The sequence below is a fragment of the Helianthus annuus genome, chromosome 9, assembly GCF_002127325.2.
Source record: "Helianthus annuus cultivar XRQ/B chromosome 9, HanXRQr2.0-SUNRISE, whole genome shotgun sequence".
Lineage (NCBI taxonomy): Eukaryota > Viridiplantae > Streptophyta > Magnoliopsida > Asterales > Asteraceae > Helianthus > Helianthus annuus.
This window is the reverse complement of record NC_035441.2, coordinates 29,021,472-29,093,560: the sequence shown is the minus strand read 5'-3', so window position 1 is coordinate 29,093,560 and position 72,089 is coordinate 29,021,472. Positions and strand designations below refer to the sequence as shown.

Below are 72,089 nucleotides of genomic sequence, written 5' to 3'. Positions count from 1 at the left end.
AGACTTGTGAGATTCGTCCATCATTAGGGTGCGGAGATCGTCTTGTTTCGGGATCCACAAACGATCCTTGAAATAAAGCAAACCATCGCCTTTTGCTTCGAGTTTAAGCTCAAGCTGATGTGGTAATTCCATACCCATCAAATTCTGTGAAACACAAAATTGCTGAACTTGAAGAACACGAGATTGAAGATCTGATAGAGTTTGAACGAAATGAAGCTTGACTCGCTCTTTTCGACTAAGCGCATCAGCCACGACATTCGCCTTACCAGGATGGTAGCGAATTTCGCAATCGTAGTCGTTCAAGAGTTCCACCCAACATCGTTGCCTCATGTTCAGCTCTTTCTGATTAAGAATATACTGGAGGCTTTTGTGGTCTGTGAAAACCACACACTTCGTGCCATAAAGATAATGTCTCCAGATTTTAAGCGCAAAAACCACAGCTCCTAACTCGAGATCATGAGTTGTATAGTTCTTCTCGTGGATTTTCAACTGTCTAGATGCATAAGCAATAACTTTACCTCGTTGCATGAGGACGCAACCAAGGCCTAAGTTGGATGCATCGCAATAGACAACGAAATCATCGTTTCCCTCGGGCAGAGATAGAACAGGAGCATTACATAACTTCTGCTTCAGCGTTTGGAACGCTTCTTCTTGCTTGGGTCCCCACTCAAAAGGCTTATTCTTCTGAGTCAAAGTAGTGAGTGGAACCGCAATCTTCGAGAAATTGGAAATGAATCGACGATAATATCCAGCAAGACCAAGAAAAGATCGAATCTCCGTAGGTGTCACACCCCGACCACGTTAAAACAACAAACCGTGGCGGAAACGTCGGGGAGTGTTGCAACAGAATTATTGTTTCACAACCATGGTAACCAAATGTTATGTTTTATTGAATTATTTCGTAATGTACATTGTCTTTAAACCAACACAAACAAGCTACACATCGTCTATTATTGTTTTTAAATCACTAAGGCCTCGTCCAGGTCCTATGTGACACAAACTTCCTAGCAAGCAACATCAAGCAATATCACCTGAAACATATGTAAAAAAAGTAAAGTCAGCAAAGAAATTGCTGAGCGAGTACATAGGTTTTGTGGGAGCATCGGGTTCATGGCTTGTTTATATGTTGCAATACCTCGTTAGACTACAAGAGTCAAAATACAAACCTCGTTTTGAAAAGTGTATTGCAACATAGTTTAACCAACTCAAATCAAGATGGTTATAATTTATAAAATCTCGTAGCCATGACTCCTAACCCAAAAACATTTGTTTTAGTAAAATAATTTGGAAACATCTCGTAAAAGCTCGTTTAATAAAACTCGTATGGTTTATATCGTTTTGAAAACCTCAATGTGTGATATCGTTTCAAATCGTTTTCCCAAGTGAACAAAATAATGACACGCAATGTAATATGATAGAATCACTTATATATAAGAAGTACCAGCGGCGTATCTACCATGATTCTATCATACTACACCCGTTCCATTATTTCATCACTACCCAAAACCAATCGTTTAATTCGTTTATTCGTTTATCTCGTTTCAAATCGTGTATCTCGTTTCAAATCGTGTATATCGTTTCAAATCGTTATCTCGTTTCAAATCGTGTATCTCGTTTCAAATCGTTTAACTCGTCCCAAAATCGTATTCGTTTTAATAGTGAAAAAGATACTTTTGGTCGTCTCGTTAACAACATTCAAACCTTTGTGACTCGTTTAACTCGTTCCTCGTTTCGCATTAACAAACCACCAAAGGGTAAGTTAACAATCATCAGGTTCGGTCGTTACCTACATAACCCCCCACACATAACCATGGGTGTCGTCTGATAACGGGATTTGTCAGATCCTATGGTACCATAACCTAATACTGGTCGGCTTGATCAGAGCTAATGAATGTCATTTGTTATGTAATAACAACCAACAAGTCTTGTTCACCTTATTGAAATCGTTATTAGTTTTGTATAAACCATCTTAATCGTTTTTGAAATCATCGTTTAAACCTTGAAAATCGTTTTGCACATATGTTTCACCCCAAAACAATTGAAAACAATAAAATAGGGGAACTATGTACTCACTTGAGATTGTAGGGTATCCTTGATTTTGTGAACTATCGATGCACGGGCAATCAAGGAATCAAGTGGTACCTAGTATCGGATTGCTAGATAAATAAAATCGACACCTAAATCGGGAGATAGGATGGAATGAGGTTCTATAAATCAAATGAGTAATTAAACTCATATGGTATGATTTAATAGTCCCAACATTCTGATTGGAAAGCCTACCTAAGTGCTTTTGACCCGTTCCGACACATTATGGTAACATAAGCCACTATAATGCGTCGTTAGCGTAAAACTATGTTCGGACGGTAATCTATGTGCTATGCCAAGTCTTACATGCCCAATTATCCCTAAACATGTTACTAAATCAGATTACAAGTCAAAAATATGTTCACATAGTCAAATTACGGATTTTAGCTTCAAAAGGGCATTTTGGTCATTTCCTATGGGCATACAAGCTAACTAGCAAATGACTAACCGATCCTACGTGATCATAAGGTATAACCTCAGTGGTTATTCCCTATGCAATTATGATCACTAACTAAGCTTGGCCGGATCCAAAGATCGACCAAACGGGTTGGGTTCGGAAGTATAAGCGGTTGTTTAGACCGCTTATCTTACGACCCTAAACAAGCACAAACTAATAGTGTCGAGTTAGACATGTCAAAACATGTCTAACCTACTGATTTGGTATCAAAACAAAGTGTTTTGATACCCTAAAGTAGTTCCGTTGCAAAATGCGTGCTAAAACGCATTTTGACCGAAACTTTGACTCGACACTACAACTAGATAACGTGGTAATCAGCGGTTATAATCACGAAGGATTATAACTATCGTGATTACAATCACGTGTCAAAGTTCAATTGAACTTTGACTTGACCAATCGATGGTCAAAACCGAAAGTCAAACTGTTGGTCAAACTGTTTGACTTTCTGCTTAAACATAAAGAACAAGCATGAAAGAAGACTCACAAAGGGTCCTTGCTATCTTTTCTACAAGAATAATCAGATTAGAAAGCTCCAAACACTTGGGAGAGCTCTCAATTCAGATTGTAGAAGAGAAGAGAAGGAAATGAGCAATGGATGAATGAAATTGTTGGGCTATTTATACTTGTAGCAAGATCATAGGATCATTACACATGTATTGTGTAGCCTCCAAGCAATAATCTCATCCATACACTTGTTTGATGCAGGTGCAAAGCCTTGGAGAGGTGGTAACTTGGTTACCACACAAAGAAATTGCAAGATTGGCCCCTGAATTTGCAAACAGATGCTGAAAATGAACTTTCTGCCCAGATGAGGCACTCGCGTAGCGCGACGGCATAGGCCTTAGGGCTCGCGCTACGCTACGGTGTGCCTGATACAGCAAAGTTTCACAAAATGGCAGAAATGGTCCCTGCACGCGTTTAAAGCCTTTTTCGATGCGTTTAAACCCCGTTAACCTCATTTCAAGGCTCTAAAATGAACTTAAAGCATAGGAGACTCAAAACATGCTCAAAAATATCTCGGATGTCGGTTCGTTTGGTCGTACGATCGCGTTGTTCGGTTAATTACGACGGAAGTCGTAACGAACGCAAAATCGATCCAAATTAAGCGACGGATGGAATTTTTGCATGGCGATCACTAAAATAAAAATATTTTAGTGTGTACAAAAATTTTGGATGTCCAGAAGTGTCCAGAACGTAAGATATGCGCGAACATGCAAACTTACGCCGTTTTTGACACTTTTAGTCCCTGTAAGATCATATAAGCATGTTTTCGCACACCGAACCTATCAAAGCTTATTTCTAAGCCAAGTTTAGGTTATATATGGTATGTTTAACTTATGATCAAGTTACGGACTGTTCGACACCATACGAATCGGTATAGATTCGCAGTTTGACGCAAATAGTCCCTCCGATTGAATAAACTTGTTTTCGACATACCAAACCATCCAAAACTTATTTCTAAGTTATGTAAAGGTTATTTAAGGTATGTTAAGCCTATTTCACTATTCCGGAGTGTTTGTCGCATTAAACTGACTGCGTTTACACACCAGTTTGCGTATAACTTTCCAGAAAGCGATTTAGAGCTTGAAATCGAACGAGAATTGATATGTGCAAACGATACACATATTTAAACAATTTCCAAGTATGAAATACAATATTTCATTGTTTTGGTATTTGTTCGATGGTCTTGGAGGCACAGATGTCACAGTCTCCCCTACTTCAGGAAATTTCGTCCCGAAATTTAATCAGAGGAAACTTGTGAGAACTCGAAACATGAAGTCGGAAAGATAAGACAATACTGGTTGGGTTCTGAACTTCTAGTAACTTTAATAACATTATGCTTGCAGTGTAAGAGGGACACTTATATACAAGTATATGAAGTGTCATTGGTGCGTCCACCGTACCTCCATTACATCGTTCACATTCCGTCATTGTTGCCACTATCAGTTCTTACACATGATAAATCTTACTGTGGTTTCTGTGCACTGAATTTCATAATTATGTACGCGTCCATAATTACTTAGTTCTTTGCATAGTCCACACAGTGTATTTGATAATGTGTAGGGAAGAACCAAATGAATGAACCTGTGATGAGCGTGACTAGACCATCATTGAGTCCTGTAGATCAATAAATGATCTTTTAAAACAGACTACCTAGAAGTCTTTCCAGCTATATCACATTTCATTCCTGACCAGATGTTGAATCAATCTTTAACTAGACCACTCAAGGGGTCTTTTTCGAAAAATGAAATGGCACTTATATAATCCAAGGGTCTTAACTACCACGTAGAAGCCCATTTAGGATTTAAGGTAGTACCTTTGAATATCCTACTATGAATCCCTCATATGAAGATATGGGAGATTCTATGAGGATTTCGAAAACAAATCGGATCGCACAAAACACAAAGGAGAACACATAAGCACATAATCACAAAATCGCATAATTGATTAATTCGACCTTTAATTTGTTATCTTTGGACCAGGGTATTTAAAGTACGCCAGGAATCCAATTCCGTGGGTTTCATTTGGCACTTTAAATATTTCCAAGAGTCTAACTATGAAGATAGGAAGATCTTTAATAGGAATTCGGTTCTTGATGGTAAGCTTATCAAGCTTACGATAATAGATACACATACAAAAAGATCCATCTTTCATTTTCACAAAGAGGGCAGGAGCTCCCCAAGGTGAAAAAGCTCGGACAGATGAATCCTTTTCTCAAATAACAATGGGTTTTTAAAAGAAATGAGCTTTTAAGGTTCTAGGGAAGATCACAAGTGATCATGGGATTGACAGAACCACACGAGCAGTTTGTCTTTGTGTTGACATTACAAGGTTGCTTTAAACATTCATGCAATTGCAATAGTTTAAAATAAAACCACAATTTTATTTATATAACAACCGCATTGTCTGTTTAAATGTTTAAAAGATAACAACCAGAAGGAATACAAAATACTAATTGTTTAAAGCTGCATCATCGATCGCCTCGTTGATGTTAAACACTCGTCCACGAGCGGGATTTACATTCACGTTCGCGTTCGGATTTGGATTAACATTTGCATTCGCATTTACCAATCTCGGGCAATTGTTGCGAAAATGATCCATTTCTCCGCAATTGAAACACGAACCAGATGGGAATCTTGCAGCATTCCCTTGAGCTTGTGCTGGGACCTGGGCAGCTTGATTTTGACCAAAACGACAAATGTTGGCCAAATGCCCAAATCTACCACACGTAGCACATTGTTTACAGGCCTGTTGGGCAACATGGTGACCATTACATCGAGTGCAGTGAGGTGCGGTACCAGCATATGCTTTCTTTGCAGGAGGTTGAGTCGGTGGGTTCTGAGGGTTTTGAGCAGTTTGATTGGTGACAGCAAAGTTTTGGGAAGCCTTGCGCTTCTTTGACTTCTTTGATGCCTCATCCTGCTTCTCACCCTTACCCTTTTCAGAATCGGTTGACTTCTTTTTATCACCCTTGCGGGTGAGTTTACCCTTCCTGACTTGAGATTCAGTCAGGGTAGCAGACAACTCGATTGCTTGACGAATGGTATTGGATTAATGCCAGTCAGGATGTCCTGAATGGAGTCGGGTAAACCATCGATATACCTCTCAATTGCCTTATCCAACGGGGTAACCATCGTGGGACACAACAAACTAAGCTCCTCAAATCGATCCGTATAAGCACGGTGTTCTCCCCCGACTTGTTTCAAATCGTCAAATTCTCGTTCCAACACTCGAATCTCGTGTCGGGGACAGAACTCTCTCATCATGAGAGCTCGAAGCTCATCCCAAGTCTGTGCTAGTGCCACTTCGGCACCCCTATCACGCATCACTCCGTTCCACCATGTAAGAGCTCGTTTCTCAAATACGCTTGAAGCAAACTCAACTTTGCGCGCATTCGGACACTGCACATGTCTGAATGTGCTCTCGATACTCTCAAACCATTGCAGGAGTGCGGTTGCTCCTTGTGACCCAGAAAACTTAAGCGGCTTCGCAGAATTGAAATTCTTGAAATTACACGGTGCATTGTTGTTATTATTATTGTTATTGTATAGCTCGTGGATTTGGGTCACAATGCCTGGAAGCACAGCAGCCATTTGTTGAGAGACAAGGGCTGCGAGTTCCTTAGCAGTATAAGTTCGAGCATCGGTTTGAGTATTGCGTCGTGGAGGCATTGTCTAAAAAAAGGAAACATGGGAAACGCGTGAGGTTGACAATTGGAGGAACAAAAGAGGTATTGAAAATATCGACACCACACAAGGAAGGCGATCATTTGTTCGTTACCTTGAACAAACAAACGACACGCAGTGACAAATCAAAGTAAATAGGTCATAATAATGTATCCCCGAAGACATGCTCGCCTATAAGTGAACACTCACCCCAAGAGTTCCCAGGTAAGAGTGACTGGTCCGATAATGCGGATTTGTACGAACACTCAAGCCTTAGACAGAAAACTCAGGGTACAGGCATTCACTCTTCCAGTTTGCACGTGTTCACATTATTTAAACCCAAACTTTGATGAGATTTTGAAAACTCGAAAGGCACAAAGCCAAAGATGAATCAGACTGGGAGGGTTCAAAACCTTATAATAGAAGGTTCAAAACTTAGTAATCAATCATCTAAGGATAGATGATTAATTTTCGAAGCGGATTCGTTATTGTGTTCTCGTTGTGGTTATCACCTAAGGATAGGTGACGGTATTGTTTTAAAATTTCTAAACACAAGTAAACTTGTGTTGGGGTCCTAAAGTTATAGTCTAGGTCAAAGCAATGCTAATAACCTAATTCCCTATAACCATTGGCTCTGATACCAACTCTTCTGTCACACCCCGACCACGTTAAAACAACAAACCGTGGCGGAAACGTCGGGGAGTGTTGCAACAGAATTATTGTTTCACAACCATGGTAACCAAATGTTATGTTTTATTGAATTATTTCGTAATGTACATTGTCTTTAAACCAACACAAACAAGCTACACATCGTCTATTATTGTTTTTAAATCACTAAGGCCTCGTCCAGGTCCTATGTGACACAAACTTCCTAGCAAGCAACATCAAGCAATATCACCTGAAACATATGTAAAAAAAGTAAAGTCAGCAAAGAAATTGCTGAGCGAGTACATAGGTTTTGTGGGAGCATCGGGTTCATGGCTTGTTTATATGTTGCAATACCTCGTTAGACTACAAGAGTCAAAATACAAACCTCGTTTTGAAAAGTGTATTGCAACATAGTTTAACCAACTCAAATCAAGATGGTTATAATTTATAAAATCTCGTAGCCATGACTCCTAACCCAAAAACATTTGTTTTAGTAAAATAATTTGGAAACATCTCGTAAAAGCTCGTTTAATAAAACTCGTATGGTTTATATCGTTTTGAAAACCTCGATGTGTGATATCGTTTCAAATCGTTTTCCCAAGTGAACTAAATAATGACACGCAATGTAATATGATAGAATCACTTATATATAAGAAGTACCAGCGGCGTATCTACCATGATTCTATCATACTACACCCGTTCCATTATTTCATCACTACCCAAAACCAATCGTTTAATTCGTTTATTCGTTTATCTCGTTTCAAATCGTGTATCTCGTTTCAAATCGTGTATCTCGTTTCAAATCGTTATCTCGTTTCAAATCGTGTATCTCGTTTCAAATCGTTTAACTCGTCCCAAAATCGTATTCGTTTTAATAGTGAAAAAGATACTTTTGGTCGTCTCGTTAACAACATTCAAACCTTTGTGACTCGTTTAACTCGTTCCTCGTTTCGCATTAACAAACCACCAAAGGGTAAGTTAACAATCATCAGGTTCGGTCGTTACCTACATAACCCCCCACACATAACCATGGGTGTCGTCTGATAACGGGATTTGTCAGATCCTATGGTACCATAACCTAATACTGGTCGGCTTGATCAGAGCTAATGAATGTCATTTGTTATGTAATAACAACCAACAAGTCTTGTTCACCTTATTGAAATCGTTATTAGTTTTGTATAAACCATCTTAATCGTTTTTGAAATCATCGTTTAAACCTTGAAAATCGTTTTGCACATATGTTTCACCCCAAAACAATTGAAAACAATAAAATAGGGGAACTATGTACTCACTTGAGATTGTAGGGTATCCTTGATTTTGTGAACTATCGATGCACGGGCAATCAAGGAATCAAGTGGTACCTAGTATCGGATTGCTAGATAAATAAAATCGACACCTAAATCGGGAGATAGGATGGAATGAGGTTCTATAAATCAAATGAGTAATTAAACTCATATGGTATGATTTAATAGTCCCAACATTCTGATTGGAAAGCCTACCTAAGTGCTTTTGACCCGTTCCGACACATTATGGTAACATAAGCCACTATAATGCGTCGTTAGCGTAAAACTATGTTCGGACGGTAATCTATGTGCTATGCCAAGTCTTAGATGCCCAATTATCCCTAAACATGTTACTAAATCAGATTACAAGTCAAAAATATGTTCACATAGTCAAATTACGGATTTTAGCTTCAAAAGGGCATTTTGGTCATTTCCTATGGGCATACAAGCTAACTAGCAAATGACTAACCGATCCTACGTGATCATAAGGTATAACCTCAGTGGTTATTCCCTATGCAATTATGATCACTAACTAAGCTTGGTCGGATCCAAAGATCGACCAAACGGGTCGGGTTCGGAAGTATAAGCGGTTGTTTAGACCGCTTATCTTACGACCCTAAACAAGCACAAACTAATAGTGTCGAGTTAGACATGTCAAAACATGTCTAACCTACTGATTTGGTATCAAAACAAAGTGTTTTGATACCCTAAAGTAGTTCCGTTGCAAAATGCGTGCTAAAACGCATTTTGACCAAAACTTTGACTCGACACTACAACTAGATAACGTGGTAATCAGCGGTTATAATCACGAAGGATTATAACTATCGTGATTACAATCACGTGTCAAAGTTCAATTGAACTTTGACTTGACCAATCGATGGTCAAAACCGAAAGTCAAACTGTTGGTCAAACTGTTTGACTTTCTGCTTAAACATAAAGAACAAGCATGAAAGAAGACTCACAAAGGGTCCTTGCTATCTTTTCTACAAGAATAATCAGATTAGAAAGCTCCAAACACTTGGGAGAGCTCTCAATTCAGATTGTAGAAGAGAAGAGAAGGAAATGAGCAATGGATGAATGAAATTGTTGGGCTATTTATACTTGTAGCAAGATCATAGGATCATTACACATGTATTGTGTAGCCTCCAAGCAATAATCTCATCCATACACTTGTTTGATGCAGGTGCAAAGCCTTGGAGAGGTGGTAACTTGGTTACCACACAAAGAAATTGCAAGATTGGCCCCTGAATTTGCAAACAGATGCTGAAAATGAACTTTCTGCCCAGATGAGGCACTCGCGTAGCGCGACGGCATAGGCCTTAGGGCTCGCGCTACGCTACGGTGTGCCTGATACAGCAAAGTTTCACAAAATGGCAGAAATGGTCCCTGCACGCGTTTAAAGCCTTTTTCGATGCGTTTAAACCCCGTTAACCTCATTTCAAGGCTCTAAAATGAAGTTAAAGCATAGGAGACTCAAAACATGCTCAAAAATATCTCGGATGTCGGTTCGTTTGGTCGTACGATCGCGTTGTTCGGTTAATTACGACGGAAGTCGTAACGAACGCAAAATCGATCCAAATTAAGCGACGGATGGAATTTTTGCATGGCGATCACTAAAATAAAAATATTTTAGTGTGTACAAAAATTTTGGATGTCCAGAAGTGTCCAGAACGTAAGATATGCGCGAACATGCAAACTTACGCCGTTTTTGACACTTTTAGTCCCTGTAAGATCATATAAGCATGTTTTCGCACACCGAACCTATCAAAGCTTATTTCTAAGCCATGTTTAGGTTATATATGGTATGTTTAACTTATGATCAAGTTCCGGACTGTTCGACACCATACGAATCGGTATAGATTCGCAGTTTGACGCAAATAGTCCCTGCGATTGAATAAACTTGTTTTCGGCATACCAAACCATCCAAAACTTATTTCTAAGTTATGTAAAGGTTATTTAAGGTATGTTAAGCCTATTTCACTATTCCGGAGTGTTTGTCGCATTAAACTGACTGCGTTTACACACTAGTTTGCGTATAACTTTCCAGAAAGCGATTTAGAGCTTGAAATCGAACGAGAATTGATATGTGCAAACGATACACATATTTAAACAATTTCCAAGTATGAAATACAATATTTCATTGTTTTGGTATTTGTTCGATGGTCTTGGAGGCACAGATGTCACAGTAGGTGTCGTTGGCGTACTCCAATCCTTAATAGCAACAATCTTGGATGGATCCACATGAATACCCTGCTCGTTGACTATATGACCCAAAAACTGAACTTCTTTAAGCCAGAATTCACACTTTGAGAATTTAGCGAAAAGTTGTTCCTTCTTAAGGAGTTCAACGTTAAGCGAAGGTGTTGCTCGTGATCGGCTCGAGTCTTCGAATAGATGAGAATATCGTCGATGAACACAATAATGAACTTGTCTAAATAAGGTTTACAGACCCTATTCATTAAGTCCATAAAGATAGCTGGAGCATTTGTCAAACCAAAAGGCATGACTGTGAACTCGTAATGCCCATATCTTGTGCGGAAAGCAGTTTTGGGAATGTCTTCTTCGAGAACACGAAGTTGATGATACCCAGAACGCAGATCGATCTTAGAAAAACATGAAGCACCTTGCAGCTGGTCAAAGAGATTGTCAATTCGAGGTAGGGGATATCGATTCTTGATGGTAAGCTTGTTAAGCTCACGATAATCGATACACATTCGAAAAGATCCATCTATACGGCGATCCATAAAACTGTCTGGTCCGCTATATGGCGATCCATGGAATGATGACCCATCTGAGATTTCAATGGGATGATTTGGCGTTCCTGATGCAGGTTCCACGGGGTCGGTATCCTCGTCCATGTCGTTTTCCCCTGAAAAGTGGTCTCCTGGTCCAAGTGGGTTAAAACCCACGGGTTCTGGTAGAAGGTTAGCCGGGTTAAATCGGCTTTGGAAAACGGGTGTTGGGTCGCCAAAAGAGTGATGAGAGTTGGATCTCTGTAAAGGTATGAAAGCTGGCGGCTGGTTGTTGGGCTCGTTTTCTGAGTGGGGCCCAAAAGAGTGTTGGTACGAAGGAGAGGAGCTAAGGGATACAGATCGCCTTCCGGGTTCAATATAGAGTCTCCATGGCTCTTGCGGGCTTGTGCTCATAGTGATGGATGGAGTACGTCGATGCGACGGCCCGGCCTCGTGATCATGACCTGACACGGGTCCTTTGCCTCTACCGCGAAGGAATCTGGGTGGCATGACGACCTGCATACAATAATTAGACAACAACAACAACATATTAATAGACTCAAAAATAAAACAATTCAGAGTTTGTCCTATGTTCAATGTCTAGACTTGGAACTCGAAGAATGTGCAATTTGTGCACTGAGATTAAACACAAAAGGCTAGTGTTTAATTCACTCAGTGTTGGCTCTGATACCAACCTGTCACACCCCTAATTTCCACGTGTCACCGGTGGGCCCGGTGGGGGAGTATCGTGACGTAGTTGATATCATCATTTGTCAAACAACACAAATTATAATGCACAGCGGAAGCAAATGAAAATAGATTTATTTCAACCATTAAGTGTAATATCAAGTATCACATTCAGTCGAAATAGATCCACAGGCGGATCGAAAATAAAAGAAAGAAATTGTTCAACAGATATATGCATCCCAAAAGCTTGCGAGACTCTACAATGCTAAGGAGAAACTAGCCTATTTCGTATAGCACCTGCACTTAATCTTTTTGGGGAAAATACGTCAGTTTGCACTGGTAAATACAATTTAACTGACTCATTTTGAAAACATTTGAAAAATTTGGTTTTAAATGCACAAGGCACAAAACATTTTATAACATGGGAATAATTAATCAGAGTTAAACTTGTAAAAGATTTACATGTTTGTTAACCGTTCAGTCGCCCGAGTCGTATCGGGTTTAAGGTTAAATGACACACCACTTAGTATAAGTCCGCGGCGGGAAGCCAACGTTTATACCTTAATAATGGACATAATACCGGGTGTACGCCTACGCCCGGGTGTCAAGGTCGTGGCCAAAAATGATGCCAAGGATATCCGGGACATGGTCATTAAGCTTCCAAAGGCATAATATCGGGTTTAACGGGTCACATTGATAATGGACATAATATCAGGTTTAACGGGTCACATTGATAATACCCAACTACTAATGAGATGGGGTCAATTGCCCGACCAAGCGGTAATTTATACACCGTACCCCCAAGCCCGTATAAGGGAAAATAAGTTAAAAGTATTTACCTGAGCAAGTATAACCACAAATTCAAAAATTCACGTGTCTTTTACTGGGCTCCTATTCTGGAATGAAGGTTATAATAACCTATTAGAATCCTAACGGGTCTTTAATATAGCCTAGGCCTAAACCGGTTAGTTTCAAAGAGTAAATATGGTTTAATCGCGAGGAATGCGAAAACCGGGAAGGAATGTGATTCAGACCCTACAATCTTTGGATACTTTTATAATATGGGTAAACTAAACACATTCTGAATTTAGAGACTAAGATGATACAGTTTGACCCGTTTCGGCTAATATGTCTGATCTAGTCACATAAGCCGATCCGAACGCGAAAGTGCGTAACGAGTAACCATATAAGTCATATTCAAGTTTCCTGAGATTATATGCACCAAATATAATGTAATATCAGTAAGGTATGTCCAATTATGCCCCAAATGATTTTAAACGCCAATTACGCCTCATAAGGGCATTTTGGTAATTTTACATAGGCTAAAAGGGTAAAAACGGAAAATCTGAGTTTCCAATTTTTGTCTACTGTTATAATATATATTTTTATTAAATATATCAGTAGGTATTAGACCTTTTATATATAAACTGGTTTCGACATATACTATGTCGTAAAAATGCCTAAAAAGGGGATTTGGAGCCATTTCCGGGTTTTAAAAGAAAAGCTGATATTTTTATATTTCCAGAAGGCTCAAAATATTATATTTAACATAATAAATCAGTAGAAAAAGGTTTGGGGTCAAAAGGTTATGTAAAACTCATTTTATGACCAAAAAGGGGTAAAACCGGCATAAGCCGAATTAAGCTTAGAACCTCTAGTTATGCTCACTCTAAAAATAAATAAAAATCTTTAAAATTCCCAAAGTATTATTATATAACAGTGGGTATAAAGTTTTGATATAAAATTCGGTTTTAGATAGGCAATGCGTTAATTACGCTAATTATTCATTAAGAAAGCTTCTAATTACGCTAATGAGCATAACTCTTAATCTAGACATCAAACTGATATCAAATTTTGGGGACAAGTTTATATTTCAGTAACTAAGGTGTCTACCCTTTTATATTTTCAAAAATTATAATTTTTGGACATTCGGGCATAATGGTCAACATATGGGCATTTAACGGAAACATGCATATGAACAAGATATCTGATGAACCACATTGTATAATCACAGGAGGATATACTAACATGTTAATAGGTCCAAAAGAAGCTCTAAGGCAGTTTTAATCTTGACTAAAACGGGTCAGAACTGAAAGTCAAAGCGAAAGTCAAACTATGCGACTTTCGGTTCCGAACCGAGTCTAAACAGAAAATTGTCGAGTTGAACATGTTGGAACATGTTCTTATACTTATTACCAAGTTATATTAATGTTTAAACAGGTTACATACAACCTACATTGCTAATTATGTGTTAATTTGAAATTAAGCATTCTGTTGACTTTTTATAATTAGCTTTGACTCGACAATTGACATGCTTAGAGTGGGAATCTGGAAACACCCTCTTAAGGGTTTGTTACCCACTTAATTACCTTCCTAAAGGTATCCTTAATTCGTGATTTGACAAACCACATTATGCTTAATCACGAAGTCAAACCTTAATTACGACGGTTTGACTTTTACTTAATTAGCTAAGCTAGAAAGAATTAAAGGAGGTTAAGGACACTTACAAGAGTCCTAAGAAGGATTAGAGAGCCTAAGAAAATGAGTTGGTGACCAGAGGAGTTCCAGAGAGCTTTTAGCCAAAGTTCCAAATGAGCAAGTTCATATGGTCACACTTCAAGCTCTTTATATAGTGAACTAGATGCTCCAAGATCTTGACAAGCAAGTCTAGGGTAGTTACAAGATCACCCCAGATGTCCCTAAGGGTCTAAATACTGCCTAGGAAGCCCATAGAATCGAAAATTTACGTTTTAAGTCGGTTAAACGGGCTGGACAGGCAGCTGTCCATTTTCTGCTGCCAGCGACGGTCTTACGGACCGTAAGCTTGAGGCCTTACGGTCCGTAAGGACCTCTTGCGGACCGTATGCAACCGGGGTTACGGTCCGTAACCGACCTTACTGAAACATGGTTCAGGTGCCCTCCTTACGGACCGTAAGCCTAAGGCTTTGTGGTCCGTAACCGATCCTTGCGGGACATTCTCATGCACCCTGCCTACGAACCGTAAGCCAGGGGCCTTGCGGTCCATAAGCGATGGCCAGAAGACAAAAGTTTGCAAACTTTTAAGTCTTGACCATGCAACCACAAACCCGAAACATGCTGTCTCTTTTCAGATGTGGGGCCTTCAAGACCAGCCATTGCATGCCTTACTTCTTCTTACATGTTCCCCATTCATATCAACTCATTAAGGGACTTGTAATTTGACGGAGATTCAAAGAAATGAGTCTTGGACTTTCATAGGAGTTGGCCAAGCTTATAACAATTCTTATTCATAAGAATTTTATTTAAGTTAGGAGTAGTAACAACCTATACTTCCATAGTCCTTAATAAAGATGAAACTTTAATTATTCGAGAGCAACCGGTTATCATATGAGATGATCATCAATTGATTTAAGGATCTCGGGATTTATAAAAATTTCGGATCGCTCAGAGGTGATTTAATAACGTGTCGCCCTTGGGTCGTTCAGAGGTATTTTAAATAACATGACGCCCCATTTTTATTAGAAATCCTACCACATATCTCTTTATTTAACTCCGGTTTCTCTGACACGTCTGTCACAGATGACACGTGTCTTTATTCAATTGGACAGGAATTTTCGAGGTGTTACATCCTCACCCCCTTAAAAGAAATCTCGACCTCGAGATTTACTGAAACAATTGAGGGTATTTCTCCTTCATCGTGGATTCTAACTCCCACGTATAATCAGGACCTCTGCGGCCCTCCCATCTGACCTTGACAATGGGTACATGCTTCCTTCGAAGCTTCTTTACCTGTCGGTCCTCAATCGACACAGGCTTTTCTATGAACTTTAAGCTTTCATCTATATGCACATCTGTATGCGGTATGACTAGCGATCCATCAGCTAGACATTTCTTCAGATTGCAGATGTGGAACACATTGTGAATACCACTAAGTTCAACTTATAAGCCACTGATCCTACACATTCGATGATCTCGAATGGTCCAATGTATCTTGGGCTTAACTTACCTTTCTTGCCAAATCTCATTACCCCTTTCCAAGGTGATACCTTGAGCAAAACTTTTTCGCCAACCTCGAACTTGAGGGACTTTCGCTTACCATCAGCATAGCTCCTTTGCCTATCACGGGCAGCTTTTAGGTGCTCAGTAATTTGGGTAACTTTGTCAGTCGTCTCAAGTACTAATTCGGGTCCTGATACTTGAACGTCTCCTACCTTTGCCAAATAAATGGGCGTTCTGCACTTCCTACCATATGGTGCCTCAAAAGGCGCAGCCTTAGTGCTGGTGTGGTAGCTATTATTGTACGAGAACTCGATCAGAGGCAGGTGTCTATCCCAACTTCCTCCTAGGTCAATCACGCATGCACGAAGCATGTCCTCCAGGGTTTGAATAGTACGCTCACTTTGCCCATCCGTCTGAGGATGATAAGCTGTACTAAAATTCAGCTGCGTACCCAGAGACCTTTGGAAACTTTTCCAGAAATGAGATGTATATCTAGTATCCCTATCAGAGATGATGGATACTGGTACGCCATGCAGGGATACTATCTTATCCACGTACAGTTGGGCTAGCATGTCAGAATTGAAAGTTTCTCTAATGGGTAGGAAATGTGCTGACTTAGTCAGTCGATCAACTATCACCCAAATAGTGTCATTTCCCTTCGGCGTCTTAGGCAACTTGGTAATGAAATCCATTGTTACCATTTCCCATTTCCAGGTGGGAATCTCAGGCTGTTGTTGTAAACCTGACGGTTTCTGATGCTCAGCTTTAACTTGAGCGCACGTCAGACATTTAGCTACATGGGTGGCTATAGACTTTTTCAAGCCTATCCACCAGTAATTTGCCTTTACATCCTGCTACATCTTGTCCGCTCCAGGATGGACGGAGTATTTGGAACTGTGGGCTTCCTTAAGGATGACGTCACGAAGACCTCCATAAACAGGAACCCATATTCTTCCATTCAATCTCAGGATTCCGTCTTTGCCATAGGATAACTGTTCTTCAGTCACTCCTAGCTTCTCATTAGAGTAGTTAGCTTCTAGCACTGCTTCCTTCTGTGCAGCTAACAACCTTTCATTTAGATTGTTCCTCACCTCAATGCTTTTGGCATTGATTCTGATTGGCTTTATCCTTTCCTTCCTGCTCAGGGCATCTGCGACTACATTGGCCTTCCTGGATGGTATCTTATTTCACAATCATAGTCATTTAAAGTTTCCATCCAACGTCGCTGCCTCATGTTCAATTCTTTCTGGTTGAACAGGTGCTGAAGGCTTTTGTGATCAGAATAGATCACACATTTAGTGCCATACAAGTAGTGCCTCCACAACTTTAGTGCAAATACAACGGCACCCAATTCCAAATCATGAGTGGTGTAATTCTTCTCGTGCACTTTCAATTGTCGTGAAGCGTAGGCAATGACTTTGCCTTTCTGCATTAACACACAACCCATCCCGGTGTGTGATGCATCACAATATACTACAAATTCATCAATTCCATCAGGTAACGTCAGCACGGGAGCATTACTCAATTTTTGCTTCAACGTATCGAATGACTCTTGCTGCTTAGGTCCCCAATTGAACTTGCTATTCTTGCGAGTCAGCAAAGTTAGGGGTGCTGCAATTCTTGAGAAATTTTCGATGAATCTCCTGTAGTATCCAGCTAAACCTAGGAAACTGCGGATTTCCGTAGGCGTCTTTGGCTCCTGCCAATTCATGACAACTTCAACTTTAGCGGGATCCACTTGAATACCACACTCACTGACCACATGTCCAAGAAATTGGACTTCTCTCAACCAAAACTCACATTTGGAAAACTTTGCATATAGCTTTTCTTGATGAAGCAGCTTTAGAATACAACGAAGGTGCTTCTCGTGATCAGCTTGATTCTTGGAATAAATGAGAATGTCATCAATGAAGACGATGACGAATTTGTCTAAATAAGGCTTGCAAACGCGATTCATGAGATCCATGAATGCGGCAGGTGCGTTTGTGAGCCCAAAAGGCATCACTAGGAACTCGTAGTGACCATAACGAGTCCTAAACGCAGTCTTGTGTACATCTTCATCCTTAACTTCAACTGATGATATCCCGACCTCAGATCTATCTTGGAGAAGTAGCTTGCCCATTGAAGTTGATCGAATAGATCGTCGATCCTGGGTAGAGGATACCTATTCTTAATGGTAACCTTGTTGAGCTCTCGGTAATCGATACATAGACGCATCGAACCATCTTTCTTCTTGACGAATAAAATTGCTCCCCAAGGAGACGAGCTAGGTCTAATGAAACCCTTGGCTACTAAATCATCTAGCTGCGTTCTCAATTCCTTCATCTCCGTTGGCGCTAGCCTATAAGGCGCTCTAGCAATAGGTGCAGCTCCGGGAACGATATCTATTTTGAATTCCACTTGCCTATCTGGTGGCAAACCAGGCAGTTCTTCTGGAAAGACTTCAGGGTATTCGGATATAACGGGGATATCTTCAATCTTGGGCTTTTGCTCATCAATGGTTACTTGTGCCATATAGATGACACAACCATTCTTCAAGCATTGGGATGCCTTGAGCATAGACATCTGCTTAGGCAATCCATGACGCGTATCTCCTTGAATGGTGAGAGATTCACCAGATGGAGTCTTGATTTTTACTTGCCTTCTATTGCATACAATCTGGGCTTGGTTATGCGATAACCAGTCCATACCTAATACTACATCAAAACCGGCTAACTTGAAGGGTAGCAGGGATAGAGGAAAAGAGTGGTTCCTAATGGATATAGCACATCCATCTAACACAGTCGAGACTGTTTCTAAGGTACCATCTGCTAATTCTACCTCATACTTTGCACTTAGGGCTTTAACAGGCAATCCTAACAACTAACAGAATTTACTATCCACAAAAGACTTATCTGCCCCAGAATCAAATAATACTCTTGCGAAAACGTCATTAATGAGGAACGTACCAGTTATGACGTTATCGTTCTGAATGGCCTCTTGAACATTCATTTGGAAGACCCTGGCATTGGTCTTCTTTCCTTCTTCAGCCTTCTTGGCATTCTTCGGGCAGTTGGTCTTGATGTGCCCTTTCTCGTTGCAACAGAAGCAAGTTGCATCCTTTAACCTCTTGCATTCAAGAGTCCGGTGTTCAGAACACTTACATATCCCACACATCTTAGACTGGGATTTCGGTTCAAACCTGCACTTTCCAAAATGGTGCCTTCTACAGATCTTGCACTTGGGCCTATCGCCCGACTGGTGCTCACTTCTTCTGGTTTCAAACCCTTTCTTACCATCACGGTTTCCCCTATGCTTCTTGCTCGATCTACGTGAATTATCATCTTCACGTTTTCTTGTCAGACTCCACATTTCTTAATGCTCCCTGTCTCGCTGCATCCTGAGTGAGAGACAGAGATAAGTCGGTGACAGATCGAAATGTAACAGGTCGCGAGGCTTTCACACTGGCCTTGATCTCTGGGGCCAAACCCCCAATAAAACGCGCGATCCTTTTAGGTTCAGGGGTTACCAGATAAGGAACCAATCTGGATAGGGTGTTGAAACTGGTGAGGTACGCCTGGCAATCAAGGTTCTTCATATCCAAGGATAGGAATTCGGACTCTATACGCTCAACCTCATGCTGAGGGCAGTAGTTTTCCTTGATAAGAGCAACAAACTGCTCCCAAGACATGCTATATAAGGTAGCCTTCCCAGAAGCCTCGATCAATGCTCCCCACCAGGCTAGAGCCTCACCTTTGAAAGACTGGGATGCAAACTTAACAATATCCCTCTCAGCACATCCACTGATGTCTACCACTGTCTCAATTTCATCAAGCCATGTCATACAATCAGCTGCCCCTTTCTCCCCTGTAAACTCTCGAGGTTTACATGATACAAAATACTTATACGTGCAACCTTTAGCACGCGGGGCTTCATCAACCACAAGCTTCTTGGGGTGAACACTGTTTTCATTTGAGGAATGACGATCCTCATCTTTCTTAGGTTTCGGAGGAGTAGGTGGCGGCTTGTTGCGAATCTCAGAATGATTCTTTGGTTTCACATGTGGTGTAGACAGAGTTCTACTGCGGGTTTCACTGTACTCACTGTACTGTCGCGCTAAGGCTTTCTCAACCGCTTCATTCACAATTGGTTTTAACTCGACACTAGTCACTAGGAACTTTGCATCATCACGGTTCTCAACCGGATGGCTATTGGCTTCCTCTGATCTGGTCATGTAGCTTCAACGCTACATATAATTAATAGACAAGGTTTTCACTTAAAGGCTCTTTATAGTATTTTATGTTTTATTAACCAAGGTTTTAAATTGCCATTTTAGGTTAATTTATTAAAACATTAGGATGTTGTTATTATCATATAATACTCTTATTATTAGCACATAAGGCCTAGTCACAAAGACAATTAAGATATTTAATAACCAAGATTTTACAGTATCTAGGTGTTTTAGGTCGAATCATAGTTCTCTACCATTAATTAAGAGGGAGTCATAAGCTACCACTGTCCTTAGTCACGGAGGACATTTAATTATTGCCCACAGGCACTTCACTTTCAAAGAAGTGGTTAAATAACTTAAGGGAATTTTAAAATTAACCCAAATATATATGGCCTGTGTGACTTTACTGATTCACAGTTTGCCAAGAGCATTAACATACTAGATGTTAATAATTGGAATCTATTATGTAGGTTATACCATCTTGGCCAGGTTTGAAATAACACAAGGGCTAGGTTTTACCTCTAAGATTCTTTAATAATTAACGCAGAATAGTCCTAAATTGAGATGTTAATTATGGATCTTAACCTAATTATGGAACTACCATCTTGGCCTTGTTTTATAAAGCTAGGTCTTGGTTCACTTTAGATTTTACCAATTAATTATAATGGCAGATCCTTTAAATATTTCATTTATTTTCATAATTTATGTATGCAGTAAAATGAAAACTTAATTAAAACATCTCACAAATTGTTTTAAACCAGTACAATAATTGCCCAAACGGGACTTCTACAAAATAAATGAAAATGCCCACGCAGGGGCAGGAAACAAGAACAAACCCACGCAGGGGTTAAGTAACCAAACTTGCTCACGCAGGAGCAGAATACAAACCACAAGCTCACGCAGGAGCTGAATACTGAAATAACAAGTCCACACAGGGACTGAATTACAACACAAATAAAATAATCAGGGTTTTTAATGACCCCTCCTCTTCGACTTCCCCTTAAGCAAGTCCGACAGCCCTTTGAAGAAACCTTGCCGCTCTCTGCGGTCTTCACGAACCTCTTGTTCAACTTGGTTCAGCCTCTCAAGAACTTCCTGCTGAATCTGCGGCTGTGGCGGCTGATACACCGGTGGAGGAGGTGGCTGATGCTGGTACCCATAAGTCGGGTAACCAGTAGTCCATGGCCCTCCGTATGGTCCTTCAGGGTGAAGGGCATTGTAATCCCGAGCTACCTGATACGGATCTACCTCCACATAGCTGTAGTTGTAGTTGTAGTGGGTGTGCGCCGGCTGCTCGAATGGGTTGTATGCCGCTGACCCAGCATACGCAGGAATCGGGTTATCGAAACCCAAAGGTGGTACCACAGGTACTGAGTTGACATCTGGTATAGGGCTTGTTGGACCACCCACCCATATGTGGGTCCTCTTCTTCCTGAAGTGGCGGGTAATGACTGCCACTTGATGGCTGTGGAGTACTAATTCGAACTCCACCTCGCACGGACATCCGTGCGTTCGACCTTCTTCGCCTTGGTGGCTCCGGAGGCGGCTGCTGTTCCACTGGCTGAGGAGGCAGTGGCGTGACTGCCACAAATTGTTGACCAACTGAAGGATCCTGATGCTTCTGATGATGCGAGTGTTCAGACGGGGTGAAGTACCAATCATATTGGTTGAACTTCTCCATAAAACTGTCCGGTCCGCTATATGGCGATCCATGGAATGATGACCCATCTGAGATTTCAATGGGATGATTTGGCGTTCCTGATGCAGGTTCCACGGGGTCGGTATCCTCGTCCATGTCGTTTTCCCCTAAAAAGTGGTCTCCTGGTCCAAGTGGGTTAAAACCCACGGGTTCTGGTAGAAGGTTAGCCGGGTTAAATCGGCTTTGGAAAACGGGTGTTGGGTCGCCAAAAGAGTGATGAGAGTTGGATCTCTGTAAAGGTATGAAAGCTGGCGGCTGGTTGTTGGGCTCGTTTTCTGAATGGGGCCCAAAAGAGTGTTGGTACGAAGGAGAGGAGCTAAGGGATACAGATCGCCTTCCGGGTTCAATATAGAGTCTCCATGGCTCTTGCGGGCTTGTGCTCATAGTGATGGATGGAGTACGTCGATGCGACGGCCCGGCCTCGTGATCATGACCTGACACGGGTCCTTTGCCTCTACCGCGAAGGAATCTGGGTGGCATGACGACCTGCATACAATAATTAGACAACAACAACATAATAATAATAGACTCAAAAATAAAACAATTCAGAGTTTGTCCTATGTTCAATGTCTAGACTTGGAACTCGAAGAATGTGCATTTTGTGCACTGAGATTAAACACAAAAGGCTAGTGTTTAATTCACTCAGTGTTGGCTCTGATACCAACCTGTCACACCCCTAATTTCCACGTGTCACCGGTGGGCCCGGTGGGGGAGTATCGTGACGTAGTTGATATCATCATTTGTCAAACAACACAAATTATAATGCACAGCGGAAGCAAATGAAAATAGATTTATTTCAACCATTAAGTGTAATATCAAGTATCACATTCAGTCGAAATAGATCCACAGGCGGATCGAAAATAAAAGAAAGAAATTGTTCAACAGATATATGCATCCCAAAAGCTTGCGAGACTCTACAATGCTAAGGAGAAACTAGCCTATTTCGTATAGCACCTGCACTTAATCTTTTTGGGGAAAATACGTCAGTTTGCACTGGTAAATACAATTTAACTGACTCATTTTGAAAACATTTGAAAATTTTGGTTTTAAATGCACAAGGCACAAAACATTTTATAACATGGGAATAATTAATCAGAGTTAAACTTGTAAAAGATTTACATGTTTGTTAACCGTTTAGTCGCCCGAGTCGTATCGGGTTTAAGGTTAAATGACACACCACTTAGTATAAGTCCGGGGCGGGAAGCCAACGTTTATACCTTAATAATGGACATAATACCGGGTGTACGCCTACGCCCGGGTGTCAAGGTCGTGGCCAAAAATGATGCCAAGGATATCCGGTACATGGTCATTAAGCTCCCAAAGGCATAAAACAAACAACACCAAGTTTTTAAACAGGTCACATTGATAATACCCAACTACTAATGAGATGGGGTCAATTGCCCGACCAAGCGGTAATTTATATACCGTACCCCCAAGCCCGTATAAGGGAAAATAAGTTAAAAGTATTTACCTGAGCAAGTATAACCACAAATTCAAAAATGCACGTGTCTTTTACTGGGTTCCTACTCTGGAACGAAGGTTATAATAACCTATTAGAATCCTAACGGGTCTTTAATATAGCCTAGGCCTAGACTAGTTAGTTTCAAAGAGTAAATATTGTTTAATCGCGAGGAATGCGAAAACCGGGAAGGAATGTGATTCAGACCCTACACGCTTTGGATACTTGTATAATATGGGTAAACTAAACACATTCTGAATTTAGATACTAAGATGATACAGTTTGACCCGTTTCGGCTAATATGTGTGATCTAGTCACATAAGCCGATCCGAACGCGAAAGTGCGTAACGAGTAACCATATAAGTCATATTCAAGTTTCCTGAGATTATATGCACCAAATATATTGTAATATCAGTAAGGTATGTCCAATTATGCCCCAAATGATTTTAAACGCCAATTACGCCTCATAAGGGCATTTTGGTAATTTTACATAGGCTAAAAGGGTAAAAACGGAAAATCTGAGTTTCCAATTTTTGTCTACTGTTATAATATATATTTTTATTAAATATATCAGTAGGTATTAGACCTTTTATATATAAACTAGTTTCAACATATACTATGTCGTAAAAATGCCTAAAAAGGCGATTTGGAGCCATTTCCGGGTTTTAAAAGAAAAGCTGATATTTTTATATTTCCAAAAGGCTCAAAATATTATATTTAACATAACAAATCAGTAGAAAAAGGTTTGGGGTCAAAAGGTTATGTAAAACTCATTTTATGACCAAAAAGGGGTAAAACCGGCATAAGTCGAATTAAGCTTAGAACCTCTAGTTATGCTCACTCTAAAAATAAATAAAAATCTTTAAAATTCCCAAAATATTATTATATAACAGTGGGTATAAAGTTTTGATATAATATTCGGCTTTAGATAGGCTATGCGTTAATTACGCTAATTATTCATTAAGAAAGCTTCTAATTACACTAATGAGCATAACTCTTAATCTAGACCTCAAACTGATATCAAATTTTGGGAACAAGTTTATATTTCAGTAACTAAGGTGTCTACCCTTTTATATTTTAAAAAATTATAATTTTTGGACATTCGGGCATAATGGTCAACATATGGGCATTTAACGGAAACATGCATACGAACAAGATATCTAATGAACCACATTGTATAATCACGGGAGGATATACTAACATGTTAATAGGTCCAAAAGAAGCTCTAAGGCAGTTTTAATCTTGACTAAAACGGGTCAGAACTGAAAGTCAAAGTGAAAGTCAAACTATGCGACTTTCGGTTCCGAACCGGGTCTAAACAGAAAATTGTCGAGTTGAACATGTTGGAACATGTTCTTATACTTATTACCAAGTTATATTAATGTTTAAACAGGTTACATACAACCTACATTGCTAATTATGTGTTAATTTGAAATTAAGCATTCTGTTGACTTTTTATAATTAGCTTTGACTCGACAATTGACATGCTTAGAGTGGGAATCTGGAAACACCCTCTTATGGGTTTGTTACCCACTTAATTACCTTCCTAAAGGTATCCTTAATTCATGATTTGACAAAGCACATTATGCTTAATCACGAAGTCAAACCTTAATTACGACGGTTTGACTTTTACTTAATTAGCTAAGCTAGAAATGATTAAAGGAGGTTAAGGACACTTACAAGAGTCCTAAGAAGGATTAGAGAGCCTAAGAAAATGAGTTGGTGACCAGAGGAGTTCCAGAGAGCTTTTAGCCAAAGTTCCAAATGAGCAAGTTCATATGGTCACACTTCAAGGTCTTTATATAGTGAACTAGATGCTCCAAGATCTTGACAAGCAAGTCTAGGGTAGTTACAAGATCACCCCAGATGTCCCTAAGGGTCTAAATACTGCCTAGGAAGCCCATAGAATCGAAAATTTACGTTTTAAGTCGGTTAAACGGGCTGGACAGGCAGCTGTCCATTTTCTGCTGCCAGCGACGGTCTTACGGACCGTAAGCTTGAGGCCTTACGGTCCGTAAGGACCTCTTGCGGACCGTATGCAACCGGGGTTACGGTCCGTAACCAACCTTACTGAAACATGGTTCAGGTGCCCTCCGTACGGACCGTAAGCCTAAGGCTTTGCGGTCCGTAACCGATCCTTGCCGGACATTCTCATGCACCCTGCCTACGGACCGTAAGCCAGGGGCCTTGCGGTCCGTAAGCGATGGCCAGAAGACAAAAGTTTGCAAACTTTTAAGTCTTGACCATTCAACCACAAACCCGAAACATACTGTCTCTTTTTAGATGTGGAGCCTTCAAGACCAGCCATTGCATGCCTTACTTCTTCTTACCTGTTCCCCATTCATATCAACTCATTAAGGGACTTTTAATTTGACGGAGATTCAAAGAAATGAGTCTTGGACTTTCATAGGAGTTGGCCAAGCTTATAACAATTCTTATTCATAAGAATTTTATTTAAATTAGGAGTAGTAACAACCTATACTTCCATAGTCCTTAATAAAGTTGAAACTTTAATTATTCGAGAGCAACCGGTTATCATATGAGATGATCATCAATTGATTTAAGGATCTCAGGATTTATAAAAATTTCGGATCGCTTAGAGGTGATTTAATAACGTGTCGCCATTGGGTCGTTCAGAGGTATTTTAAATAACATGACGCCCCATTTTTATTAGAAATCCTACCACATATCTCTTTATTTAACTCCGGTTTCTCTGACACGTCTGTCACAGATGACACGTGTCTTTATTCAATTGTACAGGAATTTTCGAGGTGTTACACTTTCTTTTTCACGAAGAGGACAGGAGCTCCCCAAGGTGAATAACTCGGACGGATGAATCCTTTATCAGATAACTCTTGAAGCTGTTTCGATAACTCTTGCATCTCTGATGGTGCAAGACGATAAGGTGCTTTCGCAATCGGTTTAGCATTAGGTACAAGGTCGATATGAAACTCAACTTGACGAACTGGAGGCAAACCAGGCAGTTCATCAGGAAACACCTCTGGATAGTCTCGAACAACTGGAATATCCTGAATACTCTTACTCTTGCTTTTCTCCTCAGTGACATGTGCTAGAAAAGCAACATATCCCTTTCTCAAATATCTTTGGGCCTTTGTACATGACATAAGCTTCAATCCACCTGAAGGTTTCTCACCATGAACCTCCAAAACATCGCCAGACGGAAGAGGAATACGAACAATCTTATCAAAACAAACCACCTCCGCATGGTGTTTGGTTAACCAATCCATTCCAACGATAATGTCGAAGCTTCCAAGTTGCATTGGCGTGAGGTCAATTGGAAAAAGATGGTTATCAAGGTTCAACTGACAATCACGAATAACAGAATCGAGAACAAGAGGTTTACTAGTAGCAACTTCGACAGACAAGGGTTTCCTCAATTTAGTTCTAGGTATCTCAAGCAAAGGTTCAAAAGATAACGAAACAAAACTTCGATCGGCACCAGAATCAAAAAGAATAGATGCGGGTTGATTATTAACAAGAAACGTACCATTGACAACCTCGTTGTCAGCCCTTGCTTCGTTTGCATTCAAATTGTAAGCTCGCCCTCGAGCAGGATTCACATTGGTGTTGACGTTCGCATTCGGGTTCGCATTAGAATTTGCCAGCCTCAGACAGTTGTTGCGGAAGTGGCTAAACTCTCCACAATTAACATGAACCAGGTGGGAATCTAGCAGCGTTCCCTTGTGCTGGAGCTTGAACCTGGGCAACCTGATTTTGTCCTGAACGACAAACATTAGCTAAATGCCCAAGTCCACCACAAGTCGTGCATTGCTTACAAGCTTGTTGTGCAACATGATGACCGTTGCAGCGAGCACAATGAGGTGCGGTACCGGCATACGCCTTTTTCGCAGGAGGTTGAGCCGGTGCGTTTTGTTCAGCCTGTGTCGTAACAGCAAAGTTTTGTGCACCCTTTCGCTTCCTTGATTTCTTCGACGACTCACCTTCTTTACCTTTACCCTTCTTCTTCTCTTTCGCAGAATCAGATGATTTCTTCTTGTCACCCTTGCGGGTGAGTTTACCCTTTCTGACTTGGGATTCAGTCAGGGTAGCAGATAACTCGATCGCTTGACGAAGGGTAGTGGGTTTAACAGCGGTCACAATAACTAGCATAGAATCGGGTAGACCATCGATATATCTTTCGATTGCTTTGTCAGGTGGGGTAACCATGGTGGGACACAATAGACTGAGTTCCTCAAAGCGATCCGTGTACGCACGGTGCTCAGCCCCATCTTGTTTTAAATCGTCAAACTCTCGCTCCAAAGGTCGAATCTCGTGACGGGGACAGAACTCTCTCATCATGAGAGCCCGAAGCTCATCCCATGTTTGTGCCAACGCCACTTCGGCACCCCTATCGCGCATAATACCATTCCACCAGGTAAGCGCTCGCTTCTCAAACACGCTTGAAGCAAATTCAACCTTTCGTTCATTCGGACACTGCACATGCCTGAATGTGTTCTCAATACTCTCGAACCACTGTAGGAGCGCAGTTGCTCCTTGCGACCCAGAAAACTTTAGAGGTTTAGCAGAATTGAAGTTCTTGAAATTACACTGCGCATTGTTGTGGTTATTATTGTTATTGTTGTATATCTCATGAACTTGAGTTACAACACCGGGAAGCACAGCAGCCACTTGCTTAGAGACTAGGGCTGCTATTTCGTCAATGGTGAAAGACTGTGCTTCACGTCGTGGAGGCATTGTCTAACAAGGAAATATGGGAAACGAGTAAGGTTGATAATTAGGAAAAGAAAAAGATGTATCGACAAAGCACAAGGAGGGCGATCATTTGTTCGTTACCTCGAACAAACAAATGACACGCAGTGACTAATCAAACTAAATGAATCAAAATAATGCATCGCAAAGACATGCTCGCCTATAAGTGAACACTCACCCCAAGAGTTCCCAGGTAAGAGTGACTGGTTCGATTATGTGGATTTGTACGAACACTCTAGCCTTAGACAGAAAACTCAGGGTACAGGCATTCACTCTTCCAGTTTGCACGTGTTCACATTATTTTAACCCAAACTTTGACGAGATTTTGAAAATTCAAAAGGCACTAAGCCAAATATGAATCAAACTGGAAGGGTTCAAAACCTAGTAATCAATCATCCTAGAACGGATGATTAATTTTCGAAGCAGATTCGGATTTGTGTTCTCGTTGTGGTTATCACCTAAGGATAGGTGACGGTTTTGTTTTAAAATCTAAACACAAGTAAACTTGTGTTAGGGTCCTAAAGTTATAGTCTAGGTCAATGCATTACTAATAACCTAATTCCCTATAACCATTGGCTCTGATACCAACTTTCTTCTGTCACACCCCGACCACGTAGGACAACAAACCGTGGCGGAAACATTGGGGAGTGTTGTAACAGAAGCAATCGTTTCACAACCATGGATTCATAAGAGTTTCGTTTTATTGATAAAATTAAACATTTCATTGTCTTAACACATAGAACAAACAAGTTTTATATCGTCTATCATAGTTATTATGTCACTAAGGCCTCGTCCAGATCCTAAGTGACGCATGCATCCTAGTAATCAATCAAGCACCAATACCTGAAACGTATGTAAAAACTTAGTCAGTAATGAAATGCTGGCGAGTACATAGGTTTTATAAGAGTATTGGAATCATGGCTCGTTTATATGATGCAATACTTTACAAGAGTCGAAATACAAACCTCGTTTTGAAAAGTGTATTGCAACATAGTTAACCAACTCAAATCAAGTTGATTACAGTTTATAAAATCTCGTAGCCATAATTCTTAACCCAAAAACATTTTGTTTTAGAAAAACATCTTGTAAAACATCTAGTAAAAACTCGTAAATAAAACATCATTGTGTGACATCGTTTTAAATATCGTTGACCCAAGTGAACTAAATAACGCCACGGTATGTAATATGATGAAAACACTTATATATAAGAAGTACCAGCGGCGTATCTACCATGTTTTCACCACCTGACCCCCGTCTCGTTATCTAAACACTTAACCCAAAAACCAATCGTTTATCGAAATCGTTTAACATCGTTTCCAAATCGTTTACTTGTTTCCAAATCGTTTACTCGTTTCCAAATCGTATTCGTTTTAATAGTGAACTACTTTTGGTCGTCTCGTTAACAAAATTCAAACCTTTGTGACTCGTCTAACTCGTTTCTCGTTTCATATTAACAAACCACCAAAGGGTAAGTTAACAATTCATCAGATTCAGTCGTTACCCACAACCCCCACACATAACCATGGGTGCAGTGCAATAACGGGATTTGTCAGATCCTATGGTACCATAACCTAATACTGGTTGGCTTGATCGGAGCTAATGGATGTTATTCGTTATGTAATTACAACCAACAAGTCATGTACACCATATCGAAACCGTTATTAGTTTTGTATAAACCACCTTAATCGTTTTTGAAATCATCGTTTAAACCTTGAAATTCGTTTTGTACATATGAATCACCCCAAAACAATTGAAAACAATAAAAGAGGGGACTATGTACTCACATGTAGTGCAAAGTATCCTTGATCAAATAGAACTTCAACAAACTTGAGCAAACCAGAGAAATCAAGTAGCTCCTAATAATCGAACCACTAGTCAAACAACAGACGCCTAAATCGGAAAATCGGACAGAATGAGGTCTTGTAAACCAAATGAGTATTGGAACTCATGTGATATGGTTTAACAAAGCCTACATTCTAAATCGGAACCTAACCTAAGTGCTTTCGACCCATCGCGACCCATTAAGGTAGCTTACGCTACTTTAACGCGTCGTGCACGCAACAGTGCGTTCGAGACGTCTAACTAGTCCTATGACAAGTATTATATGCCCATACATGTTTAATTATGTTACATAATAGTTACGTGTCAAAAATTTAAGTTACATATGCTTAATTACCAATTATGTATAAAAAGGGTATTTTGGTAATTTACCAAGGGCACATAACTACTTATCATGCGACTAATCAAACCTAAGTGACCATAAGGTATAACCCCCGGAAGGTTATTCCCTACGCTACTATGGTCACAATACGTGTTTGGTCGAATCCTAATGATCGACCAAACGGGTCGTGTTCGAAAGTCTAAGCGGGTGTTCAGTCCGCTTGACTTACGACTCTACATAAGCACGAAACTAATAAGTGACGAGCTAAACATGTCGAAACATGTTTAGTTAATTTAGAAAACAGGTTTGGTATCAAAACAAACAGTTTTGATACCTAAAAGTAACTTGGTTACAAAATACGCGAGAAAACGCATTCTGGCCGAAGCTACGACTCGTCACTGAGCCTAGATAACGTGGTAATCAGTAGGTATAGTCACTAGGGACTATAACCATCGTGATTACGCTCACGTTATGAAGTTCAAACGAACTTCGCATTGACCATAAACTGGTCAAAGCAGAAAGTCAAACACTGTTTGACTTTAACGCTAAAACGAACGATAAACGCGAAAGAATACTTACAGAAGGTCCCCGCAAGGTTTGATTCCAAGTAATCTCAGGTAGGAAGTGCACAAACACAACCACTTAGAGAAAAACTCAGATCAAATGTGGGAATGAATGAAGTGAGGGTTGGGTATTTATAGGAAATCCACAACCGTTAGGATCGTTTCTTGGAAACCGAGCTTTGATCCTAGCCTTACACCTCGTACCCACTGATTTAAATACCATGGGAGCCTTCAAACGAGCCCATAGATTGCCCAAAACCATGTGCAAAACAATGGGGAACAGCTGGGTTTTTAAAAATAAAGTTTGCTGATCTGGGGAGGCTTTACGGACCGTATGAGGTCCCTTACAGTCCGTAAGGACCTCTGGTGCTGGCAACAATTTTCAGCAATTGGCAGAACAGGCCCCTGTAGCCCCAAATTTGATTTTTAAGCATTTATGGCACGTCTGAACCCCGTTAACCCCATTTTAAGGCTCTAAAATGACGTTAAAGTATAGGGAACTTAAAATGTGCTAAAAAATATCACGGATGTCGGCTCGTTTGGTCGTACGATTGCGTTGTTCGGTTAATTACGACGGGAGTCGTAACGAACGCAAAAACGATCCAAATTGCGCGACGAATGGATTTTTATTATTCCAAACATTAAAACATAATATTTTAATGCTTACATAAATTTTTGGATGTCCGGATATATTCAGAACGTAAGATATGCGCGAAAATGCAAACTTGTGCACTTTTTGACGCTTTTAGTCCCTATTGATCAATAGAGTTTATTTTAGCATACCAAACCCCTCAAAGCCTATTTCTAAGCTATGTAAAGGTTATTTAGGGTATGTTTAACTTATGATCAAGTTCCGGAGTGTTCGTTACTATACAAATCGGTATAGTTTCGCAATTTGACACAAATAGTCCCTGCTATCGAACAAGGTTGATTTCAACACACCAAACCATCCAGAACTTATTTCTAGGTTATGTGGAGGTTATTTAAGGTATGTTAAGTCTATTTCACTATTCCGGAGTGTTTGTTGCATTAAACTGGTTATATTTACGCATTAGAGCGTATAACCTTCCAGAAAGCGATTTAGAGCTTGAAATTGGAATTGAATCGAATTGCAAAAAAATTACCAAAAACAAATACACACATAATACATCAAAACACATATAATAACACCAAAGCACATTGTTTTATTAATAATCAACATTGTTTTACATCGAACAGAGATTACAGAGCACAGTTGTCACATAAATCAATGTTGGGATGCCTAAATCTATGTTGAAATGTCTAAATCTATGTTGGAATGTCTAATACTATGGTGGAATGTCTAAATCTATCTGGTTCTTGACTCTTGAGACCCATGAAACTTGATTCTTGGTTAAACGAGAGACTGGAGTCTTGTCACAGGCGGAATATATTAATTTTGGTGTTTATGATGTAATTTAGATATTCTCTTACCAAATAATACGCAACGCTTAATCTAACTTGCAAAACGTATCACAGACGGAAACGTGGAAAGGATTGGATTGGCCAAGTGCAATCTGATAGGATGACCACCCGATCGGATGAACACTCGATCGGATGACCATCCGATCGGGTGACCACCCGATCGGACGCCCACCTGATCGAGCCACCATCCAATCCATGCTGCACCGCCTCAACTCTCCTCCACACTATAATTAGGCATGTCACGTCACTTCATTCCCTGATGTGATAGCCCTATTCGATCAGACGCACATACACTACATTTCTCCATTTTCTTAGCGATTTCGGTACGTTTTAGGCTAGATCCTTGTACTTTCTTGATCTATACTTCATTCTCTACGTGATTCACCTTTGAAATCATACTTTTCACCTTGAAATCTCTCAGATCTGAGTTCTTGAGGGTGATGTCATCATGGTGGTTTGTACAAACTGCTATATGACGTCATTTCTAGCAAGATCTAGCTTGAATCTAAGGAATTTCATACGTTTTCATACTAAATCTAAGTTAAATTTAGACTTGTTCATACAAAACTTAAGTTTCTTCCTCTTTCTTTCAATCTTTTGCGTTAAATGGTGAGATCCGGTTCTGAACGAACTATATAATTGATTATTAGTCAAGAGTCGGCCTGAAACTAGATTTTTACCGGAGAAGGATGGCCGGAATATGGATTTTGACATAAATGTTATCGCGAGCAGTTAACTGATCGGACTGTGGTGGTTCCCACCCGATCAGAACAGATGTGTGCCGATGGGTTTACCATTGTCTCAATACGTACCATGACTTCATCATTAAACTTAGAGGTTTTTACAATATGGTTAACGGAACCAGGGTCGCCCGATAGAGTGGCAATCCGATCGGACAGCCGTCCGATCGGACAACCACCCGACCAGGTGACACTTGTCTCGCAGCCTTGAAACCTTGAAACAATCCAGCACTTAGAAACTTTTTCAGAAAACTTGAAACTTGAGTCTTGGGACCCTCAATTAAATGGCAACCCAATCGGAAAGCCATCCGATCGAGCAGCCACCCGATCAGAGGAACCAAGGCACTTAATACTTGGATCGAGTGGCAACCCGATCAGATAGCCGTTCGATCGGGCAGACATCCTATCCCCCTCACCTTGTGGATTTTAAACCAATTGGCAACCCGAGTGGATGGCCATCCGATCGGGCAGCCATCCGTTCCTCATACACATGTCACCCGATCGACTAGCAATCCGATCGGATAGCCACCCGATCGGACAGCCACCCGATCCAGTGACTGTTTCCGACACTTTACGCAATCTCGTTTTTCTGCCCGACTCTTACCTTTTGTAATCTAATCGGGCTAATTTTAAAAGAGCTCCCTTTGATCCAATAACAGTCTATATTGTTAAGCAATCACTGTGACTATACTCGATCCCTTTTAATTTTAAACTTTTGGGATGTAACATGTATTCTATAAGCTACAATACTTGAGACTTTGCAAACTAAACTCTATCCTACGTGTATGTGAAAACTTGTGCATTCTAGTATTCTATTTTGTGCTATGTGACGTTTAGTCCACGGTGTGTAGTTCCGCCTTAACAATAGTAGCGCCATAGGGGGTGCACCTCTCCCATTATTCTCAGGGGGGTATTGTAAGGAGGATTCTAGTTTACCTTGAGTCTTCGATAAACACTAAAGCATCGGGATACTTGGGCTATCACTGCGTGGACTGAGACACTAGCACGACTAAAACTATCTTTATTGCTTACACTGTGGATATGAGTTGTTTTAATCTATTATTCTATTATCAAACTTGTATACTTTCCAATACTTTTGTGTTTATATTTTAATAAATGTTGCAGGCTGATAGGTTGCTCTGGAACACTTGGGAATCAAGCTAGGAGATGCCTAGAAACGTCGCCTAGTTAATTTAGACAATTGAACAAAATAAACAATGTTTTTTTATGTTTGATACTTGTTAATTGTGGTTGATGGTTGATTTAGACAATTACTATGATATCTATTTAATGTCCATCGAAAAATCTGTTGTGATTGAATGCTTAGTGCTCACACCCCGATGTTTCCGCCATCGGTTTGGGTGTGACAGATTGGTATCAGAGCCATAACTATAGGGAATTAGGATAAGTAGGAATACTTGCCCTAGTCTATAGTTCTAGGAAATCTCGAGTATTATTTGTTGTTTAAGACTTATGCATTCTAATGTATCTGCTTCCTAGCAGCATATATTCTTGGTAAACTTACATGCCTTTCCTAAGGCTAACATAATACATACTTTATACTTGGAAAACACTGTGTTATTCGGTGTTTGTATTTTGCACTAGATTTACCCTCAAGACAGGAGTGACATCCGAACCTTAATGTTGAATCTCCATATTATTCTAGTAGATCTTGTCTGCGGATAAGTACCAACGCTATTTAGGGTACGATGTTATCAGGTTAGAGGTGAAACTCAGACCTTGATAACTAGTCCCACTCTTTGATGATTTTTTGTCTCGCCAAAGTCTGGTGACTTCCGATCAATTAGGAATGTGGAATGACTAAAAGGGCGAATAACATCGACGACGTATTGGTCTAAGTAAGTCAAGACACGTTACCTCAATTCGGAGGGGGTCGGATCACTTTGATTTGTCGTCGTTCCTCTACCCGGAACAATCCTATGTTCTATAAGCCCATCTTTTATACTACCTCGATTTTATGTATGTGGTTTTAAACTCGATTCTTCGATCATTTTGGTCTACTTTTACACGAATCGCACGTATATCCGTTTCACACCCCAAAAACATCACAGCGGAGTATAAAACGTAGTGGTGACGGAAGCAGGTGCCCAATTCTATCTTGGTGTTTGATGCATTTTAGTATTGGACATTATTACTTAATTAAAAGGTTGATTTTAAACTTATCGTCCCAAACCACAACATAACCATGACCAAATAAAGTAGTCTTTTGATCCTCATGGATCTTATTACATTTAGTCCCAGAAAGTTTAAAAGTCAGTCCAACATTTTAAGTGACAAAACATGCATCGACAAACACAAAATACGCCATAATTCCCGAAGCCGAGCTCAAGTACCTGTAAAACACGTTAAAATCAAGTGTCAACACAAAGGAAGGTGAGTTTACCTAGTTGTTTACTAACAGATTTTATTTCAAGGAAAACTTTCTAATTAGGTATTTATTTAAAAACAATTCAGGAAATTTTTAGAAAGTCCATTTAATAAAATCCATGGGCATCCATTGGTTCATTACTCCGACAATTGTAGTACTGCCTAGGTTTTAGGTTTTGTATATTAAATTCTAGTGTCAACTTTCAGAATCGTATGTTAGCTAGACGATATGAACAATATATTAACCATGAAGGGATAATCAATGCTAGACGATAAACAGAATCTTAATTCGTCGTTTAACATTGACTCGGGGCGACCGGCCACGACGGGGTTGTCAACCCGATAGATCTACCAACAATTCCTCGCATACCATATTTAACTTAACTGATTAAACAACATCATGGGCGCAGGGTTCTTTCTCGAAGAACAATATGATGTCTGCCTCACGTACAATATATATATCCTACTAATATGACAATTTAATATATTACGACTTACGAATTCCCCTGGCACTCAACTATTGAGATTCAGTCCGGAATTCATTCCCATTTGGTACGGTTTAATTTTTCTTAAGAAATACTGCACTTACCATATTCATTCTTCAAAATCGTTTTACTCCGTAACGTGTGACTTATCAAATTCATATACTTTCGGCTAAACTATATATTTTATATTTAAAGGTATGTTTTATGTCGAAAACATTATTAAATGCTTTTAACGACGTGTTCCACCCCCAAAATATATACAAAACAGTAAAAAGAGGGGTTTAGTGACACCCACGTTTTGGTGCATATTTTAATACCGCAATCCCAGAGATTGATTATATATGTCCTAATATGGGAACAATTCTAAATCAATATATATTTAATAACAACATTCCTAAGTTTCTCAGTTTCTTAGAATTATCACATAATCTCGAAAAGTTATCATTTTTTATTATGTTGGCACGTTAATATATATATGAGCCCATATATATATATATATATATATATATATATATATATATATATATATATATATATATATATATATATATATGTATATATATGTATGTATATATATATATATATGATTTTGCGATTTGAACGATTTTATTGGTGACCAATATTGTGTAAATCCGTTAACACTCCCGTTTATACGCAATATGTTTATGATTTGCGTGTCGTAATATATATACACAAATGTTCACATAATATAACACCGAAACACACGAAATCTTGTTAACTCATCCATTTTATCATTTTTATAGCAAATATATATTAGACTTATCGTCCCAAACCACAACATAACCATGACCAAATAAAGTAGTCTTTTGATCCTCACGGATCTTATTAGATTTAGTCCCAGAAAGTTTAAAAGTCAGACCAACATTTTAAGTGACAAAACATGCATCGACAAACACAAGATACTCCATAATTCCCGAAGCCAAGCTCAAGTACCTGTAGAACACGTTAAAATCAAGTGTCAACACAAAGTAAGGTGAGTTCACTTAGTTGTTTACTAAAAGATTTTATTTCAAGGAAAACTTTCTAATTAGGTGTTTATTTAAAAACAATTCAGGAAATTTTTAGAAAGTCCATTTAATAAAATCCATGGGCATCCATCGGTTCTTTACTCCGACAATTGCAGTACTGCCCAGGTTTTGTATATTAAATTCTAGTGTCAACTTTGAGACTTGTATGTTAGCTAGACGATACAAACTATATATTAACCATGCAGGGATAAGCTAGACGATACAAACTATATATTAACCATGCAGGAATAATCAATGCTAGACAATAAACAGAATCTTAATTCGTCGTTTAACATTGACTCGGGGCGACCGGTCACGATGGGGTTGTCAACCCGATAGATCTACCAACAATTCCTCGCGTACCATACTTAACTAATTAAACGACATCATGGGCGCATGGTTCTTTCTCAAAGAACAATATGATGTATGATGCCTCACGTACAATATATATATATATATATATATATATATATATATATATATATATCCTACTAATATGACAATTTAATATACTACGACTTACGAATTGCCCTGGCACTAAACTATTGAGATTCAGTCTAGAATTCATTCCCATTTCGTACAGTCTCATTTCTCTTAAGAAATAATGCACTTACCATATTCATTCTTCAAAATCGTTTTACCCGGAAACGTGTGACTTATCAAATTCATATACTTTCAGCTAAAATATATATTTTATATTAAAAGGTATGTTTTATTTCGAAAACATTATTAAACCCTTTTAACGACGTGTTCCACCCCCAAAATATATATAAAACAGTAAAAAGAGGGGTTTAGTGACACCCAACTTTGGGTGCATATTTTAATACCGCAATCCCAGAGATTGATTATATATGTCCTAATATGGGAACAATTCTAAATCAATATACATTTAATCACAAAATTCCTAAGTTTCTCGGTTTCTTAGAATTATCACATAACTTTGAAATTTTCTCGAAAAGTTGTCATTTTTTATTATGTTGGCACGTTAATATATATATATGAGTCCACATATATATATATATATATATATATATATATATATATATATATATATATACTAGCCATTTACCCGCGCGATGTAGCGGGAATAGTGATTTACATAGGTCTTATATTATTATGGTCTATGCTATACTTATTTGGTGGATTATTTGTATGTGTAAGCAGATTCATACCATGGGTCATGTTAGTTTATTTTAAGTTAATTTACGACTAAGGGTACCCGCGCGATGCAGCGGCGATAAAAATTTACAACATGGTACTTATTTTTATTACTTTGTCAATCGTTTCGTGATATATCATATAGTACGTCTATTAGTTTATTTACCCGTAACATCAGTATGATCCACCTATCTCATGAGTGTTACGTATCTCAGTCAAATAATAACGGAAACACAAAGTCAACTTATGAAAACCTTAAGAGAAGAAAGGTTATTAGTCTATACACTCGTATGAGAGTAAAATATGGATGCATGTGAGATGAAAGAAAGAATTAGATGAAAGAAAGAATTAAAAGGTAAAAATATATGTTCATGTATGCTTCAAAAAGATTAAACCGACAAAAAGCAGGTTAGCAATAAAAAAATAATCTTTTTTCGGTGTTCAGAAATAGAATCTTTCTTCATCATGATCATCATCAAACAACTATTAATTATAATAATAATAATAATAATAATAAATAAATAAATAAATAATAACAAACAAATAATCCTATAAAATAAAAAATAAAAAAAATATCATCCACTCAGAAAATTTAAAACTTTCTTGCCAAACAAAACAGGAATTTAATCAGAATAAATCACAACTTAAAAAAAAAAAAGAAAAAAACTTTTACCACAAGAAGAAGCAGCAGAGCCTTTGGAGGCAGAGAAATTGAACGGACTAACACGATCTTCAGCCTCAACTTCATCTTTAAATCCTCGAAAATCAGCTTCAAACTCATCTTTAAGATCAAAGATCTCAGATAACGGTACCAAGAGGTTAGCTCCAGTCGATGTCGATCTGGTGTCGGATAGAAAACATTTTAACCATCAAAACTTACTAAAGGATAGGGCTACCAGAATTTGGTCGAAACTCTAAACCCTAGGTTGGGTCACCAGAATCTGTTGATGCTAATCATTACCACCACAAACCGCAGACCACCACCATATCTATCGTTGCTAACCCCCACCAATTAAAACAGCAGCTTGCATCATCTTCAACTCCTGTAACAAAACAAATGGTACGGATTTCATATTTATAGATGCAAACAATAATTACATCAACGAAATCGGTTCATATCAAAAGTTTGAAACCTAGATCTACAATATAAAATTCCAATGAATTTGGACAAAATCTAGAAAAGCACTTACTCCGTGAAGTTCAAAACCTAGACTTGAGTTTGATTTTGAGAGGACTGTATGATTTCCATGAGAAATTGGTTTCTGAAGGTAGATGTGGTATACAGTTATGGAATTAGGTTTTTGTGATGGGAAGAGGCGATTAAGAAAACCTAAAAAGTGATGAGGTATATCACGTGTTTAAAGGAAACCAATTCAGATATAAGGAAAGCATAACCCTTGATTTCTCGTACGCTCTCTCTCCCTCCTTTCTGCAAATGAAAAATGAAAAAGAAGGCAGGCGTGTTTGAATGAAAAATTTGGCCGCTCAAGTTTGAATTAAAAGTTTGAATGCACAAGTCTGGCCGCCAAAAATTTTGTTGCTTTATCAGAACCGGACAAGATATTTGATCCACCCCAACGTGATTTTAATTGGTAAAAAATAGAAATATTACTTGCCAAGAAGTGTGTATACCTTGGAAAACTCCTCATCTGGAACCTGTAACGTCTTATATATCCATACTTCAACTTCAACTAATGTCTCACCCTCCCAAATTACCATGATGAATGGTTCCTCAAACAATTGATTCCATCAACCCCTTCGATTACACATAACAAACAAAGCATTAGGATATAGAAAATAGATATTCAATATTTACTTCAAATATCAAGTTTAGACAATAGTTAGAAGTGTTCATGAATCGCTAAACCTATAAACCCACCACACTAAAACAAGTTGACCAGTTTAAAAGTTATTTGGATTGCTTACCAGTTTGTTTTGGTGATTTTTACCGTCCGGCAAGCTGTTTAGAACTTGAAAAAATGGCATATAAAGCAAACAGTATGACATTACTTTATATCCATTAACCATTAACGTCATTTTAAAATTTCCAATACAAAATTTCAGTTTAAAAAAACAGTTTAAACATAGTAACCAAACTATCAAATGTAACTCCACAATTGTTCAATTTCTTACTCATTTCTTCATTTGGTAGTCAATAATGAATCAGAAAAACAAAAAAAAAACAAAAAAAAAACTTAGATCTAAACAAGATCAACAAGTTTGGATTAAAAATTAGAACCCAACTGTTGTTAATCTAACTTCTGCTCACTAATAACACACTTAGATCTAAACAAACATCACAAAAAATCAAGTTCTGAATTAAAAGGGGTATTAATGAAAAGCTGATAGAACACATGCCATCAACAAATCATCACCATCTTTACCCTGTTTTGACAAATCAAACTCAGAGTAGCTATCTGCTAGTGTACTTTGCAACCTAAACAAAAAAATTCAAAATCTAATTTCAAACCAACCAACGAACCAACTTAGTCAAAATAAACAACACAGAACCACTATAACTTAAAGTTTAAAGCAAACATGAAAATTGGATTCGTAACCTTAAGTAGAACCCTGGAGTCAAAATATCGCCAGATCTGGTTGCTCATGCCAAAATATCCAACACAGAACCACTATAACTTAAAGTAGAACCCTGGAGTCAAAATATCGCCAGATCTGGTTGCTCATGCCAGCGTCGACCTCAACAAGAATCCATCAGCGTTGAGAAGCACCACGCCTGCGATCTTTCCGCACAAAATCTAGACCAGATCTACCTGAAGAATGGAACCGAATATCAATTCGCTGCATTTAAGAGACTTGAACTTAATACAAAAATTTACCTTTAAAACAGTTCTTAAAACAGTTCTGGTGATTGGACTTAGTGTAGCCGGCAATATGATTGATGGGGAAAACCCTAGGTATTGCTTCACCACCTTCAACCTCAGTCCATCGGATTCGTTGATCTGGTGTCATTGAGAAAGCCAGATCTTGCATCGCCAAGAGAAACCCTAGATCTCCTTTTGAATCGCCTGGAGATAAAGCAGCTCGATGGGGCGGATAAAATGCTATGAGAATGAGAAACCCTAATTGTCTACCCCGTGTGTTTTTTGAGAGAAGGTCATAATTGGTATGGTAAATTATATTGTGCTTTAGAATGTTGTACAACATGCTTTAGAGGTGTTTAAACAAAATTTCAATGACCTTAAGAAGTCCTTTGGATGTGTATATTATATATAGTATATATATATATATATTTATGATTTTGCGACTTGAACGATTTTATTGGTGACCAATATTGTGTAAATCCGTTAACACTCCCGTTTATACGCAATATGTTTATGATTTGCGTCTCGTAATATATATACACAAATGTTCACATAATTTAACACCGAAACACACGAAATCTTGTTAACTCATCCATTTTATCATTTTTATAGCAAATATACATTAAACTTATTGTCCCAAACGACAACATAACCATGACTAAATAAAGTACTCTTTTGATCCTCACGGATCTTATTACATTTAGTCCCAGAAAGTTTAAAAGTCAGTTCAACATTTTAAGTGACAAAACATGCATCGACAAACACAAGATACGCCATAATTCCCGAAGCCGAGCTCAAGTACCTGTAGAACACGTTCAAATCAAGTGTCAACACAAAGGAAGGTGAGTTCACTTAGTTGTTTACTAATAGATTTTATTTCAAGGAAAACTTTCTAATTAGGTGTTTATTTAAAAACAATTCAGGAAATTTTTAGAAAGTCCATTTAATAAAATCCATGGGCATCCATCCGTTCATTACTCCGACAATTGCAGTACTGCCCAGGTTTTGTATATTAAATTCTAGTGTCAACTTTCAGAATCGTATGTTAGCTAGATGATACGAACAATATTAACCATGCAGGGATAATCAATGCTAAACAATAAACATAATCTTAATTCTTCGTTTAACATTGACTCGGGGCGACCGGTCACGACGAGGTTATCAACCCGATAGATCTACCAACAATTCCTCGCGTACCATACTTAACTGATTAAACGACATCATGGGCGCATGGTTCTTTCTCGAAGAACAATATGATGTCTGCCTCACGTACAATATATATATCTTACTAATATGACAATTTAATATACTACGACTTGCGAATTCCCCTGGCACTCAACTATTGAGATTCAGTCCGGAATTCATTCCCATTTCGTACAGTCTCATTTCTCTTAAGAAATACTGCACTTACCATGTCACACCCCCAAAACCACCATGCGGAGTGCCACCGCTTGGAGGCGTGACATGACCAGGATCGAGCCACCACTCATATTGAACAACGTAATAAGTAAATGAAATCAACCACAATACAATTGGTGACCAAAGCTAGTTAACTAAGTTCAAATTAAACACCGGAAGCATTAAAAGTAAAAACGCAAAATATAAGTCCATAGTTCATAAGTTTTAAGTCCAAAGCGTAAGTTTAATAAGTTCATAGGGATTTAAATATTAAACACGGAACATAACAGTTTGTATCCCACAACGACTCCTCCCTCGTGCAAGCTCCAAGCATTTAGCGACCTGTAAGGCATGTAACAACGAGTCAACAACAAAGTTGAGTGAGTTCACATTTGGTTGTTTAGTTTTAAGTTGTTTCTGAAAACGTTGTTTGTCTTTCGTTGGCGTAATGGCCATGGGGGTTACCCCGTAGTTGAAAGTGAAATTAACCAGTTCATTCTTTATTACCCAAATCATATCCATGATCAGTGGAGGCTTCCCCATGTGAACCACTAGACTTTACCATATCGACTGCTAACGCAAATAAGTTGTGCCCTACGTCAATGTCTATCATCACTGACGGTTTGGCATAGTCCATTAGTGCACGCCCATCCGACTGGCACGGTGTGAGGTTTGTTAAACCTAATAGCGCTATTAACTAATGACCTGCTCGCCATTGGCCTCGGCGATTAAGTCGATATAAAAATGAGGGACTTATGATAGAGTTTTGTCTAGTAGGTTTTAAGGTTGTTGTCCTACCCAAGGAGGACGAACGTACGTAGTTCTACCCAAGGAGAATACGCAGGATTAATATTGTAGGATCATTCTCGGCCCTGTTTGAGTCGTTCAGAGAAGTTCGTATCCGAATTAAGAAGCGGAAACTAATAATCCGGTGCTATTCAAGCTGTATTCACTTTAAACTTGTTGTTTTATTGATATCGAACACGATTACACGGTTTGACAGCACTTCGGCAGAGTACCGGAACAATTACACCTTCAACTATGTGTTTCTCCAACGTTCTGAATCGCTCAAGCAACCACCTATATATAGTAGTTCATGGTTCGCTTATATGGACCACCATATAAGCGATCCTAACCTATGTACATATAAGCGATCCAAACAAGACTAAATGAGCGAACCCGACATTGCCTAATAAGCGATCCTAACCTAAAATATGACACATGAGCAAACCTAGGCTATGTATACATAAGCGAACCTATACAAATCACTGTTTCTAGGTTTCCGTGCCATATCCGATCGCTTTATCTCGAAGACTCGATGTAAGACGTAGTTGACAGACGTAGGTGCACTAACAGACTCCCCCTCGGATGTTAACGGAGTCTTCATAGAGTCTTCGCACAAGTCAATCTACAGTCTTCATCAGTCAACAATCTGCCTCTGAAATATATGTCGTTCCAAGAATCCTCGTTCTCTACCTTCATCATCAACAAACTCTTCTCTCTTGAATGTTAACACGGTGTCTTCAGACTCCCCCTCTCACACAGCTGGGATCGTAGTCTGGAATTCAAACTTTCACTGGTTTTAAGATCGTTAACAGGCTCCCATCAGGTTCCATATCGATACCTGGCTCCATTCTCTCTCAGGACCAATATTTGGCTCAAGTCCTGCATAATCTCTACCGAACCATAAGTTTCTACAAAGATTAAAACTTTTCGACAATTTAGAAACTATATTGAACGAAAACAGTAATGATTTTGCATTCAAGAAATGATTACTGGTTCTTATCAAAACAACTTTATCATCTACACACAAACACTCCCCAAACCAGTTCTTCAAGTTTAGCACTTTGAATTTTGAAAATCAGCATATCAACACCAGTTGTCGAAAATCTTTTTGATTTTTCAAAATTTATGCTAAAACACACCAAAAAATCTTTTTAGATTTTGAAATAAAGAAACTTGAAATGCAATAACAGAAAATATTTACAGACAATATTTTTGTGAGCTCGTGCAAGAGGATCATATCAGTTTTGAAACACATCACAAGCACCGTTAAGCTTCTAATCGTTTTAAGTTCTAAATGATTCACGTATATTGACGATATAGTTGTCCTCTTAAATTTTCATATAATTTTCAATCTATTCAGGATACTATTTAAGTGTTTTATGAACTTAGTTCAATTCATGTGTCACACCTCTTGAATATACTTCCGTATCCAGAATCTCAATATTCAGTCTTACAGGTATGAATACTACAACGATATCTGTACATAAATTAGGGGTTAAATGCAAAAACTGAGGGATCTCAGGTCAGAACTTCCGTTCAGCAGAGAGATATCAGCTTCGACTTAGCAGTGTGTCCCCTTTAGAGGATCTTTTCAGCTACAACAGATGATTATCAATTTTATTGTATAATCAACTGAGGGCTTTATGTTATATTTCAAGCATTTTGGAGAAAGTATTAGCCAGGGACTAGGTCAGAACTACCGTTCAGCAGAAGTCCCGGAATAATACCCCACACATCATAGAGTATTAACACCTATTATATCAGAATACGAGATCTTTCAGACGAGATTTCAGGGGTTACCTATATATCCAAGTAGTGTTCCCCACGAATTTCCCAAGTTTTAAATTTTAGGTTTATATCCCGAATAAATCTACTAAATATATGAAAACCTATCGTCACATCATCAGTGAGACCGTTTATCACATTTAACATTACATTTCTTTAGCGGGCTGTGAAAGTTCACTGATGTACTATCATTTCCTCTTTTATGCAACAAAAACTCAATTTTCTGTTTTATCATGTTTTTAGATTTTTTTTTTTAAATTTTTTGATGTTTTTGGATTTTCTAAAAATTCTTACTCCCCCTAAAATTCAAATACATCTAAAGAAAATGGAAAACAAACTGTACAGAGCATGACAACTGATATCAAAATACTTCAATTCTCCATCCGTTTGGCTTAAACAATTAGAACTCCCCCTCACAATAAACTATTTTCCCATAATGATTTCAAAACACTTAAGTTTGTTTTAATCAGAATGGTTTTTCCTGAAAATAAGTTTAGTTGCTTTTACCTTTTCTAAAAATGGGGTAAAATCATCACATTGTTTACCAATTCCATGAATGATAGTTAACTCAAGTTCAATTTAATGACCTTGGTTTAACCACTTGTAAGATCTAGCAATTTAACTCTTCAAACCTGTTTTTCAACCAATTACCATCTGTTGGTTGAATTTTCAAGGTGCCGATTCCTACTCCTCGCTTACAAACCTGGGAGTTCCGGCAAATCCTGCAACTTCTCAAACACAGATTTAGAAAGATGCCGATTCATGATCCACGATACCATCTTGGGATCTCCGGCAAGTCAGGTGTCTTATTCAATGAAAAATATGTCCACCCAAGCCTGGCCAGCCTTGGGTAAAACCTTCTCTTGTTCATCTTTGCTTTCAACGGACTTGTGAACTCCTCTTTTGGCCGCATAAAACGCTTTAACATCTTTGGCTTTACCATTAACCATTTTGCCAAAAATGTTTTTCACATTTCCGTTGAAAGTCTTTTCAACATCAAATTTCTTCTTATCAGAATAAAATTGATTTGAAATTTCAACTTTTCCGATTTTGGATTTGTAATTTTGAGCATTCAGTGGCGGAAAATTCACATCGTCCACTATCGGAACTTTCTTATCAACTTTTTCTCAACACATGGCTCCTCTGATTTTATGGAATCAAATTCATCACCAAAACTATTACCTGAACCTTTCACCACCCATTTTTGATTTGGCATATTATCTTTCCTTTTTGAAGCACTCTTTGAACATTCTCCTTTCTCTAAAGTTGAATTTTCAAAGCCAGTGAACTTCCGGGTTGACAGTTCAGTCTTTTCAACAACTTTGTCTTTCATTTTCCCAGAGATTTCCTGCTTTGGTCTATAGGTCTTCGGACAATCCTTAGCAACATGACCAACAACTTTACACTGAAAACAGGTTCTCTTTTTAATCTTCTTTTGCAGATTATTCTTCTTCATTTCCTCTTGCTTTTTGGCAAGAAATTCCTGATTTGTCTGCTTTCTGAATGATTTTTCTTTTTCAGCTTCTGAAGTTTTCCCAGAAGTCTTCAATATTTCTTCATCTTTTGTCACGGATTTTCCTTCTTCAAATATCTTCACTTCTTCAAATGTCTTCAAATCTTTCACAACTGGATAAATCCTGTCAACAACAAAAGTAGAACATGAGTAACTATCTAATAATTTCTTAACTTTCTCAGTTTCTATCTTTTGTGTTGCCAACTCAAGCTCGAGATCTGCACATTTCTTTATATGAAAATTTGTCGTATCAAGCTGTCTCAAATAAGCTATCTTCAAAGTATTCATAGCTTCAGCTTGTTCACCATCAGAATCTGTATATTTGTTGATTTCTCTGTTCATAGTATCATACGATTTTTTTAACTTATGAATATTGTGCAGCAGCTCATTGTTCTGTTTAATCAGCGAATCACAGTTCATGCATTTTTCTTGGACCATCATCGGTTCATCATTCACTTTAATCTCAAACTCAGGAACCTCTTTCACTGTCCTGCTTGATTGTAAAAATTCAGCTCTTCTCATCTTTTCAGCTTTAGCTTCTTCCTTCAATCTCTCTTCCTCTTCTGCCTCTTCTCTGTTCTTTCTTCGTCTTTCTTCAGCGGCTTCCATGACTTTCCTGCATCTTTCTGCACATTTCAGATCATAAGCATTAGCATAGAAAACATGAGAAGTGTTTTTGGACATCTCTTTGGTCATAAAATCTTGATCTGGACAAAAATCATCCCAAGTAAATCCTTCAGCCAACTTCTCGTCATCTTGTTCAGCTAAACACACTTTGCTTTCTTTCGGAAGATACTTTCCCAGGTAAAATTATCATATTTTCCCTGACTAATAACACATGCCTTTTTATCAACCACATCTCTCCCATGAGATGTTTGTGCCTGATGCTGTGCTGGTGGTGTGATTTGATGATAGATGGCCTTCTTGTGATAGTCGTTGTTTCCGAAAGGGTTCTGGGCTCCGGTAGCTTCACGATTTTTGCACTCCCTCTTGAAATGCCCTTTTTCCCTGCAACGAAAACACGTAACTTTAGATTTATCAAAACCTAAAGCTGAAATGTTAGCATCACGAAAATCATCACGGCCTGTAATCTGTTTAAACTTTTCAGCACGTCTCATCACACTCGCCATACACCATTTTATATCAATCAATTCCATTTCCTCAGCATCAATTTGGTCGTTATCCTCTTTCATGAGCATTGGATTTCTGATCTTTCCTTCAACAAAACAACTATAAGACTCTAAAATCATTCCTAACAAAGACATTTGATTTTTTGCAATATCTTCAGTGTAGTCTTGATCATTTTCAAGGCTTAACACAATGTTACACTGAAGTTTTCTACCATTCTTTGTTACAGAGATATTAGGATCGAAAGATGAAAATCTTGTGCTGTTGCTTGATCCTTGAGATGTCTTCTTTTCAGGAGAATCTTTAACACTGTAAGCAGTTTCGATCTTAGGAGAAAATTTTGTTGAATCAGTAGCACCATGCTTGTAATACAGACTGATATCCTGTTCTCCATCGTAGTTCTTCATCCTAGAAATCTTTCTCTGCTCCATCTCTTGAGCTTCCAGATGCTTTATGAAGTCTCCTAGTGTCATCTTTTTATATTCTGCTTTGTTGGACTTCATCATGATCAAAAATGTTCCCCATGTTTCATATGGAAGCGCATCTGCAAGTTTTTCAATCAATTCATCAGTATCTTTCTTAATACCTAACTTTGTCATATTCTCACCAAGTTACAATATCTATCAATAATTTGCTTGGTGTTTTCATTTTTCAATCCCCGAAACAAATCAAATTCTTTCTTCATGAGAGACATTTTGTTCTTTAACATATCATCACTTCCCGTAAACTTTGCTTCTAACTCTATCCAAATCGAATATGCAGTTCCGTCATGTTGAAGCAGTATCAAAATATCTTCTTTTATCTCTTGCTGAAGTAGACTCACCATCAATTTCTCATCTCGATATTTCTTTTTATCTGCAGTACTCATCTCTCTAAGTGTTAGCGGAGTACCATTCACAACATCGTTCTTTGTGGGTTTAACATATGGTTCCTCGGTATGTTCCCACGCATCGAGATGATAAGCTTCAACTCAATTGCCAAAACGTTCAGACCACACGTTATAATCGTCAATATCCATGAGTTTTGGTGGTTTCTGAAACGTTCAGGTTTCGTTTTCAATCAAAGCACTCTGAGTAATCGAAGCCGGGGTTGCAAAAGCGTTATAAAATTCAGTATCCATAGTTCAAATTGTTCACAAATTCACAACAATTTCCTAACTTTGACGAACTATTCCAATAAGCGAACTGAATACAATGTCTTTATGTGCAGACCAACTGATTGATCAATCGAGCGAACCAACAAATTTATGAATTATCCGAATAAGCGGACCAACTATTTGTCAAATGAACGGACCAATCTAATGTCGTTGGAGCGGACCAAACACAATGTCCGTTCGAGCGGACCGACCAATAGGCGAACCAAACACTTTGACTGAATGAGCGAACCCAAACAATGTCCGTTCGAGCAGACCAGAAGATGATCGTTCGAGCGGACCCACTGAAAATTGTCACAAAGAGCGTACCCAAAGTGAATTTTCGAGCGGACTAGGATGCTGATGTCACCTTTTGTCCGAAACCGTAAAAGCGAACCCTCTAAAAATCAACTTTCTAGGTCGATTTTGGATCTGAAAACTTCAAGGGTTTGTTAGTTCATGATTCCGAGTGTACTGTGCGATTTTGAGTCGGTTTTACCGTGAAAAATTTTGAAAAAGTGAAGAAAGTGTAGAAAATCAGAGGAATTGCAGCTAAAATGGCAAGAACTCCTCCTCTTGAGCTCTGATACCAATTGTAGGATCGTTCTCGGCCCTGTTTGAGTCGTTCAGAGAAGTTCGTATCCGAATTAAGAGGAGGAAACTTGTAGGATCGAATTTCGACCTAAACGAGTCGTTCGGAAGAGCTCAACTCTGTTTCAAAGGCGGAAACAAGGAAACGGATGCGTACACAGCTAGATTCACACTTTAAACCTCTTGTAGATTGATTTTACACTGTTTACATTCACAAGGAAAACCTCGGTACCAGATCTGAAAACTTGTTCCAAATGAAATGCAAGACTAGCTATTTATACTAGTTCTGGATCGCTTATAGTGACAGCCATAAAAGCGGTTCCAACAAACTCTTTAAAAGCGATCCATGTCAATTGCCGTAAAAGCGATCCACCTTGTAGCTAAAAGCGATTCACCATATGAATAAAAGCTTTTGTCATCTTGTGAGATTTTATACCATTGGACCTCATTTGGTGGATTCTCATAGGACCATTATTTGGTCCAATCACAATCCAAAGGAAATCATTTTGTCTTTTGTGGAACTTTGTAAATCCTTTTGAAGTGCATATTATAAACGGCCATTCTTTGAATTCTTGAATCATGACATCACTTGTGATGTCACCTAGGTGATGTCACTCGTGATGTCATGCCCGATCGGATCCGCAATGAGACCGAGACTCGACATTAGACGTAGTCGACAGATGACTGCACCAACAGACTCCCCCTCAGATGTTGACGAGTCTTAAGTGTCGAGTCTTCAACGACTTCAGTCTTTCTTACAGTGCAAGCATCTTCAACTCTTACTCTTCTCTTCTCATTATCATTAACAGACTCTTCTCACACAATCTCTACTTGGATATCTTCAGACTCCCCCTTTCGATAAGCTGGGATCGCAGTCTGGCTTGTTGTAATCATAAAGACTTCAGGTATCGGAACCTGATCCTCTATCTTTTAGAAACCTGCACATCCTCTACCCAAAAATAAATCTCCCAATGATAATATGAAAATATCTAATAAATCATTCGCAGAAATTATACAATCACAGAATGATTTCACAATTTGAAGAACCACATGAAGATATATATCATTTTTGTTTTCAAAAACCAACACACTCTCCTAAACCATTTGTTCGTCATGTTTAGCACTCGGAATTTTGAACATCAACTTTTCAATAGCAGTTGTCGAAAATCTTTTTGATTTTTCAAAACTTTATGCTAAAACACACTGAAAATCTTTTTGAATTTTTGACACAAGAGAATTAAAATGCAGTAAAGAAATATTTACAGACAATATTTTTGAGAGTTTGTATAAGAGGATCATATCAGCTTAGGAGACAAATCACTAACACCGTTAAGCTTTGATTTCATTTTAAGTTTTAAACAATTTACCTAGATTGTCAGTATACTGATCCATTTAAATTTTCACACAATCGTTCAACTGATCCGAGATACGATATTAGTGTTTTAGAGACTTGAACTTAATTGTGTATCACTCCACTTGAATATACTCCCGTATCCAGATCTCAATGTACAGATTTACAGGTAAATATACTATAACTGATATCTGTATATAAATTAGGGGATATGCGAGGGATGAGGGATCTCAGGTCGATACTTCCGTATGCGCAGAGAGATATCAGCTTCGACTTTTCGGTGTGTCCCCTTTAGGAGATCTTTTAGCTACAACAACTGATTATCAATTTTATTGTCTAATCAGCTGAGGGCTTTATGCTATGTTTCAAGCATATTGCAGCAAGCATTATCCGGGGACCAGGTCAGAACTTCCATTCAGCAGAAGTCCCGGGATAATACCCCAGATATCACAGAGTATAAAAACCTAGTATATCAGAAAAAGAAACCTTTCAAACGAGATTTCAGGGGTTACCTATATATCCAAGAATAGTTACCCACAAATCAAGCAAGTTTGTTTTAGGTTTATATCTTGTCACAGTTTATTAAATGTGTAAAAATCTACTGACACATCCGCAGTAAGACTGTTTAATACTTTTAAACTTTCCAAATTTTTAGCATGTTGTGATAGTCTGCTGATGTACTATCATTTCCTCTTTTTCACAACAAACTCATTTTTAGTTTTTATCATGTTTTTGTATTTTTCAAATTTTCTAATGTTTTTGGATTTTCTGGAAATTTTCTACTTTCTACTCCCCCTAAAATGCAAACACATTAACGAAAAATTGAAAACAAACTGTACAAAAACATGACAACCGATATCAAATTGCATCAATTCGCAATTCACTTGGCGTAAACAATCAGAACTCCCCCTATCAACAAACTATTTTCCCATAATGATTTCAAAACACTCAAGTTTGTTTTAATCAAAATGGTTTTTCCAGAAAATTAGTTTTGTGTGATATTTCATAAACTCGGGGTTTCATCACATTGTTTTTCAAATTACTACTTATAGGAAAGATGAATCAAGTACAACTTAATGTCCCTGATTTATCTTTTGAAGACGAAAAATCACCAGAGTGAAATTTCTCAAGAAATGTGCCGATTCATGATCCACGATACCATCTTGGGATCTCCGGCAAGTCAGGTTTTTCATTTAAACAGATTCACCCAAGCCTGACGGTCCTTGGGTGATTTCGAATTCTTGTTCAACAATGGTGGAAAATTTGCATCATCCATTGCTAAACCTGAATTCTCCTTTTTTACCTCAACCAAAGGCTCCTCTAGTTTTAACGAACCAGAATCATTTCCTGAAGGTGGCTTGTCCGACTTTGATCTGTCAGATTCATCGCCGACCTTTTCCTTTTTCTTCTTTTCCTCTTTAGTCCTCAGATTTGTATCTGATGAATCTGTCTTGCTAGACTTTGCAATCGAGGAAATTGATTCATCAGAACTTTTACTCTTTCTATTTGGTGAATCCGAGGACAAAATCTTCTCGAGATACTCACTCGCCTTCTTTCTCTTTTTTCTCAGTCTGTCTTTCTGCCCCTGTGAAAGTTTAACTTTCTTTTCCGGAATTGACTGTTCTTGAACTTTGGGTTTTGTAGGTCCCCTTGATGTATGGATCTTCACAGAATCGTCTATCTAACCTAGAGTGCGGAATCCTCTAGATCAGATTGTAGCAGAAAACGTGTAGAACACCAAATCACTTTCAATCCGGGTTTTCTATTGATTATCAAACCAAAGTATTACAATCAATCAAAACCCTAATCCTCTCTCTCTCAAATTCGTCCAAAGCCTATTGCCTCTTACGAATTTCTCACACACAAACTGTTTTGGCTGATTAACCTAAACCCTAATGTCTAACCTTGTTTATATAACACAAGGTTCACAACTGGGCTAGGTCAAACAACATGGGCTGCGAATTGGACAGGCCCAATTCGCCCCCCATCACCCAATCCTTTGGGTTTAGTTAGCCCAAACATTACAACTAACTATTACAAAGCTAAACCCGCTAACTGTTTATCGTTTAACTAATGACAAGATATCCAAAGACCAAATCTAAGCTGTTGTCACAAACATGCACCAACAAACTCCCCCTTGACAATAGCTTCATAAAAACTTTGTCTTGAGTCAGAACTTTGTCTTCGGTCTTCTTGCAACTTCATGTACTCTTGCACTATCTTTGGTCTTTGGATAGCTTTAGCTTCAACAGCCTCTGTTAGCAGCAACAGACTCCCCCTAAGCTGATGCATCCAATCACCAAATCTTCAACACGTTAGCGTTTGAGTACACTCCAGTTCAGCATTTGCACAGCAATCTTCAAACTCTTCAATCTTGTCTGCAATATAGAAAGGAGGTTCTACCATGCAGCCAATCAAACTCTCATTTTCACACTTCACAGCAACTTCTCAGCAACAAACTGCTTCAATCTGTATACTATAAAACAAACATCTCGAGAAACCATAAGAATTTTTCAACATAAGTTAAATAAATTATTATTTTTCAAGAGATGAGTTAAACTGTATCACAGATTAAGCTTTTTTAACTTATCATCAACACACAAAAAACATTTGTCAACACACAAGAACCTGTCTGATTGAAAATGTTGAGCTCACTTACTAACACCGTCTCCCCCTATCAGTAACAATTCCTCCAAGAATAACAGTTTTCCGTACATTAAGAATTTTAAACAGAAAAAGACACTATTTTTGGATTTTTTATATTTTTTTGAAAGCAAGTAAATACAAAAGCAATAAACACTCTATTTTTGCGAGAATCACTGGTAAGAAGATCATATCAGCACAATCAAACTGATTCACACAATTAGATAATTCTTTATGTAATGTTTTAGTGAAAAGCAGTTCAAGACGATTACCAGTATATTTGTCCACTTAAACAAAATGCATGAACATTTCAAGTACCATTACCATATGATACGTTAAGGTAATTTTATTTCTGACATAAGAGCGTGTCCCACTTCAGGATATACCCTTACGATCAAGGTATGCACAAAGATTCATCGTAGTAGGTGAGTATACTGAAGTCATACTTTAAGATATCATGACGGTGTCTAGATATGCATATAATATGTGTTATCATGTTTTGATTTCTTAACAATGAACACCCAAAGAAAGACTAATCAAATCCTGGAAATATAAACAGCACACTCTATCATGCAAGTATCTTCCCTACCACATATTTCACAAGTCCAATCCTGAGTTCTGAAATCGTAACTGGGAATGGATTGAGAAGAGAAAAGAATAGATCTTTAGCAGATATGATATAATATACAAATCAAATGAGATTTTCTCAGTTTGATATAGGTTTATTGGGTTTCTTTTGGCCACTAGAGGGCCTCTTTCGGGTGTATTAGATCTATAGCGCGACAACGTACAGCTAGGTCAGCATGTATCTGGATGCAGCAGAAGCTGTCGTTGCCTAGCACCTCCAGGTCAGCATATATCTGGATGCAGCAGAGGAGGTACACGACTTTTTTTCAGAGAAGATTTCAGAATCAGATCAAAATTGTGTGTATCGGGAAAACACAAACATTCAAATAGAAATGAGCTAATTCCAAGTGACTTTCTTTCCTGAGGTCATGTACAATTTTAATTATAACAGACAGACAGCCAAGATATCCCTAGATGAAATAACAGTATAAAGACCCAAAACTTCAGATTTTGGCAATCTATCAACGCAAGAATTAAGGCTATTACACCATACACCACTGATGCGTTCCCCACTCATATTCAGTTCATTTAAGTTTATATCACATTGGTAAGTTGATTATTTCATGCTTTTTGCCTACTGGTACATCGTATGATGAAGCTGCCATCACACTTAAGCAATTTATGTTCAAGTTCAGTGTGACAGTCTAACTTGCTGATGTACTATCATTTCTTCTTTTCGCACAGTGATAACTCATTTTTGATTTTCTATTTTTTTTATGTTTTTGATTTTTCAATTTTTTTTGTGTTTTTGATTTTTAAGAAAAGCAGTAAACTATTTACAAAAATTCTTATGAAAAACCAGTTATTCAGGATTCCTCATCCCGTTGAGTTCGACTAAGTGTTCAAAGCGAGCCCTGTCAAATGCTTTAGTATAAAGATCTGCCAGGTTATCCTCTGTGTCGACTCGATGTAATTCAATCAGTCGCTTTTCAGCACAATCCCGTATAAAATGATGACGTATGTCAATATGTTTTATGCGACTGTGATTCACGGGATTATTAGTTATTGAAATAGTGGCATTATTGTCTATCATAATAGGAGTACGAGTGAAATCCAAACCGTAATCGCGCATTTGCTGTTGAATCCAGAGAACCTGAGAGCAGCAGCTTCCAGCAGCAATATATTCAGCTTCACACGTAGAGGTAGACACACAGGATTGCTTCTTGCATTGCCAAGACACGATCCTACCTCCTAAGAACTGACAACCACCTGTTGTGGACTTTCTGTTCGACTTGCATCCTCCAAAGTCTGAGTCAGTGTAAGCAACAAACGTCAAATCACTATCAGCTGGATACCATAACCCAAGTTTAGGTTTCCCCTTCAAGTAACGAATAATGCGCTTCACTGCATTCATGTGTGACTCTTTAGGATTCGCCTGATATCTGGCACATAAGCATACGGCAAACATGATGTCGGGTCTTGAAGCAGTCAAGTACATTAGAGAACCAATCATTGCCCTGTATTGAGTAGGATCAACGTCTTCAGTACTTTCATGATCTGGGCCAAGATTGTGATTTTCACATATGGGTGTGTTGGCAGTAGTGCAATCATTCATTTTGAACCGACTCAAAATGTCATACACATACTTTGTTTGATGAATAAACATCCCATCTGCCTTCTGTTCAACTTGTAGTCCCAGAAAGTAAGACAGCTCACCCATAGCACTCATTTCGAACTTGCTCTTCATCACCCGCTCGAACTCTTTACACATGCTTTCATCTGATGACCCAAAGATGATGTCATCCATGTACACCTGTACCAACAGAAAATCTTCCTTCTTCCTCTTGATGAACAGTGTACTGTCAATCTGACCTCTTTCAAAACCATTCTTGATCAGATGTGTAGACAGTGTCTCGTACCACGCCCTAGGAGCTTGATGTAACCCATACAAAGCCTTATCAAGTTTGTACACTCGATCTGGATAATCTGGATCAACGAACCCATCTGGTTGTGAGACATACACCACTTCTTGGACTTTCCCGTAAAGAAACGCACTCTTCACGTCTAGATGGAAAACTTTGAAGCCCTTGAAAGAAGCAAAAGCTAGAAACAAACGAATTGCTTCCAACCTCGCCACTGGTGCAAACACCTCATTGTAGTCTATCCCTTCTTGCTGATTGAACCCTTTGACCACCAATCGAGCCTTGTTTCGCGTGACTATACCTCTTTCATCCTTCTTGCACCTAAACACCCATTTAGTGCCAATCTCTCTTTCACCTTTAGGAAGATCAACCAACTCCCAAACCTTCAACTTAGCAAACTGGGCCAATTCCTCTTGCATAGCTTCAACCCATGAATTGTCTTTAAGAGCCATATGAATGTTCTTCGGCTCCTCTTGGGAAATAAAGCAACTATACAAGCACTCGTTCACTATCCCAGTCTTCTCAATCAACACAAATAAACCAATATTCGTTGCTATGCTTCTTCTTGTCTGAACACCTGCAGCAGGATCTCCAAGAATCATGTCAACTGGATGATCTCTATTTGCTCATGTAGTAGCAACAGCATCAACTTCCAAATTGTCACCAAGGTTTGATCCAACCTCCCCCTGAATATGCTGATCCGCAAACGGATTAATGAAATCCTCCCCCTGATTGGGTTAGGGTTCATCGTCACTTGAATCAGTATCAGCAGCATCTTGGGAAGTTTCCGGAGCACCTGTCATATCAACATTCGATCTAGGCATGAACTCGCCTTCATCATCACCAATCACTGTTTGAATAAGCTGAGACTCATCTGCATTGGAAAACTCAGGAATATTAAATGATTTAAAGACACTGTCATAATCATATAATATAGCTGGTCCACTCGTTGACTGTTGAGGTTTGTATGAAGTAATTTCAACATTAAACACAACCTCAATTTTACCAGTTTTTAGATTAAAAACCCTTTTATTCGGTGCGCCAGGTACGTAACCTAGAAAGTAGCCCTCGTCAGCCACCTCACCGAATTTTTGTTTATCTTTATTTCGCACAATGGTGCAAGGTAATCCAAATGGTTCAAAGCCTTCTAAGTTTGGTTTCTTGTTAAACATTAATTCATGACAAGTTTTGTTAAAACGTTTAACAGTCAACACTTTGTTTAGGATGTAGCAAGCTGTATTCACAGCTTCTCCCCAGAAAAGAACTGGTAGCTTAGAATCTGAAAGCATCGTCCTAGCGGCTTCAATCAACGTCCTGTTTTTCCTCTCAGCAACTCCATTCTGTTGAGGCGTATAAGGAGCAGAATATTGATGTTCAATTCCCTTGCGAAGACAATAGAGATCCAGAATACGATTCTTGAACTCCGTGCCATTATCACTCCTTATCCTCTTGATCTTTGCATCATGGACATTTTCCAATTTTGTAAAAAGATCTATCAGCATCTCTGCCATCTCATCTTTTGTACCTAAAAAGAAAACCCATGAGTAACGTGAGTAATCATCAGTGACAACTAAACAATAGTACTTTCCACCTATGCTCCTCACGTTCACTGGACCGAATAAATCCATGTGAAGTAATTCGTAAGGGGCATCTATGGAATTTACTGTTTTAGATTTATGAGGTTTCTTGTGTTGTTTTCCCTTTTGACATGGAAGACATTTGTCTTCCACTTGAAACCTCCGCAATGGAACCCCTTTCACTAGCTCATTTTTAACAAGATAGTTCATTTTGCGATAGTGAATATGGGCCATGCGTCTGTGCCACAACATCGATTCAGCTTCAGATGCTTTTGATAGTAAACACGCCACCACTGCAGTTGGATCCTTAGCACCCATGTCCATGACGTAAGTGTCATTTCTCCTTGGCGCGCGCATCATTATCCAATCGTCCGGTATCTTCAAACCTGGTTTCAACACTAAAGCTTCATTCTTGGTAAAATGGACCGAGTGACCCTTGTCGCAGACTTGTGACACGCTCATAAGATTATGTTTAAGCTGCTCAACATAGTTCACTTTGTCCAGTGTGATCTTCCCATTGGTCACCTTTCCTCGACCAGTAATTCTACCACCTTTCACACCCGCAAAATTCACATGTCCTCCATCATAATCTTCAAATTCAGTCAACAACCGCGCATCCCCCGTCATGTGCCTGGAGCAGCCACTATCAACATACCACAAGTTGATAATCCTCCTTAGCAGCTCCTGCACACACCAACCAGAAAATTAGTTAGATTGGGGGACCCAAGCCTTAATGGTCTTGGGTCGTCCAAATTCACCAACCACCGGAACATCCATCCAATATCCATTACTCCTAGCTGGAGTCTTGGATCGTAGACCTGTTGGAAATTGATTTTGACTTCCACTAGGTCTTTGGTCCTGAGGGTTCCTATGTGTGTTTGGACTATTTGACCTTTGAAAATTTTGATTTTGATTCCAAGAAGCATTATAGTTATAATTTCTAAAGCCATTGTTATAAAAATTTCGACCACCATTATTTTGGTATCGATTTTGATATGGACCTTGACTTCTGAAATTATTTGTATTTTGATTGTTCATTCTTGGTGAACTGCTTCTAGGTCTCTCAAATCTGCCTGGTGGAGATTTAGGCTGAAATCTAGGTTGATTTCTTTGAAAACGAGGAACTTGTGGAGTTCCTTTTTCAGCCTTAACCTCACCAACAACAACTGTTTCTGGTTGCTTAGGAGCAGATTTCTTTGGAGAGTTGGATTCTCTCTCCTGCTTATCACCATTTTTCTCTGGTGACTTCTCTCTCTTCCTCTCATTCACCTGTGCTTCATTCGTTTTGTTAGGACAGCAGCTAGCTACATGTCCTTTGGTGTGACATTTGAAGCAAGACATCCTTTTCGAAGACTTCTTATCTGAAGCCTTTGAACTAGATTCAGGTTTTGATGATGATGCCACAGAAGGATTTGGTTCAGTTTGCTTTATTTCAGAATTTTCTTTGTTTTTATTCTTAGCAAACTCTACGTTCGATTCATTTTCAATAACAGCTGTTTTGTTTTTCATGTCACTTCCTTGAACAAAACTAATCTTTTTAACAGAAGTTGAGTTTTTATTCCTAGGATGTGAAGTTTTTGTTTTCAAAATAGGTTTGCTGTTATTATCCTTCTTGGCCTCATCTCTCTCAGACTCATCTCCTCGACCTGCTGTGGAACTACTCGGTGCTGTTGACATGAAATTTGTTAGCTCATCTTCATTAGGTAGGAATGAATAATCATGACTAAGAGGAGGTGGGACTTCATTAAAGCCTTGGAATCCCACACTAGTCTTGTCATTACTCTTCTTTAACCCACCCATCATATATTTCATAACAAAAGCAGAATCCCTGAATTGACCCAATTTCTTTTCAAGTTCAACAATTCTGAGTTGAGCATCTGACAACTCTTTGTTTTTATCAGAAATTTCTTTTGTTTTCTCAGCCATCATGTCATGAGCTAAGTCAATGACTTGAAGTTTTTCATTTAATTTGCAGGTTACGGCATCAAGTTCACTTTCATAACCTTTTATTTTCTTCAAGTATGACGTTTCATTTCTTTTAGCAAAAAAGTTTGATTCTTTAATGTTAGACATCTCACTTACCAAACTTTTGTTTTGTGCTGACAACCTGTCAACCTCACCCTGTAGTTCACGACATTTTAAACACACAGAATTAGATTTTACCTCTCCTGTCTGTTTGTCAAGGTTGGCCATTAGAGCTGCAAGCTGAGCTTCCAATTGTTTATACTTTGCATCCTTTTCCTCAGCTTCTCTTTCATATTCAGACTTTTGTTTTTCATTTTCAGCACCTGTTGTCTGATCAACCTTCTTTTCTTCAACTCTATTCTCTACCTTCACCTCAGCATCCACCTTCACATCAGCATCCACCTTCACATCAGCATCATCTACTTTAGCTTCACCATCAACGACTGGAGTAATCTCTGCCATGAATGCTTGAGTGGCATTCCCATCACTTTCTAAGTGAATGCTCCAATCATATGAACCCTCTCTTGCAGTAGAGATCAACGCCTTTGAGCTAGAGTTGTTTGATGCATTCCTGTTGTTTGAACTCTGGCTCGAATTATCTTGCTTTTGTTTCTGACATTCCCTAGCAAAGTGCCCATAACTTTGACAATTAAAGCACCTCACTTTGGTCTTGTCAAAACCAACACTCCTTCCCATAAACTTTCTTCCTGTTCTGTTCATGAACCTTTTCACACGCCTAGAAATCATGGCCATTTGCCATTGCAAATCCATCTCTTCAAGATCATCAGGGTCAATCTGATCATAGTCTTCATCTAAAGTAGCAGGATCAGAAATCTTTCCCTGAATATAGTTTTCATAGGAAGCAACAAACGAAGCAAGTAGAGCCAGATGCTCTTCAGCAGACTTCACACTCATTGGCATTGACTTAGCAGAAGTACTCTGCTTAGAGGTTGATGTATTCTTTACTCCTGATGATCCTCCTGAAGCAGCAACGAAATACACATCACCATCCTGATTCACCATGACCTGCTCATTCTCACATGATAAAAACGCAGTAGCAGAGTCGCTAGAAGCGTTGTGAGATGAAGAAGATGTAAGCCCATTGTAAACAGCCGGATCTTGAACCTGATCATATCCAGTATCTTTCTTCTTCATGCTGAGCTCATAAGCTCTCAACTTTCCTACTACCTCTTCAAGATCTTTTGTTTCATAATCTGCTTCACCCTTGATCATTAAAGTGTAGATATCCCACTTAGTAGGCAAAGCATCTAGCAGCTTGTCATTCTTCTCTACGTCAGAGTAGCAATCAACCATCAGTTTTTCAGATTCATCCATCTTGTCATAAGAAATCACTTTTGTCCTTCCTTCAACACGACGTGTAGGAGCAATGTATCCATCTATAATACAATACCACATTCTGGTATCTTCGCTCTTCACAACCAATTCAAACTCCTCCTTCCAGACAGCATAATCGTTAACATTTGTAAGCTTTGGCCACTTCTCGACATTGTCCACTTTAATCATCTTTAAACATGTTTAACTGTAACCGTACTGATAAAACCGTACAATATTTCTCCGAAAACAGTGGTTACCAAATTACACCTTTAGAATCGTCTCGAAAAGACGAATCTAATGATATATAATGTCAAAAACCGATTTCGGGATTTTTTTTTTTTTTTGTCCTAAAAATCACACGAATCTAACGGCGCAAACGGTTCTGTCAAACGAGGTACAGATCAATTTCTATTTGCAAAACACTGAAAAAATTCCGACGCTTGCCAACTGAAATTCCACCTCTTAACTTTGCTATTAAATTCGCTGGTTTTCACTTAATTTCGCTGGTTTATCAGTTAAATTCGCTGGGCAATTTCGCCGATATGTTAACTTTGCTGGTCAAATTCGCTGTCAATTTCGCTCAGATTAATTTCGCCGGGTAACCAGTTCGCTATTATAACGACTGGTAAAATCGCTGAAACCGTGATAATTTCGCTGTGGAAACTAACACGATTACCAAAGTCGCCTTTGGATTTAAGTTCGCCGATCACCAAGAAATTTCGTCCCAAATTCGCTGGTAAATATGCTGGTCAGTCAGCAAATTTAATCAAATTCGCCAAACTAGTATGGAAATCCAATCTTTTCGAAATTTTGAAGATCTTATCTCCTCTCCAACACAAATCTGCAAAATCAAACAAGCAAATCAGTCAACTTTTGATAAAAATTTTGATGAACTTAATGAAGAACACGAAGAACAGTCTTCGAATCTTCAAGTGGTTCCAGCCAAAATCCTTCAAACAATCAACCGAATCTTTCCAGAAATCCTGCAAAACACCAAATAAACAAAACAGAAGATCAAAACTGCCAAAAATTTCGAAAATTTTTATCAACCAACACAAAAATTTCGAAAATTTTGCAAACCCTAATTTTCAGGTTTCACAAAAAAAATCGAAATCACTCCTGTTTCTGCAGCAAACAATTCTGAACCAAGCCTTCAAGAGCCTAATGCTCTGATACCAATTGTAGGTCCCCTTGATGTATGGATCTTCACAGAATCGTCTATCTAACCTAGAGTGCGGAATCCTCTAGATCAGATTGTAGCAGAAAACGTGTAGAACACCAAATCACTTTCAATCCGGGTTTTCTATTGATTATCAAACCAAAGTATTACAATCAATCAAAACCCTAATCCTCTCTCTCTCAAATTCGTCCAAAGCCTATTGCCTCTTACGAATTTCTCACACACAAACTGTTTTGGCTGATTAACCTAAACCCTAATGTCTAACCTTGTTTATATAACACAAGGTTCACAACTGGGCTAGGTCAAACAACATGGGCTGCGAATTGGACAGGCCCAATTCGCCCCCCATCACCCAATCCTTTGGGTTTAGTTAGCCCAAACATTACAACTAACTATTACAAAGCTAAACCCGCTAACTGTTTATCGTTTAACTAATGACAAGATATCCAAAGACCAAATCTAAGTTGTTGTCACAAACATGCACCAACAGGTTTCAAAACCTTCTGTTCCTGGGGCTTGACTTTGACTGGAATCTTTGCCGTTTTCTGAGAATTAACCCTCAAACTTTCACTAGATTTCCTTGGGCAATCTCTGGCAATGTGACCTTTGATGTTGCAATTAAAGCACCTCCTGGTCTCATAACTCCAATACCGGCAGTTAACAGCAATGTGTCCATGATAGCCGCAGTTGTAGCACACTCTGTTATCGTACCTATCACCATTTTTAGTCCAAACACTCAGATCAAAACATTGTTTGGCTTGGTGATACTCTTTTCTCAAATCTGATGAACTTAGCTTTTGAGCACTATGGTTGGATGATCGATCTGATGACCTTTTACTTTCCTTTTGTTTCTGTTCCACTTTCTTCTTCAAAGGTTTCTTTTTAGAACATTCACCTTTTTCAGTCGATTGTAGAACAGATTTCTGAGATTTTTCTTTTAAATTTAAAACCAATTTTTGTTTTTCAATTTTAACCTTTTTATCATCAGATTTTTCATCACAACCTTCAACTTTGACATTGTCAAAATTTGTGACATTGTCACTTATTGGAACTGAATTGATTGGTTTTGGACAGGGAAATTTTAAATTGTCTGATTATGTCACAAAACCTATCAATTTCTTCTCAAGTTCATCAATCTTGCTTCTGGAATTCTCAGCTTCTTTTTCAAACTGAGAAATTCTTTCAAGATGAGACTTGATTGAACTTTCATTTTCATTTTTCAAATTTTCAAGAACAGATTTTTCATTCATCAGAACTTTTATCTGTTCCTGAAATTTTGATTCATTCGCTTTCAGATTTTTATTTTCAAGCTTAATCCAGAAATCCTCATCTTCTGACGATTTCTGTTTGTTTTCAAAAACCTTTACATTTTCTTTCAACTTCTTGTTTTCAAATGTCAAACTGTTCAAATTACTTAACAGTTTGTCATTTTCAGCTTTCAGGTTTTTGCAATTTTCCTGAACCATAAGAATCTGTTTATCATCAGCTTGCTTTATATCTTTCAACTTCTAGATCTCCAATGCTAAACTTTCCGCATCTTTGATGAGTTTGTCATTATCAGTCTTGAAGCTGTCACATTTTGAGCATGCTGATGCAGAACTTGAAGATCCAACTTCTACAGATTCTTCATTCTTTGGAGTATCCTTTGTTTCCTTCTTGTAAGTACCTGCACAAACAATTTTTACAAAATCAAGAGGTTTTAAATTTTCATCAATATAACATCCTCTTTTATAATCATATCTCATGTTTTGTTTTGCACCATAACATATACAAATTCTTTTGTCAATTTCAGTAATCACATCCAAATTGATTTTGTCTAGATTTCCCAGATTCAGTTTTTCTAGATTCTCTTTTACTCTATTCATCAATATCTTCTTTTTATCGAGATTTTTATAATAACATTTTTGAAGTTTATTGATGAAATCAGATGGATGTAATTTCGAGAATTTAGGTTTTTGTTTTAACTCCTTTAAAACATCATCCCATTCAGCAGGTAAAGCAGCCTCCAACTTTAATGTCTGCTCAGTATCTGTCAAATTTATATCAAATGAATTTAACTTCTCCATCATATAATCGAATCTTTTTTCCATCTCTTTCAAACTCTCATTCTGTTGACAAGCAAAATTTTCAAGTCGGAGAGTCCAAATATGTTTATCATCTTGATCAACAGACCTCGTAAGATATCTCCTAAAATTATTTATCTTTCCAACAAAATCATTCTCCTTTTCGTCAAATATCATCGTAATTTTTCAAAATATCCAACACGTATTAGTTGACTAATAAGCGAACCAACTGTTGGTCAGATAAGCGGTCCAAACTAACTGTCCAAATAAGCGGTCCACACTTAGTCCAAATAAGCGGTTCAAATGTGAATGTCCGTTCGAGCGGTTCAACACTATCCGTTCGAGCGATCCAAGATTGTTGAATGAACGATCCAAAAAAAAAACGTATCAGCGGTCCAACACTGACAATTCGAGCGGTCCAAACACTAAGTCTTGTTCAAGCGGTTCACCCTCTATTAATTTGGAGCGATCCCAATATATGATTTATGAGCGGTTCAAGGTGGTCCGAATGGGCGGTCCAAGAATTAAGCAATTTCGAGCGGTCCAAGATCAATTTGTTTCGAGCGGTCCAGAACAAATCAGAAACGCGGTCCACTTTCGGACATCATTTTGACCCTTAAAAACTTCGAATTTTTGCTTCAAACTTTCCAGGGTTTGTCTAAACACAATTTCGCACAATCTGTGAAAAATTGAGCAAATTCCGACCGTGAAATCTTCCCGAATCAGAAAAAGAAGGTGTAGAAGTGAGAATTTCGAGCGAAATCGAGCTAAACGGTAAGAACTCTTCCTCCTGGGCTCTGATGCCACATGTAGGATCGTTTGCTGACCCGATGAGTCCTTCATAAGAGGTCTTAGACTAATCCAGAGGCGGAATTCATTGAATTAGTCTTCGTAAAGCTTGATATCACTCTTTAATGTCTCCTGTATTGATTATATATCAGATTACAAGATCGTGGAGACAATCGGACAGGGCTTTGCCTTTACACCTTAAAAACACACACATAAGTTCTACCTGGAACCGCTCATATGACCCTATATATAGGGATTATGGGCCGCTCATATGGACAAGTCCATATGAGCGATCCACACATATTGACAGATGAGCGATCCACTAGACTGCCATAAAAGCGACCCACCTATAGTACCTTATAAGCGGCCCTAAACAATACTAGATTTCTCGTTTACCATTCACAATACAATCAGCCCTATCCTAAGACTCGAACTAAGATGTAGTCGACAGACAACTGCACCAACAAAACTAATAATCCGGTGCTATTCAAGTTGTATTCACTTTAAACTTGCTGTTTTATTGATATCGAACACGATTACACGGTTTGACAGCACTTCGGCAGAGTACCGGAACAATTACACCTTCAACTATGTGTTTCTCCAACGTTCTGAATCGCTCAAGCAACCACCTATATATAGTAGTTCATGGTTCGCTTATATGGACCACCATATAAGCGATCCTGACCTATGTACATATAAGCGATCCAAACAAGACCAAATGAGCGAACCCGACATTTCCTAATAAGCGATCCTAACCTAAAATATGACACATGAGCAAACCTAGGCTATGTATACATAAGCGAACATATACAAATCACTGTTTCTAGGTTTATGTGCCATATCCGATCGCTTTATCTCGAAGACTCGATGTAAGACGTAGTTGACAGACGTAGGTGCACTAACAAATATTGGCATCCTACCTATAGAGGATGGCCGTACATATCCTACCCAAGGAGGAGATGTAGATTCCGTTTTAACATTCTTTAACCCATTCCCAACCACCAGGAATCGAATGCCTTAGAAAGTGTGTGAACTCACCTTGATTTGCTCGGTTTGATTCTCAAATATAGCTAACAGTCAAGGTCGGTCAATCACATCCTAATATGATTACCAGTTAGTCATTTAATGGTTTTAAAATAGAGCACAAAGTTCCTACACGTATCTTTCACATAACATGCATTATTTTAACGGTTTATGCCCATATAAACTCCCCATCCATTCCCGTTCACAAATAAACATACGATATTGCACATAACACTTTTATTGACACATATCATGTTAGATCATTCACATATAACATACTCGACACTTAGACACGCAAATTACTACTTATGTCATTTCAACTTAAATATCCAAAACTGGGCTGTTTTCGAGCATTTTAAGAAAAAATAGTTATCTTATTTCAAAAATTCCCAACTTTTTACAGAAGGTGCTAAACGATCTAAATATTATTGCGTAAAAGTATCGGGATCTAATTCATCACCAATATTTTATTAAAAATCATTTTCCGGACTGCACTTAGATTTATCTTTTTCTGACTACCGTCCACGGAATAACTCATTAAAAATTCATTGTAAGTCGTATTGACGAAATTCCAGTGGGACAATTACTAGGACATCAGTGTCAATCCACAGTACAAATTTCATGATCTAAATCTACCCAGGTTTCAAGTTATGTGGAAAAATATAACACCCATTCACTGCTGTAAAAACTCAGCTTTAGCTGCTATTACGAATCGGGTCTTTAAAAAATAGTAACGAAGTCCAAAAATTATGATTACAGTGCCATTAGAACCGTATTTCATAATACATAAATCTAGACTTCAGAAAATACATTTTTCGTTAAGTTACAGTCCTGTTACAGCCAACTGAAGTTGGCTGTAATTACCAAACAGCCTACTGTTTCAGCTTCTAACTTTCTAACTTGTGTAAGATGATTCCGTTAACATGTTTAGTGATTACAACAACATCAAACATCAATATTAACAAGTAAATCAGCAAGAAATCAACAAGAATCATAGCAACATCATATTAACATTATATTTCAACCATATTTCATCACAAAGTTTGTTTATATGCAAGACTTTGTTCATGGTTCTTTAGTGTTCATGGATTCTCATCATCAAAAAACTATTAACGACTCTAATAACATGAAGAACGAACGGATCTAAGTTCTTACCACTAGTTCAAGACAGTGTTGTAAAAGTCGCTAGGCGGTCTCTAGTCAGCCGACTGGGGAGTTGGGAGTAATCGGAGTACTCGGAGAGTACTCGGGGAGTACGCGGACATGGTAACTATAAAGAAAATTAACTGTTATATATTATACATATGTTAAAATAAGCATAATTCCTGTCAACTGAGTATAATTTAAAATGAAACGCGTTTAAATTCAAATATTCTGAATACAAGTCCGAGTAGTCCGAGTACAAGGTCGAGTAGTCCGAGTACAAGGCCGAGTTGGCAGATTTTGACCGATTTTGACTAATTAAAAGTCAACAAACCACGTTGACCGCCTAGACCGACTAGGCCGACTCTTTCCGATTACGTCCAACTAGGCGCCGAGTTTGACCGAGGCCGACTAATTGAGTCCGCCTAGGAGGAAGTCGCCTCGGAGGGGTTCCAAGGACCGAGTACTCGGCCTTGGAATCCGACTTTTACAACACTGGTTCAAGACTATGGAAGTACGAGTGTAGACAAGTGGCGGTTAAAAGCGAATAGAGAAGGTCCTTGATGATTCGAAAGCTCCACACTTCTTGATTCACCTTGGTGCACCTTGGGATGCTTGTAGATTGGAAGAAGATGAACAAATGATGGTGATGGTGTGGTGCTTTAGGGTTTGGCCGAACAAGAGAAAGGAGGGAGAGAGATGAGTGTTGTGATGGTGATGATAAGGATGAGTGGTTAAGACCTTTGGTGCCTCTTTATAAACCATGTTCACCATTTAACCATTGTGCAACATGTTCTAATATCCACCAACATAATCTAGTTAAATAATGAAAGAAAATCAATAGGTGGGGTCCTTGTTCATAACCGGTTTTGAGGGGGGGTATTGGTTGGGTCTCAAGTATTGGTTACTAGTTTAGTTACAAATCTAGTTAGGAAATTAAGTATCTAGTTTGTGTTTTATGGTGTGTTATATAATATATAGTGTGTTAGGGTGTTCGTGGACCCTAACTAGCTCAGAACATAAAAACAATATGTCTGACAATATTTTCATGTTCCGAGTAATGTCCGGTTGTTCGGTTTGACACTGTTCCGTTAAAGTGCTTAACTAATCCGTAAAGCGTCCTATATATATATATATACATATATATATATATATATATACATATATATATATACATATATTTGTAACGTTTTTAATTTTCAACACACAGGAAAGCATACCGGACTGTTTAGTAACTTTCCTGTATACTACTAGTGTGTTAATAAGCGCATGTAAATATAATACAGAAATTAGAGAGCAGTTAAGTAATTCCACACAGTTGTCAAACACTTTAATTATCAATAATAAATTGTACGGAATACATGGGATTTTGAGGGTTGTCACATTCTCCCCCTGTTAAGAAAATTCTGTCCCGAAATTTAGCACGTGGTTACTGAGGAAGCTAGTTAAGTTGCGTTGGTTTCCTGGTTTTCTTGCGGTGTCACATCATCCCCCCATTGATTTGGAATTTCGTCCCGAAATTCTGCAGTAGCTTCAGCCTCTGTAGTGGTTGCATTTTTCTTAAACAGTTGGGGATACTTGAGTTTCATTTGGTCTTCTCGTTCCCAGGTGTACTCTGGGCCACGACGGGAATCCCAACGAACTCGGACAAGAGGTATTCTGGTGCGCTTGAGAATCTTAACGTCTCGGTCAGTGATCTCTAATGGTTCTTCGACGAATCGCAGCTGGTCGTCGATAGTGAGCTCTTTGAGAGGAATTATGAGGGTCTCGTGCTTCATATATCACAAGCTCGCGTAAGTCGAACCAGGATGTACTAAATGACGAGACTTATGTGCTTCATATATCACAAGCTCGCGTAAGTCTCCATACAGTGGAACCCAGATGTGTCCGTTAACATAGTAGGCGTCGTTATCCTTTTGTTCTAGACGCTGCCTCAATCCTCGTAGGGACTCAGCCCTGATGTTCTCTGCCTTCAATGCTTCAACCTGAGCATCGCGAATCTGATCGGGAAGGTTAAATTGGATGGTAAGCTGTAAACCACGCACACGCCTAGGTATAGTATCCTTTCGGCTGAGGGCGTCAGCCACAACATTGGCTTTGCCCGGATGATACTTGATCGCACATTCGTAATCATTCAAGAGTTTGACCCATCGGCGTTGTCGCATGTTCAATTCTTTTTGCTTGAAGATATGCTCGAGACTCCTGTGATCGGTGTAAATGGTGCACTTGGTACCGTACAGGTAATGTCTCCATATCTTAAGCGCGAAAACAACTGCTCCCAGTTCCAGATCATGGGTAGTGTAGTTCCTTTCGTGAACTTTAAGTTGGCGCGATGCGTAGGCAATGACCTTGTCACGTTGCATCAATACGCAACCAAGTCCTTGGATGGAAGCGTCGCAATAAACCACAAAATCATCTGTGCCTTCAGGCAATGAGAGGATAGGCGCACTACAAAGTCTATCTTTTAAGTGCTGAAACGCAGATTCCTATGCATCACCCCAACGATAGGTGACACCCTTATGAGTCAGTGAAGTGAGAGGTTGCGCAATCTTTGAGAAATCTTTGATGAATCTTCGGTAACATCCTGCCAAACCCAAGAATTGGCGGATTTCTATTGGTGTACGGGGTGCAGGCTAGTTCTTGACCGAATCAACCTTGGATGGATCTACATGAATCCCATCCTAGTTTACCACATGGCCTAGAAAGTGGACTTCGCGAAGCCAGAAGTCAAATTTTGAAAACTTGGCATGCAACTGTTCTTTTCGAAGAAGTTCCAAAATAAGCCTCAGATGTTGCTCTTGTTCCTCCCGACTCTTAGAATAAATCAGGATTTCGTCGATGCATACTATGACAAATTTATCCAGGTAAGGCTTGCACACTCGGTTCATGAGGTCCATGAAGACCGCTGGTGCATTCGGTAATCCGAAAGGCATAACCAGAAACTCATAATGGCCATAACGAGTTTTGAACGCTGTTTTGGAGACGTCCTCCTCCCGGAACCTCAACTGATGGTAGCCCGATCTCAAATCAATCTTAGAGTAATAACTCGACCCTTGCAACTGGTCGAATAAGTCATCAATGCATGGAAGAGGATAACGATTCTTCACGGTCACCTTGTTGAGTTCGCGGTAGTCAATACATATTCTGAAGGTACCGTCTTTCTTCTTTACAAAAAGCACTGGAGCTCCCCAAGGCGAAGAGCTAGGACGTATAAAACCCTTTTCCAAGAGTTCTTGTAGTTGCGTGGACTGTTCTTCAAGTTCCGATGGAGCTAGACGATAGGGTGCTCGAGCTATGGGCGCTGCTCCAGGAGCTAGCTCGATTTGAATCTCGACTTGGTGATGAGGCGGAAGACCAGGTAATTCCTCAGGAAATACCTCAGGAAAATCACGTACAATAGGTGTGTCTTCTATCTTCCTTTCTTTCGCGGCTCTATCAGAAACGATGGCTAGAATAGCGGTGTGGCCCTTGCGCAAACACTTCTGGGCCTTAAGGAAAGAGATGATGCCTACAACAGCACCACTCTTGTCGCCACGAATCATGAGGGGTTCTTTATCAGAACCAGGGATACGGACGATTTTCTCTTTACAAATAATATCCGCTTGGTGTTGAGATAACCAATCCATCCCAATGACAACGTTAAAACTACCCAGAACGATAGGGATGAAGTTGATAGAAAAGGTCTGATCGGCAAGGACAAGCTTGCAACCCTTAACTATATGTGTGGCCTCTAAACTTTTTCCATTTGCTAACTCTACGATGTGCTTGGTGTTTAATAGTGTTGGAGTACGCTTAAGCATATGACTAACTTTTAAGGACCCGTAGCTACTATAGGCACACGAATCGAATAAAATAGTAACAAAGATATCATCCAGAAGAAACTTACCCATCACAATGTTGGGATCGTTCCTTGCTTCACCCTGACCAATCACGAACACCCGACCTTAGGCACCATTGCCATTATTGTTACCTCTGTTGTTACCTCCGTTGTTGCCTCCGTTGTTATTTCCATTGTGGTTCCCGTTTCTTTGGTTGTTGTTCTGATTTTGGTTCAGCTGGGGGCAGTGCCTCTTAAAGTGGCCTTCAGCGCCACACTGAAAGCATCCTTTATTGCCCTGATGCTGTTGCTGCTGGTGGTTCTGTGGAGCTTGTTGTTGTTGGCGATTATGGTTTGCAGGACGCGGGCTCCTGCAATCCTTAGCTTCGTGACCTAGCTTGTGACATCTCTGACAACGACCCTTGTTGCACTGCCGCTATGGTGCAGATTACATCGATTGCACTTAGGGTGATTTCCCTTGTACCCACCCTGACATTGATTCCCAGAAGACTGCTGACCGGGGCTCCTGTACTCGTCTGTCTTTCGCTGCTGGGATTGAGTTGAAGCAGAACCCTTACCCAAATTTCCATCCCACTTGCGCTTATTATCAATGGGAGTATCAGAAGTGGTAGCGCTAATACGCTTGGGCAGCCTGTTCTGCTCAACTTCCTGATCGGTGAGACGATGAGCCAACTTGACGACTTGCTGAATGGTGCCAAGATTAGCTGAGGTTACTTGGCTTTGAATTTCTGGCACCAAGCCCTTGAGGTACAGTTCGATACGCTTGACAGGAGGATCCACCATAGTAGGGCACAAGATGGCTAGCTCATTTGACCTCTTCGTGTATGCCTCGATCTCAGACCCCGTCATCTTCAAATTGAAAAATTCCACCTCCAGCTTGTGGATGTCGTCACGACTGTAGTACTCCTCTTTAATCAGGTCTTTGAAACTGTTCCATGGGGTGGCATTAGCACCCGCCAACCAAGGCAGTTGAACGTGTTCCTTCCACAAGGTTAACGCAGCACCTTCGAGTGTTCCAGTTGCATATTTCACCCTACGATCTTCAGGGCATTCACACATTTCGAAAATAGACTCGAGCTTCTCGAACCAGTGAAGAAGACCTACAGCTCCTTCTGTGCCGCTGAAAGTACTAGGTCGGCAATCCATGAAGGTTTTGAATGTGCACACAGGAGGCTGAGCATGTTGACTTGTTACGCAAGAATAAAAGACAAGGTTAAGCATGAGGGTTGGTTTACGAAGGTATTTCATAATACATAAATCAAGACTTCAGAAAATACATTTTTCGTTAAGTTACAGTCCTGTTACAGCCAACTGAAGTTGGCTGTAATTACCAAACAGCCTACTGTTTCAGCTTCTAACTTTCTAACTTGTGTTCGATGATTCTGTGAACATGTTTAGTGATTACAACAACATCAAACATCAATATTAACAAGTAAA

The 72,089-nt window shown here is 38.9% G+C and overlaps 1 protein-coding gene across 1 annotated transcript; it reads right to left on the bottom strand.

Moving 5' to 3' along the window:
* Positions 1-21,218: 21,218 nt before the first annotated feature.
* Positions 21,219-60,805, bottom strand: LOC110875411 (extensin-like). Its single transcript, XM_035976891.1, has 3 exons — positions 60,593-60,805; positions 21,657-22,431; positions 21,219-21,559 (listed from the first exon to the last, which is right to left on the bottom strand). Exons 1-3 carry the CDS (start codon positions 60,803-60,805, stop codon positions 21,219-21,221), a joined length of 1,329 nt encoding a protein of 442 aa, XP_035832784.1.
* Positions 60,806-72,089: the final 11,284 nt, after the last annotated feature.

What these genes read in the sequence shown, in the direction of transcription:
- LOC110875411 (XM_035976891.1), bottom strand. Translation starts at nt 60,805, where the DNA reads ATGATTAAAGTGGACAATGTCGAGAAGTGGCCAAAGCTTACAAATGTT. An exon ending in ATGAATCTGAAAAACTGATG is followed by an intron (nt 22,432 to 60,592) that starts GTTGATTGCTAC and finishes TATTGTATGCAG; the next exon opens with GTCGTCATGCCACCCAGATT. An exon ending in AGAAGAGGACCCACATATGG is followed by an intron (nt 21,560 to 21,656) that starts GTGGGTGGTCCA and finishes ATGCTGGGTCAG; the next exon opens with CGGCATACAACCCATTCGAG.